The 72,089-nt window shown below is 41.4% G+C and overlaps 4 protein-coding genes across 4 annotated transcripts; 3 read left to right on the top strand and 1 right to left on the bottom strand.

Moving 5' to 3' along the window:
• Positions 1-24,578: 24,578 nt before the first annotated feature.
• tmem33 (transmembrane protein 33) lies at positions 24,579-33,829 on the top strand. Its single transcript, XM_080745793.1, has 8 exons — positions 24,579-24,633; positions 26,537-26,605; positions 28,151-28,245; positions 28,434-28,621; positions 29,871-29,938; positions 31,615-31,748; positions 32,319-32,402; positions 32,737-33,829. Exons 2-8 carry the CDS (start codon positions 26,555-26,557, stop codon positions 32,864-32,866), a joined length of 750 nt encoding a protein of 249 aa, XP_080601919.1. The 5' UTR covers positions 24,579-24,633; positions 26,537-26,554; the 3' UTR covers positions 32,867-33,829.
• A 1,431-nt stretch (positions 33,830-35,260) lies between these two features.
• On the bottom strand, positions 35,261-40,373 carry LOC308302537 (cholesterol side-chain cleavage enzyme, mitochondrial-like; the record flags this gene model as incomplete). Its single annotated transcript, XM_080746793.1, has 9 exons — positions 35,261-35,383; positions 35,942-36,145; positions 36,297-36,375; positions 37,019-37,185; positions 37,659-37,819; positions 38,350-38,553; positions 38,663-38,862; positions 39,240-39,395; positions 40,108-40,373. 9 exons carry the CDS (start codon positions 40,371-40,373, stop codon positions 35,261-35,263), a joined length of 1,560 nt encoding a protein of 519 aa, XP_080602919.1.
• A 2,674-nt stretch (positions 40,374-43,047) lies between these two features.
• bbs7 (Bardet-Biedl syndrome 7) lies at positions 43,048-53,849 on the top strand (the record flags this gene model as incomplete). Its single annotated transcript, XM_080745700.1, has 19 exons — positions 43,048-43,083; positions 43,725-43,790; positions 43,996-44,058; positions 44,274-44,449; positions 44,681-44,867; positions 45,420-45,506; positions 45,840-45,942; positions 46,204-46,334; positions 47,184-47,268; positions 47,520-47,622; positions 47,875-48,067; positions 48,749-48,823; positions 49,032-49,097; positions 49,590-49,729; positions 50,656-50,820; positions 52,232-52,341; positions 52,676-52,779; positions 52,896-53,019; positions 53,716-53,849. The coding sequence occupies 19 exons, from the start codon at positions 43,048-43,050 to the stop codon at positions 53,847-53,849; spliced, it is 2,148 nt and encodes a 715-aa protein (XP_080601826.1).
• A 2,468-nt stretch (positions 53,850-56,317) lies between these two features.
• On the top strand, positions 56,318-59,631 carry ccna2 (cyclin A2; the record flags this gene model as incomplete). Its single annotated transcript, XM_080746792.1, has 8 exons — positions 56,318-56,557; positions 57,201-57,480; positions 57,688-57,794; positions 57,981-58,204; positions 58,299-58,503; positions 58,653-58,766; positions 59,333-59,466; positions 59,580-59,631. The coding sequence occupies 8 exons, from the start codon at positions 56,318-56,320 to the stop codon at positions 59,629-59,631; spliced, it is 1,356 nt and encodes a 451-aa protein (XP_080602918.1).
• Positions 59,632-72,089: the final 12,458 nt, after the last annotated feature.

The raw sequence follows: 72,089 nt of genomic DNA, 5'->3' as shown, positions 1-72,089 counted from the left end.
TGAAGTATCTCATATAACATTGAATGACAGACAAATAGAACACAGTACTATGCAGTAGATATGTAAAGAAAAACAAAAAAGAAGACAGTAAGTCTAAAACAAGCAGTATATACAAAGAAGGGGCAGGGGAGGGTAGGGTTGAGCAACCCCTAATCTGACAATACAGCTAGTGACTTTTAACTAACTGGACCAAACCCTTGTCACAAGTAAGGTGGGTGAAATTCTTAGTTGTGCAGGCTCTGTGCAGGCTCATCGTTGCAGTTAAAAGATGAGAGAATCAGGGGGCACAGTGTCTCAGTCGGTAGCGCTGTCGCCTCACAGCTGGTTGGAATAGCGTGTTCCTTCCACTCGCTACGTCCAACAAGGGAAACTCCCCATCAGGTGAAAAGAAGCGGCTTGGACTCCCCAGGTTGTCAGAGGGAGTGTAGCGCCCAGGATCACATAAGACAATTCACACAGGTGAAAGATTTGGGTTACAAAAATCATTTGGGTGTAAAAAAAGAGAATCATACCATAAAAGTGAGAGGAGAGGCATAAAGTGCATTATATAATCTGCAAAATAAAGTAATGTGACTAAAGTGCATAATGAATAAGTTCAGCAGTCTAATTGCTGCTAGAAAAACCGTTCAAGAGTCTGCTGTTATTGCTCATGATTTCATCTCTGTGCGTCTGTGTACAGTATTTCATCACTGCAATAGCATCATGTCCATGCGAGATGCAGTCACAAAAAGCTACAGGTGTATAGGCTGAGTACAAAGATGGATGTGGTCCAAGAAAGGGAGACAGAAGTAAGAGGTCAACAGTTACTGGCTAGCTGATACCATTAATTTCCATTATCATTATACAACATGCTACCAAGCATAGCCTACAGTGGTAATTTCTCTGTAACTGTGGTGCCTGTTAAAGAAGACACAGTGTTACTAGATTCTGTGCTATTATTACGCTGTGCTCTGTGCTATTATTATCAAGCTCTTACTGGATGAAGCACTTCTTCTTCTTCGTAGATAACAGAAAAGGCTATTGGCTAACTGGCTTTAATTCCACTACATACAAGATCATAGCATTATATTCAGCTGGTACCTGTGGACTAATTCAGCCCATTCATGCCATATTCCATGTAAAAATAAAAGTAAAGATATAATATTGGATGGTTGATTCGGTTGTATGTAGATAACCATGTACCTAGCAGTAAAAACAAGAACTCTTTTTGCACTTTTGCACATCATAATTCCCACAATCACATTATCAAATATGTATTGGAATTTTACAGAACATTTAAGTTCGTTCCCTGTCTAGCTGAATTGGCCACTCATCCCTGATGAGTTCCATCTGTGGAGAAATACAAACAAATGTTTGGTGATTGTTAATCAATGCACTTTAAGTACAATAGAGGAAAAGTGCAATATGTACAGTAATATTAAGTTGGCTTGACTGCTAAACTACCTGTTGCTGTTGTGTCTTTTTCCAGTATGATTGGGCTGGGCTAGCTAGACCATAGTAGCCTATAGAATGGCGGAGGGTGGTTTTGATATTCATATAATTGAATGTGAGTTAGGTGTTGTGTATTTGATTTTTACCCCTTTACATGGTGGAGTTCTAACTAATTCCCTTAAGCTGAGTATAAAAGTGAGTACAAAGTCTATCAGGGAACAGAGTGAGTTGCTGGCAGCCAGGACATTGTGGAAGAGATGCGTGTCACCATGCCACCTGTTTATGATTCTCATGTCCTTTTTATGTCCTTTTCACAGTTTTTTGTGGGGTGCACCGTAACAGTGCCTCTGTGTTGCTTTTCAGATGTGAATTGGGCCAGCCTGACAGGGGACATATAAGCAGCAGTTCTCTGTATGATATTGAACTGTAGGTAGACCTACACCATCCATGGTTCAATATTATGCTATTTTTAATTGCAGCATTTACGGTTTTACAATTAAATTAACTACTTTACATGCATTTCATACTGCCTGATGTGTCACCGGACAAAAAAAGTGTCACTCGCTACAAGATAGCCAGTCTATTGCATCACAAATAAATGGTCAAACCATTAGCCTACTACATTGATGTGTAACCAAGGTGTTGTCTGTGGTTGTCGCCTTGGCTTGCTGTGGTGTGAGCTCATTCAGGAGTTTATTTACAACAGTTTGAACAAAGTATTCCATCATGACAGCACTGAGGGACTCTGCTCAGAATGTAAGCTTTTTGAGACATGCCAAACCCATAAAACGAAGACAATGTTGTTGTTAACTAAACAAAGATTGTGTTTATATAAATGACACCAGTTATATGTATACTGGAATGTGTATGCATGGAAAACCTATTCATTTTCTTTTTCCTTTTAAAAAAGGAATGAGAATTTGGGAAATATTACCATTTTCTATTCTCTTTACGCACACACAAAATGTACCGACACAGAAACGGAAATGCAACATCACCGCTGTAGGCAGACTGTTATAGGTAAGTGTCATAAGTTTAGCGGAGCCATCAATGTTCAGTGACCTCTACACCACATGCTGTCACAACAGAGCTACATGATTATGGACAAATACCACACTGTCTACTGCAGCATCGAAACATGGACATGCATGGCAGCTTCTTCCCCAGGTGGTGCGCAAAACGAACAACCACATCAGTTACTATATCCATCCTACTTCTTACCACCCTGGCCACAATAGCCGATGTAAAGGGCATGAATCTGCATACACCGGAAGTGCCGGAAGTGCTGTGGTTAACGGAAGTTACGTCATGATATGAGTTGCAGTCTTCCGGTGAAATTCTCCCGGCGGAAGTAGCACCGTTTCATGCCGTTTCAGCCTATGGTCGTAACCAGGCTTTTCGCTTCGCAGATGAGTACGCCTGGCTACGCGAGGCTAACTTCTTACAGAACCCAGTTGGACTGCATTACCCCATTAGTTAATTGGTAGTTGGTAAAAGTTTAGAATCTCCCACCTTCTTTTAATCTACTTTTAACCTGTGTTTATTCTTAAATTCTCATGTTAACGATTTGTTAGTTTTGCATTTATCCATTCCATTGTATTTGTTCCCATATTTGCTGCAGATGGCCACTAAAACTCTTGAAAGTCTTGAAATCCAATGTATCCATGAGCTGCCCCTTCCAACTTGTCTTTGAGCAAGCCATATCTGCTTACTCATAACTTTCATTAAAACTGTCAATGCATTTGAACTTTGTGATCTTTTTTTTGTTTTTTGTGCATAATCGATAAATCTTCAGCTTTCCTGGCACGAGAAGTATGGTCGATTAATTCCATGGACACGAACATTTGAAATGTTCGATTTGAAGTGTCTAATTCCAAATCTGAGAGAGAAACACACAAACACACATGTGCACAGTCAAATGAATCAAGGGAAGTCATGTCAAGTTGAGTCAAAATTTAGTGTGTTTAACAAGCTGGTTCAAAGAGGTTACACACACGTGCATCAGAGCGTGCGTGCACACACACAAACACACACGCACACGCACACACACACACACACACACACACACACACGCCTTACCCTTTCCAACCAAAGGTCAAGGCAGTGACCTGTTGCCACCATGCTCGGCAAAGTGACCTCGCTTGTGCCCCCCCCCCCCCCCCCCCCTCACCACCGCATACACACATACACACTATCAAGCCCATCACCCCTTCCCAATGCTGTCCTCCCTACCTCCACCGCAGCCACCCAAATGCTGAGGCATCACTGCTCCTGATCACACACACACGCACGCGCGCGCGCACACACACACACACACACACACACACACACACACACACACACACACACACACACACACACACAGTCAGTCCTGCAGAAGTGGTGCACCCCCCTGACCCCGCGCTGTCCCCCATTATAGTGCAGTCAGAAAGCTTTTAGGGGCTCCGGTAACGCTGAAAGATTGATGGCGCAAAATAGGGGCGGAGGAGAGGAGAAGAGCAGGTGGTTAAGAAGAGAATGTCCTGCTTAATGGGTTGCCAGGAATGTAATTCAATAATTATGAAAAGTGACTCAGGAGAGCGGGACGGACGGACGGCTGGACTGCTGGATGGCTGGACGGCTGGACGGCTACTACCGAGGGAGGAGTCAGCCGCAGGAGAAAGGCCCACTAGTGCTCATCTTCAGAATGCCTGAGCATCATCTGTGTCCTGTTCATACTCACATCCACCTACTACCATACATTGGTGGAATATTTGAAGTGTCTAATGCCAAACGAAGATCTAAAATAAGATGTTTTTGAGCGGTCGTCACACCACTCCTAAGCGTGAGTGTGTGTGTAGATTTGTTACTACCGGTATGCGTGTATGTAGCCTGAGCATGAGCCGCAATACCGCTGGTGACCAAGTGGCGCTGTTGCGTCACACACATGCCACACACGCACGCACTTTTCAAAACGAGTGTATCCACATTTTTGTCAAACTGAAAGGTGATCTTCTCAAAGTGAATATAGCCTTTGGTGGGAAGAGATGCTGCTGTTTAAGCCCTTACAGACATTTATTGGCATGTGGTAGACAATGTATACAAATCAATGTCACTGATGAATCAGCTCTATTGTATTGTAGTTACATGCCAGCACAGCAGCAATGTGATCTGTTTTGATCCTATTAGACTGGTCATATCAAACAACATGTTCAGTGAATTAAATTAAGACTGTAAGCGAGATGTTAAAACTGTTTGAGACTTGCCAAAAATTATGTTTTTCTAATATGGTCAAAGTCTTTATTAACAGTATATCAAAAGCACATGGCTGTGAATGATTAAAACATTATAATTTCACCTTGATTATTATTTATAATTTTATTATAATTAAAATTAGCTGCTGCCTCCAGTCAGTTATAGTTTCACTTTTCACCTGATGCAGTTATGCCCCTCCCACCTCGTTAATCTTGCAGCTGCATTGCTAACAAACAACTTGAGACAGGCTTTAAGCAAGCATGGTAAGTTCACTCCCCCTTCAATAAATTGTTGCTTTTACACTTACACAAATTAGCTACAAAACTGATGATGTGTTCATTTCATGAGCTTTTGTTAGTTTGGTTTGTACAGAGTCAGACTAATTGTTCTCCCCTAATTCTAATCAATGTAAACTGGCTCCTGGCTTTAGTCTGCCCTCATCTTAAAGTTAGCATTATTTGCGACCATACTGTAGGTCGCAGTTTACTATCAGAACCGTCACATCTTGACTGTATCTGTCTGTCTGTAAGTCTGTCTGTCTGTATGGGCAATGCTTGTCTTTTTTGTTGATTGGCTATCATGCTCTGACATCACTGTGATGCCAGGGGAACCAAATCCCTTTTATGCCCATTTATGGAGATATGGAGATCCCTGTGATGCCAGGGGAACCAAATCCCCTTTATGTCCATATCTGGAGAGTCCAGGTGTCCTCAATATTAAGCCCATATCTGTGAATATCTATGAGTACCAGGGGTCTCGGTAACTGGTCCGATATACATCACTGGCCTGATGGCCAAGACATGGCTTTTCGCCCTTAGGTGTCTTACTGAGGCAGAGGAGATAGGGGGAATAGCAGGAATGACATTGGCCAAATTATTTAAGCAATACTACATGAGACGGTGTGCATTATCACGGTTATTTGCACGCCAGCCTTGCTGCAGGAACGAGCCGAAGGCGGGTTCCGTAGGCAGGGCTGATAGGCCAGGGGCCAATAATGATACAGGTACAGTACCACCCAAGGTGACTGTACGTTTTGTTTTACATTTTTGTCGTCCTACTCCTCCTCTAGTTTACATTTTGGTATGATAACCCTTTCTGAGAAGTAGCTTAATTGATCTTATCACCCGCTAGAGTCGGTGTCCCATTAACTTTACTATACAGGGAAAAAAAAGCTAAATATTAATCTGCTTCAAGTAGCATATGAGGGGTCAAACTAGGGGTTTTTCATGATTCTGAATCCATTGCAAGCATCTGTTTTGCACAAAAAACATTCCTTGGGCTAAAACGGCCCCCTCAAAAGTGTGAAAAGTGATGACTCTTTTCATCACTAAACCATAGTTGTTTTTAGCCCAAGGAATGTTTTTTGTGCAAAACAGATGCTTGCAATGGATTCAGAATCATAAAAAAACCCTAGTTTGACCCCTCATATGCTACTTAAAGCAGATTAATACCTTTTTTCCCCTGTATAGTAAAGTTAATGGGACACCGACTCTAGCGGGTGATAACATCAATTAAGCTACTTCTCAGAAAGGGTTATCATACCAAAACGTAAACTAGAGACATGTAGGAAGATAAAAATGTAAAAAACATACGGTCACCTTGGGTGGTACCAATTTGTGAATGTATCAGTATTGGCCCCTGTCCTATGAAGTGCAAATAACCGTGATAAGGCAGACCCTCGAGTGTAATATTGCGATTATACAACAGTTGCCCTTAAAAAAACATGTCAATTTAATTTCATTGTAATTAAGATATTCAATAGAAATTTGTAATTTTTTAATGCCTCATTTAGCTATGTCTCTGAACTTCACGTGAAAACTGCTAGCCTATCCGCCTAGCATAGTGTGAGGAGAAAGGAGCACTTCAGCTCTTTCTCAACCAGCACAGCTGAAATCTTTGTTTGATTAGACTTAGAGATTATTTGCACGGGTAGAGAGCCATTTCAACCAATCAGATTGCTTCGTCGGAACTACCTGTTGTATAATGTGGAACATCTTGCTTCCATCACAACAATTCTGGCGTGAAATGATGGCATGACAGACCCCCAAAAATCCTCCCCTAAAGTCTGTGTGCCCTTTTATGTAGCCTGGTTAATAAACCAGACTGCACAACACCACCCCCTGTTGGAAAACGAAGTGTGTGATAGAGTCTGACGCTTGCAGTCAGGCTACCTTTTATGACCTTTGAGCACCTGCCCATCCATTGGTGTCTGCAGTCTGCACAGCCGTGTGTGTGTTTAGTTTAGTTTAGTTTAGTTTTTATCCTCATGTATCCATGCACTTTGGTCCATCCATAGTCTCGCGTGGCCAGACTGTTGCCTCCGCGATTTGCAAATGCTCCCGTCATACAGTCTGGAATAACGGAAGAAGAACGATGAGAAACCGGTTAAAGTGAAGCCTCCTCCTCACTTCCGTTTTCCGTCTCACATATATATAAAAATCATCTAAGCATATTTAGCTAAAATAGATTTTCTTGAATGGAAATGCCAGTTTCCATTACTTGCCGTTCAGGAGGTGTAGTTCCAGACTCTATATAGCATTCAGAGATTGTGGAATAGTTGTCTGGCTACGCGAGACTAGTCCTCCCAGGATATAAATAAGAGCCCATGTTACATTGTGTTAATTTTCCACTTGTGAGGAATGTGTTTCCCACCTTCCGTTACCCCCTGCATGTCAATAAACGTCTTTGGCAGTTGGTGAAACTCTTGCCAGCAACTCTTCATCATCTCTCGTCTCTTATTTTATCTTCCTCCCCCTCCACCTTCCCTTCCCTACATCCTTTGGGGCTCTTCCAGCCTAGGGTCTGTGTCTTCTTACTTTTCGCTCTCCAAGATGTATTGATAATTTCCAGCAAAAATATGATTTCAGTTTATTCTACAGAGCAAAAAAAATCCAATAGCGGAGTCCTCAATTCAATTGCCTTTTTTCTTTCCTTAGCCGGAGTGGAGAACAATAAACAGGGGCAGGGCTCCGTTCCAGACATTCACCATGAGATTATTGTTCAAAAGAGACCTGATACGATTACAGGAAGCAATAGATGATAATTACATCACAACATGACTTTCTCTCAGCAAACACTTATAGTCATCTAGGTTATGCATCGGCCAAAAACTGAGATGTGGCAATGTAAGGGATGACAGGGTTAAGACACCACCTGACACTGCCTGTGGCTGGCAATCAGACAATGTTTGTAGCCATATTTCTGGTGTCATGGAGACAGAAATGAAAATATTAACGTAGTTTGGTGGATGTTATTTTATCCAAAGTGGTGCACAGGACCAGGAGTGCATGCATTTCTTGTAGTTCTGGTGGCTTCCTGCAATGTTAGAGCCATGATCTACCGGGTTAGAAGGATCAGTTTACAGGCATGGTTTTGTTTTAGGTGTTTCTATTTTATCAGCGACTAGAGGAAATAGGGGATAGATTTTATGGGATTTGTAAGAGTCTTCTGTTATATGACAATTCTTATTTGTATTATATTGCAAGGTGGTATAATATATGACATACTGTAGGTATGTCAGTATATGCTAGAAACATTTATGAAAGCTCATAGCCTATCTAATATGTCATACTGGGTATATTATTGTATATGACATATACAGTACAGTCATATTGTATACAGATATATGACATTTCTACATGTTAAAATTGTCAGTATTAATAAAATAAACAATACAAAATGCACACAATAGCAGAGGGAAATATTGCTACTGTAGTCTATCAGTGGGTCAATATGGGTAGACAATCCCTTGCATTCAATCATTTTAATAATTTAATTTGATAATTGTTTATCATTTATCATTGCATATGGTATGATGTGTTTTGGCAAAAGAGCAAACTGTACAGAGGCTGGATCAATTTTATTGTCTTTCTAACAAAATGATCCCACTCAATATTTAACATCGACCATATGTAGGCTGTAGTGAAAAATATGTGAATGCAGACACTATAAAAAAGGATCAATGGAAATATAATCTAGGTCGACATTTTGTATTTGGAGTACCACCATTTGTTTGGTTCTCATGGATTTTGTCTGAATATGTTTAAGCTACCGGTATATACTTCTCATTGTTGCTTCTTTTTTTAAGTGTTATTTCATTGAAATCCCACTGTGAAGAAACTTCTCCGAATAGTTGATAACGTGCAGTGATTAAAGCAATCTGAGACAAATATAAAACTGGTAACATATTCCAGTGGTGCCAGGCTGTGGGCTATATCTGCTTGGTGAGGAGAGCCATAGTGAGGGCCTGCCAGTGAAAGATGGCCACTTTTACAAGAAGAGACAATGCAAAAGAAAAATAACACAACTGGCCAACTTTGATCCCCTCCCCTCCCCCAAAATATATTGGGCACTCTGCCTCAGCTGTGTTAAAGAGTGTGTGTGCGTGTGCGTGTGAGTGCATGCGTACATGCACGTGCTCTGTGTTTATGTATACAAGCATGCGCGTGCATGTGAAAGTGTGCGTGCGACGTGCGTGTGCGTGTGTGTGCGCCTCCAGCCAGCCAGCCAGCAGCAGCGGGTGGGGGCAGAGGGGTTAAGTAGGATAGAAGGCACCCATACTTCAGATCGGCAGCAAGCTGCCGCAGGGATAATCTAATCAGAGGATGCAATTCAATTAGCCGGGGGTCCCGGGGGCCAGGCAGCCAGGCAGCCGGTGGCAGCATTCTGCTACCAAAGGGGGGCTTCAGCCTCCAATACCCGACACCCCGACGCTACGCTCCTCCACCGGGGACCCACACCGAGCGCACCGCATGAATGCAGATGAAATTTGAAATATGAAAATCTCCAATAATTTATGGAAGTTGTCAAGAATAGCGAGCCAAGCCTGCTGCTGCCTTTGCTGTGCCACTGCCTCGGTGTGGGAGGGAGATGGGGGAAGGGGGAAGGGACAGAGGGAGGGAGGGAGAGATGGATGGAAAGGAGGGAGGGAGGGAGGGAGGGAGAGATGGAATGAGGGAGAAAGGGAGAGATGGAGGCAGGGAGAGAGGCTGAGGTAGAGGAAGGGAGGGGGAGTGGATACTGTAAAAGGTGTCATCTTTTCCTGGAGTTAAAATTGTCTCGGCTGCTGCATGCTGTTGCTGCCGATGGTGGTGTGTAAATAGTCACATGTTCTCACTATAGTGCTTGCTGAGATGTTGGGGACGGGAAAGACATAGCTGTAGTTTGGGTGCTTTTCAGCTTTGCAAGGTCATTTGCGAGTCATGTTTTTCTTCCTGACAAGGACATTTGTAAGTTGAATGAGGTTTATTAAACGTTAGTCCTTGAGACGTGTTAAAGCTGCAGTCTACAGGTTGGAGGTAAAGTAGGCTCCCTACTCTTCCACTGAGGAATTTAGTACCTGGTGTCATACAGTAGGACTACTACTGCCTGAAGCTCATAAACCCAATATCTCCCATGGCAAAGAGGTGATTCCTTCTGTGAGCGGTGTATATTTGGCTTCCCACAAGGGAGACAGGCTTGAACCCCAGGTGTTAGAGATACAATTACATTTCTCCATCGGAGGGACATAACACTTATGTAGCTTTATACATGTTAGCAAACCGCTACTAGAAAATGATGATGCTGATGCTACAGTAGGCCTACAATAGATAACACAACATCTAATTAAGAATCCAGGTGGTTTCCCTTTGACAGCATTGACACATGTTGGGTTTCCCCTGAACATTTCAGCTAAAATCAACAGATTTGTCCTCGCCCTGAGGTGTATATAAACCCTATTCTGAAGATACAAATCCTTCAGAGAGGATACTATATACACACACACACACACACACACACGCACGCACGCACGCGCGCACACACACACACACACACACACACACACACACACACACACACACACACACACACACACCTCCTCAGGAGAAAATAGATGCTGATGAGGACCAGAGAGGGAGTGGAGAATGAGAGGGATAGAAGAACAAGGACAGAGAATGAGGAATATAATGGGAGACGAGAAATGATAGAGACAGAGATTTAGACAAGGGAAAGAAAGCATGGGGAATGGAGAGGGAGAGGGGGAGAGAGGGAGAGAGAGAGGGAGAGAGAGAGAGAGAGAGAGAGAGAGAGAGAAGGGCAGCTCTTAGACAGATTATTGCTTATTAGAGGCAGCCTTGCACCGTGCCATTATGTCAGGAGGAATCCTTTTTCATTTGCACAAATTTGCCTGGAATTTTTCTTATTTAGCCTGGCCTCCATTATCAGAGCTGGAAATCCAATTAGCCTATGATTATTCTCTGGCCCGCTTGCCAGCATTTCCCCATGCGGCCAACGCCGGTGGCTGGAATCTGTGTTGGCCTTTTTTTAACCTCTGCCCACTGCCACCACCACCAACAACAACATAACAACAACAGCAGCAACAAAAGCCACAATATGAGATAATTCAATGCTGGCAAAATAGCTGTACCCTCGAGCCCACCCAGAACTGATTCACGCCATACTAATACCGTGCTGAAAGTGGTCCTGTTCCATGATGTGAAAATCAAAGTGTGTGTGTGTGTGTGTGTGTGTGCGCGCGCGTGTGTGTGCGCGTGTGTGTGCACGTGCGTGTGTGTGCGCGTGTGAGAGAGTGTGAAAGTAGAGGGGGTTGACTACAGTTCTAATATATAGTCTCTTGTAATGGTCAATCCTACCTGGCTTTGAGATTGTAAAACAATTATAAAATAGTATGCTATTGGGAAAAACATATAATGCAACCATAATTTATCATTTGTTTATTATGATAAGTTCATGTTTTCATATCAACCTTTTCTGAACAAACAAATGTGTCAGCAGACTCAGCACCACCACATTCACTATGATGAACAGAAACATGGAATGGTTCAGCAGTCACTCAGCTGTTTGGTTTGGTTTATATAGTCATATCAGAAAATCATCCTTTTAAACTTGTAAGATTGAAGTGGTCCTACTCCTAATGTTTGTTTTTGTGTCTGTTGTGTGGGATAGAAGCTATGTTTATTTTAGGCTTCTTTAGTTAAGTAAGCCATTTAGTTACAGAACACAATAACTAAGAGGGGGGGATTCAATGTAGTTATTTAGTGACAAGCTATTGTTAATACTACTTACATTAGTTACATTTCTATTAAACCCACAAACATATACATTTAGGTGAAATCTTTCCAAAATACCAGATCTAGAAGCTCACAACACATGCATTGAGACACTTTGTGAGCTTGCACATCAGCTATTGTTGCTACTTTTGCATGATGCTGTCTATATGACACTTATAGCAAAACAAAAAGATTACATATGGAAATACAAGGTTTCTGCCTGACAGCTACGATATTAGTGTAGCTGATAAGTATGAAATCACATCTGTACACCATCTCTCTTGTCCAAAAGGGGAAAACGATTAGATGACAGACGTAAATAAATCTAGATCTGTGGTTCCCAAACCTTTTAGCGCAAGATTCAAAAGAGAAATTGGGTCTCCCTGTGACTCAAACTGTGACTAGTTTTTTTAGGACATGTCTTTGTTTTTCATGACATTTATGAAACTCTTTTGAAAGATATTTGATTTTGTTTTAAATGTATGAACATTTTTGAAAGTTTTGAAATAGTAATGATTAGGTAGGAAACGGGAAATTATATTTACTCGTGACCCATAATACTGGGTTTGGTCCGCAACCCAAAAATGGGTCCGGACACACCGATCTGGATGTGAAGAAAAGTCACATATGAATTGGATGATCACAGTCAGGTGATTATCAAACACTGTAAATCCCTCTGCAACAACAGAGAACAGGTGCAATGGTTTCCCCATTGCTAAATAATCACTCCAATTAGGCAATTAAAACCCAAGGTGGAATCAAGTTATGGATACCCCATGAACACGCCCCTGCTCTAATCACAAATCAACAAAGACACATTTGACTGTTACAGTTTCATTAACCTATCGCTATTGAAATGTTCACACAGATTTCTGTATGGCTTTAATTGGATAACTGCTAAGTATAATCCATAATTTGTTGTTATGTAGCTGTTTAAGCTTCATTAGTAAACAGTACAAGTCACGTGCTGTGGTTTTCTGGTTTTTATAAGAAGATGTTTCACTACTGTGAAATATCTGCATCTCAAGAATAAAAGCTGACTTTTTAATCATATTAAGTATTAAAACAGTAATGCATTGGCACATTATCCAAAAAGAAATGCACAGACATTTGGTGTATTTTATGCAAATATGTTTTTATTTAAATTTTAAAGATTGGTATGAAACAAAAAACAGGAACCATATGTTATCCACAATGAATTTTGATCAACATGTTAGACAAGAATCAGTCCTTATGCATGAGACATAACTGAAGGTATATACATGTTTAACTGGAGTGCCTGGATGTCCAGGCCGGACGGATTAGTCTGCCAATGATCAACTGAATAAGTGTGAAGTACTAAAACAAAAGAGCAGCAGATTCTCCCTGGGTAAATATACAAAAAAGAAAAAACAAAACACTTCCTTTGTTCTTGCCCATAGGTCTAATACCGTGGGACCTGCTGAGGACAGAGGAGCCACAGGGCACAGCCGAGGCCCCGGGCCCCAACCTCGGCCCCTGCTCTCTCTCTCCTCCCCCTCACACTTCATCCCGTGGCTCCAGCCAGGCAGGTCTGCAGGACACCGTGTTTCGATGCTGGGGTCACTGAAAGCTGCCTTGGTAGGAGACGACTCTTGCCTAATTGTGCTTTTGAGGGAGCGCAGTGCGACTGGGGGTTAGAACAGGGCTGCATGTGGTCAGAGCCACAGCAAGTGGACGGGCTATGACCAATGGAATCTAACCCTGGCAGGGTCTCATTCATGTGGCAAGGCAGGGGTCAGGGGAGTTACGTACAGGCTGTGACTTGTGACAAAGTAAAATGATTTAACTCTGAGGGTCCATTTTTACAGTTAACAGTTACAGTCCTGACTTTGCTGTGTTCACAGCGATATCCGAATGCACTCAGAAACAATGTGCCACTGTTTCTATCAAATAAACACTGATATCCAAGCTGACTTGAAGAGCACCCACCCACAGAACCATACCAAGTCTATGAGTGAACAAACTACTTCCAATCAATCAATACTCCAGCTCCAAATATGTGCTGTATCTGAAGTACAGTGCTTTATCTAATGAGAGCTGATATACCATAGAGGTGGCATAAAAATACTGTTTGTGACAGCTTTTTGGTGTAGCAGGTTTACAGTTAGAATATTACAGCTCTGCATACAATACTGTTTAGGCCACATTATGTGACAGCCTTTTGGTATAGCAGGCTTTTTGTGGCATTAATAATCCAGGTTTACAGTTAGAATATTACAGCTCTGCGTTACAGTTGGACTGCGTCGTTTCCTTCTCTCATCTATCCATTTCCTTCCAATAACCTACATCCTGATCTCTCTCTCTCTCTCTCTCTCTCTCTCTCTCCATATCCATCCCTCCATCCTTCCACCCCACCCCGCATCCCACCACCACCGCCCCCAGGCACTCCACCACCAGCCAACCCCTGCTATTTTCACCCCACACACATCCGTCGCTGCACTTATCCACCCTCAGACGGCTGCTGGCTCAATGGCTAAACGGATTACCTAACAACAGAGAACGGTACCTCCTCTCTGCATCCCTCCATCTCTCTCTTTCCCCCTCTTTCCCTCCTCTCTCTCTCTCTCTTCCTCTCTCTCTCTGGCTCTCTTTCACTTTTTCTTCTCCCTGCACTCCTGCTCTAGCCGTGGGTCTTCTGAGAGAGGTGTGGGGGGGCGAGTGGTGGGGTGGGTGGGTGGGTGGTTGGGTGGGGGGGTATTGAGGCTCTCTCCACTAGCCGGGCTCTTTATTGAGGCGTCTATGGGGCTTTATGCTGCCAGCGCTCGGCCTTGCCCTCGCCATCATCAATCATCCCCCGGCTCCAGGGCTGCTATCACGGCCCAGACAGGGCAGCCAATCACGGCCTTCCAGGAAGCTCTATAGGAGATGGGGGAGAGAGAGAGAGAGAGAGAGAGAGAGAGAGAGAGAGAGAGAGAATGAAAGGGAGAGAAGGAGAAAGGGTAAGACTGACAGAAGCAGAGAGAGCGAGTCATTTTGTTTCCATAGCCTGATTTGATTGACAGTCCATCAGATGTGTGACAGTAGGCTATAGTATCAACTAGAGCTGGAGTATTGTGTTTCATTTAGTCACATGGCGAGAGTCTGTGTCATTAAAAACACACTGATAATAATACAGAGCATTTTGACAGGAACAGCAGGAGACACGGCCGCAAAATTAGAACCAGGAAGAGGTTATTTCAGGGGAGGCAAAAATGTATCGTCGAAAATCTGTCGACGGTATCACTTTCCTCTTTTTCATCAAGGCTCAACAGTATGTCGAATTCTACTCTGCGCTTAACTTTTTTAATAACGATTTTTTTGCCCCCCTCTCTCTCCCGGCCCTGAGCCTCTCATTCCCCTCCTGGAGGAATAGCACAATCTGATTATAGTTCTATTTTACAGCCGACGCCAGGGCGCAATAAAGGGAGAGGAGCACGGAAACGGGGACTTCGCCCATCAATTAGAGCTCTATTAGCAGCCAATGCAGACCTCACCTCAGGATAGACCGTGGCCCCCATGCCTTCAGCCCAAGAAGCTCAAATTAAACAATTCTTCAAAGCCCGACAAGCTCCAGAGACAAATCTCACATATTCTTTTTTGAAGGAGTGGGCAATTTGTTGCTCTATAATCACTCTGATATGGGCTATCTTTATCTATGGCAATGCGGTGCCATTAATCTCCAACCGTTGACCCCTTGACCTGAGGCGGGCACAACGTCAATAATGGATAATTATCTGCAGCAATAATGCTAGTTAGAAAGGACACCTTGAAAACCCCCAGGTTGTAGCTAATTCATTCATTATTGTTTTCATAAATGTAAATGTATATGCTATACTTTCTAATTTGATTCTATTGGATATAATCAAACCTTTTACACAAAACAATAACAGTAAAATGAAATAATCATAATCTGTAAAGGATTTAGCCTGGGGTCGAATATTTTGTTGTGGCTTATATAGGCATTTGAACGACTTGCATTAAAAGGCTTATATTGAATAAGCCTGCAATACCAAGGCCAAAGATCTGATCAATTACTGTTTCTGTCCATAACCTAATGTAGTGAGAATGACACAAGCATTAGGCCTAGTGGTCATGCATGTCTCTGACTGGTTTGAGGGCCATTTTCCCAATTTTTGTTATTTGTTTGTTGCCAAAATAATGTTGTTTTTTATTGCTGCAAAAGGCTATAAGCAAAGTTTATTGAAATGACTGTGTTGATGTATACTAAGCCTTATGATGCTTTATTTGTTCCAAATGAATTGATAGGCCTTGTTTAGAGTGGCAAGTGATAATAGCCCAATTATTATGATGAATAAATGTGTGTGTGTGTGTGTGTGTGTGTGTGTGTGTGTGTGTGTGTGTGTGTGTGTGTGTGTGTGTGTGTGTGTGTGTGTGTGTGCGTGCATGCGTGCGTGCGCGTGTGCGTGTGCACGCGCGCGTTCACACACATCCCAGAACACTTTGGGAGGAATGGAATGATGACGCAATAACATGAGATCTCCTTGAACAATCTTCTGCTCCGTTTCTCAGCAGCCATATATAATACGGCGGCACGTAATTTCTCTATTTGCTCAATCAAAGGATGGCCATTTATCATCGAGAAGGACAGCTCCGTATTTTCTACCTTGCTCTCTCGGTTCCCGAACCAAATTCAGCATTTTTATGGAAAACCGCAGTCATTTTGATTGATGAAATCCAAAGATGTCCACAACAATCCGGGGGATCCCCGACTGCGGCGCACCGGCGGGGTGCTTCAGTGTTGTCATTGTTCCCTTCAAAGAAAGGAGAGCGTCAGGAGAATGCACCAGGGAAAAATCTCCAATTCTGGTCAAAAGACGCAGAAAAGCAGCATTTCTTTACAGGCAGTGGGAAAGTTGAGGAAAACCTTTTTCCACTTTCAGACGAAAACAATACCTGCTTGATGCATTCAGCTATAGGCTATAGCCATGGTAGAGATATAAAGAATTGATTATATATTTTTTTAAACTGTGAGGGTTGGTGGTATTTGTGTGAGGGCTGTCTGGCCTAGTTGGTTCAACCCTGAATCATTTGAGCATCCCCCATTGCACTGCCTATATTTGGCCTAATTTAGTTTCCTATACGATTTTAATAAGTAATAATTATAATAATAATTTGTAATGTAGCCTATTTATAGGCGTTTTATATTTGACATAGGTATCACAAGTGCTAAATGGGTTAAATATATGGCTTTCCTTTAGGGTTATGAGTGCTGTATATCCTACATGATCATTGGCTTCATTTTGGGTGTTCTTGTCTTGTTACGGTGTGATTTATTATGTCAAGAAATGTCACCTGTCCAGGCTATAATTGGTGCGGTGCCTTTTCTGTTATTAATACCGCGAGCGCGCCTCCCCCTGCACCTAATAGAAGCTCTCCCAGAGGGAGTTTCAATAAATTTCCCGTGAACGGCGTTTTCCCCTCAAAAGTCCTCCGGGCAAGTGGAAGCCACGTCAAGATTGTGATTATGTGCCAGTGCTTAGGACCAGCTGCTCCCAAGACAGACAAGCCCTTGTCAATTAGGCAGCGACAAGCAGGTCCTCTGGTCGCCCGAGGCGCTCCACCAGCCAGCAGTGTACAGTCCCAGCAATTAGTATCAATTTCTGTCCAGACCTCCTTGGAGCTCACAGACACAGGCCGGCTAAATGGCCAAACATTGGCCAAATAAACGACCGCGGTCCACAAATGACAACGTGTAATGGGCAGCGTATAGAGCCTAACCCACACCGAGATGCTCCAAGAAAGGTAAACGTTTTTGGGGGAAATGTGGGGTAGGCCTATGGCTGATGCTATATATGAAGCTAGACTGTGTGTCCACGAGTGAGTAAATTAATGTCAACCCGAGCGATGTCACAATACTGACAACCTATACAGCGATTGCTCAACGGCACGCCTTTGTGGCTGGTGTCACCGCTAGCAGCTGGTGGTGGCATTCCCGAGCCATGGACACTGCCCTTTGGCCCAGGGGGGGATGGACTCCGGACAGGGCGGTCCAGCCATTTCAACAGCGCCCTGATACTCGGGTCAGCAGGGCCAAGTTTCCAAGCAGGACGTGCTAAAGTTCTCGGCAGCGGCAGCTGAGCACGAACAAAACCCCCCGAGGCTCGACTCAACCAGACCAGAGGAATCATTAGCGGGAGCGTTTGTTTAACTAATTAGCAAGCTGGGCCATGCGGAGGGAGGCGTGGAGGGACACAGAAAGATAGCCCAGTTCAAAGTACAGGATGGATGGAGATGCCCCGGCTGCAGCATCCTGGTTTGGCCCACCACTGAAGTTCAAGAACAGAGCAAACAGCACATGCCAACAATGGGGGGACAGGCCAGCATTCAGCTCTGCGGTGGAGCTAAAGTCCAACACGTCCAACAAGATAAAGAGAGAGGGGGGAGAGATGGTGGGAGAGCTCCCGCGTTAAATATGGGAAAGTTTGGGGAACGGGTCGGCGGGTCAAGAAAAGTCAACAAGAGAGCAGTCTTGATGACAGAAGGAATTTAATATCAAAAATACATAAATCTTCAAGTGCGGGCAGGCGTATAATGGGCACAAAGAAGGCGAGTGTTAGAGTCAACACAGGTTTGTTGTTGGGGATAAAATGGATCGGGCCAAGTTGTTAACATTTAACACAAAACCCTGGCACTAGAATAGAAGTTGAGCAGAATAGAAGGGGGTTCCCTGGGCCAGGGCAGTCATGTCACACAGAGAGACAGCTCATGTTGGAGCCTCCGCCTCGAGGCCAGTGGGGACAGATCTGGCGCCAGGAGCCACATATTTTGCTCTTGTCATTGCGCTCCATGCAGCAGCACACCAAGTTTATGATTTAGAAATAATAATCATTTACAACTAGCCTATGTGTAGGCTAATTCATCCTCGATTAGTCGATTAATATCCATTTTGATTTTTGAGCGGTGCTCCTGCCTCCTACAGCTCCAACATCTGGCTTTGTCCGGTCAAAAACCGAAGGGAAAAACGTGTTAAAAATCACACCCAATGTGAAGTGAGCGGTGGTCATAACGTCAGACTAGGATTTGAGTCTAGGATGTACAGGCTATGCTACACACACACATTTTACTATGGCAAAACGCTGAGGAAAAAGGCTACAGACACACACCCAGCCACTCTATGGAGCGGTTTACCACCGCTCAAATGTCCAGGGCATGTCCGTGGCCTACATCTGTCGTGGATGCGGCCTACATTTGGCACAAACGGCTCAAAGTTTATTGCACCCATGCAGGGTCCCATTGGCCAAGCTTCGCAGGACGCACTGTGATTGGCTAGCGGGTCGCTTGATGAAATTACCTCATAAATAGCACCGCTCACTTCACACTAGGTGTGCTTTTTACCTGTCTGGTCGGAACGAAAGGGTGAGCCACAACAACAAGCTATGCCATGACTCATGAAGGCACAGGGCAGAGGGCACATGCACACTTGATGCACTTATCTGGCCCCCAATATGCGCTCAAGCCAGGATGATATTCCAAGTTGGAGATGCAAGTGGCACCACTGGCACCTGAGCTCTGCTGATGAATGTAGCTAGTCTCCATATGGACGTCATGCTGGGACGCATTGGTAGCTGGAACCGAAGATGTGTTCTTGTCGGTAAAGCTATACGTTGTCATGCGAGGGAGGGAGTGTAAATTAGGCAGCATTATAGGCCTACGCACTGGGTGTCTGCAGTGACCGATAGATAGATTCTACACCGCATGAGAACTCTGTCTGACCTTCACCCGCGACGCAGCGGTTGGCCGCCCTCAACCCCCGCGAAGCCACGCAAGTTCCCCACAGCAAGTCGCAAACAACTCTGAATTCTATAATTCTTCGAGAAAAAGGGCCACTATTAGGGAAATCCTTCCTTTTTGACAATTTAATAGTGCAAACTAATCATCTGCGTGCGTGACACGGGCCATTCATCTCCTCTGGCCAAACAAAGACAAGGCCTCTTCGTCGTTTCGTCTGGACCTCGCAGCCTCAGACCACCACACTCTATTTTCAGATCAAGTGCACAATAAAAGCATTGTGACTGCTTAATGGTTATGTTTGTGAAACCACACCAAACCCATGTGTATTAAGTGCATTTGAACATGGGCTAGCCCACAGAACCGAGAAGAATAAACGCAGTTTCCTGCGTGAGGCCATATTTAAAACGTTTATTTATTTATTTGTATTCCTATAAAGCAATCAAAATGTGAAACACGAAAATTGGGGAATAGAAGCGGCCCCCAAAATTGCCTTAACTCACCAAGTTATGAATTCGTCTCTGAATCAATTTAGCGGTTTCGGGCATTTTCTCCAAACATTCTCTTGCGGGAGTAACAAGACAGAGAAATTGATCCGGAGAGACCTCACCTTTCAGTGCGCCTCAATAAAAGAGACATCAGCCCCATGCGACGACTGTATAATTTTTAATATATATGCAATAAATGTTCAATTTGTTTCCCTGAAATGACAGGAAATAATAACGTCAAATTTCAAAGCCATCCATTACAGCCAAACGATGCGCGTGCACGCGTGCTGCAACGTATACAGCACCGTGATTAATTCGTTTTATGATTGCGTTTGATAACGCAATAACGTTAGTGCCGCCTGGTCTTGACATTGCGCTCTCCTCCGCGGGGCATGTGGACAGACCCGAGATCCCCCTCCCCAAAAAATGTGATGGTGGTGGCCTCGTTTTTGTTTTGTTTAGGCTAATCTGATCAATATTTAATGTAGGAAGTGGTATGTGGCTATGAGATCAGCGTGCGTGGACTTGACATTCAAGCGATGGGTAAAATAATAATAGCCTAATTATCAAACCTTACAGAAACAGGTTTACCACCAAGATCATAGGCTATTGCATGATATAATCACGTGTCAAATTGTCATATCTTCCATATATGCATATAGTTCAAATGCTGCATGTGCATTTTGGGAATAAATAACCAGTCTTCACAAATCCAACGCGCCATGGGCGATGAATAAAATGTCGTCATCATCCATATGGACCTTGGCCGACCCCAAAAACAAAGCCCATATTAGCAGCCACAAAAGATTCGTCACTATTTTCCAGGTTATATGCATATAGGCTATTATAGGTCTATAGCCTAATTTAATGAGGTTTGTTTCTCCAACATATTTTGTAGAAAGTAAGTAGGTCCATGCAAAGCATTTGTGACTTAAAACGTGACCTTTCTTTTGGCCATAGCATAGGGCCTTACAGGCACGGCCTAGGCTGCATGCACCAGAGATGATCACAAAACGAAATCACAGGTGTAAAGGGGAGAATCGCGAACTACCTTTAGGTCTTCTCAATAAAATAAAAGAAAGTGCATTAATTCGGCAAATCCTTTTCAGAGCCCTTTGATTAATTCACCCCATTCAGACCGAGAGGAGCGAGGAGTGGAGGGGATGTGACCAGTGACATAATAGGCTGTCAAACAGCTCTGCAAAAAAACGCCCAAGCCATTTGGTGACAATCCTGACGCGCTCGGTCAATTCCATTAGACCGCCATTCAGCCCAGAAACAAACATAGGCCTATAGGCCTACTCCCAAAAGAATAGTTCACTTTGTTGTGAATCCCCAATTGCTATGTTTGGCTCAAGTCTTGCGGCTGATCGACTTGCTGATTTATAAAGCCGTTATGCATGCATGGTAACAGGTCAGGTGCATGGGCACTATAGGGACATATGGGCACATCGATGTAAAATTGGCTATTTTGTCCAACGTTTTCAAATAATAAAATGTTAGAAAAATGGTCCTATATATAGGCCTAGCTAATGTAAAATATAGCTACACATGACCAAACACATGCTTAAAAGTTCACCCCCAAAATGACTTTTTTCCCCCTATTGATTACTCACGCCATGGAGGCTTGAGTTCAATAATATATATATATATATTTTGTATTTGTCGCATATAATAAGACAATAATTTGATTATGGTAAATTTACCCGAATTGTTTCCCCATCCAGTGCCATGCATTTGGGTCCCCATCCAGCCTGGTCCATGCATTTGGTTCCCCATCCGGAATCAATGGGGGCAAATTAACTATAATCACATTTTTGTTTTATAAGAATGCAACAAATACAAAAAATATTATTGAATTTAAATCTCTATGGCATGAGTAATCAATAGGGGAAAACATCATTTTGGGGGCGGAATTACTCCTTTAAACATTCGAAAATTTAGCTCTAATACTTCTACAATTGTTACAAATTTTTACAAAACCCATGTATATCCAGTCATTTTGGGGCCTGAACAAGAAATTGAAGGATAAACTTAAGTCTGATGATGATTTAGCAATGCATGTTCACTTCATGTATTACTTCAACTATATATATTTATTTATTTTGGACAAAATAGACAATTCTACATTGAGGTGCTGGTGCCCAGATGTCCTATAGTGCCCACCTGACCTGGCTGTATCCGCATGCATAATTATGTCTAATCTCTAATGCTGCATATCTGGACGCGGTGGGGCTCACCGTGACACTGAGCGGAGCATTTCTATCTAGGTTAGACTACCTGGTCTACACACACGCACACAGGCCTATTCTTTATTGTGACGATCCTTTGAACGGGCTTGTGGCCTTTTGCAAATGGTAAAACCATGAAACCAGTGGAAACAAAGAGATAAAGGGAATCGAGAAAGAGAGAGAGAAAGAGAGGGGCTGTTGATATTTTGCCTGAATTGTTTCTTTTAACCAGAGTGAGTTCTGAGGGAAATTAACCGTGTCCTTCTTTTCCTCTCTCTACCAAACATGACCTTTTTATTCGTCTTCCTCGCTTGTCCTGATTTTCAACCCTCTCTACACCCTGTTTGTTCTGGGAAAATAGAGCCAGGGAATTAAACACAGGCTGCTTTTTTGGTCGATTACAAGCGCATTCTTTTGAGAGGACTATCTACTTTAAGCTTTCAGTTTAATGTCACTCGCTTTCATTGCGAGAAGGGAAAAAAAGGGAAAAACTATAGCCTGCCTTTGGTCCTTTGAAATAGTTAACGTTAAGGGTGCGGGTTGAAAGCTTCTTTGTTTATGTTGGCATAAGACTGTGGGAAACAAAAACATTGCTTTGGCTTGAAGTTGAAGACCAATTGTAAGCAGTATAGGCTTAGGAAAAGACATTTCAATTTGAACAACCGCAGCAACAAAAAGTATAATAAATATGGTAATAATAGTTATTATTATGAATTATTGTTATTATGATGTTATTACATTATACTATAATAATTTATAACGTAAATATAACATTATTTGCAATAGTCTTAAAATAATAGATTTTGACTTTGGCTTTATTAAATGGAATTTTGATAATATTAAAACTGGCTTATTGTCCCTTTAAACATGACATTTTATTGTCCCTTTAAAAATGAAATTTAGAAATTAATTAAAGCTATAGATTTGTAATCGTATGGCTCGTATAAAATAGCCTATACCTCTTTCTGTGCGCTGTTTTATTGTGTACGTGTGATTTCTGCCCATTTCTATTGATGAGATTGAAAGAATGCAGGTGCGCGTCGTACGTAGCCTATAAGAGATATTTCATATATTTTCACTGCGAAGACATGAAAAGAAAAGAAAGAAAGACTTGCCGTTAATCGGCAAGTCTAATCTGTCAACGCATGACTTTATTGGGCCCATTAAAACACGGACAAATAACGTTCTCATCAAAATTCAAATGTTGCTCTCTTGTGACAGGTAATGGTCCTCCAGGACATGATGATGCTAAAAAACCCCGCAGGTCTCATGTCTGTCTATCTGTCTGTCTGTTGTATCATTTCCAGCAAACTGATGCAATGTGAGCAAACCATAAAACAGACCCCCTCAAGCCCAGATTTTTAAAAGACCGGTCATTTTAGGCAGACCCAAGGATGAACGAAACATGTAAAAAATGCATGCATGCCATGACGAGGTAGCCTACTTACTCTGGCGTCGAGTCTCCGGAGCCTAATTATTGTCTACTTTTCCAAACGCAGATGGTGTCAAAACTTCTGCGACTATTTCTCGGGGATTCTCTTTAACAAGTGGAAACTTAGTGTCCTCCTGCACCATTTTATACATGATGAGCCGTCAGTAATGGGATTATTAAACAAAAACGTTTCAGGCGCTGGCGTTAACCTTTTTTAATGCCTAATTAGGTTTTGCAAAGGAATAATTAGATTCTCTGGTGCTTACACTGCCTATATTTTGAAAATGATATCTGCAGCACATACACAAGCCATCTCGATGAATCTCTTCCCAGTAGCCTTCAGAACACGGTGGACTATGAAGTGGCATTTAGAAGTAACATTTTAAAGCATGTTTCGACCAAATAAGGTGCATTCAAAGCTAAAATAACAATCTACAAAAGGATGCTGTTGCGCATACACACTATAAAATGGTCGGGGGCGCCCTCTTGTGGTAGCTTCTTTGTGTGGCGTTAGATAAGGAATTTTATCAGGAACAAAAGTGTCAAAAGTAAAAGTATCTCCACAACATCACCTTATTTGTTTTGCTTGCTTCTGTGGTCTATAGGCTATCTCTCTGTGCACAAGAATCGTGAATTCAGAATAAACATGTAATGTGGAATTTGAAATGATGAATTGATGATGAATTGATGGTCTTTTTTAATGATGAATTAAAAAAGACCATGAAATGTCTTATTTCGGGCGTTCCTTTTAGGCAGGGTGTTTAACTGTACTAGATTTCTATTATAGGTCTCGTTGTACTGTCTATTCTCTGTTTTTGTCTAATAGCATTTTCAATCAAAGAAAAAAAGTACTTTTCCCACCACTGCCCCTCCCCTCCCCACCCTTTGTGAAGAATCTCGCGATAGAAATCCAGAAAATGCTCTGGTCAGCTGATCTATTCTCTCCACTCCAGTAGAGAGCGCATGAGCACAGTCAGCCACAGCCGCTCGACGCGTTAATTTTATTGAATGATATTCAGGTAGGCTTTATCATACACATATATTTATATATGATTTAATGTGACCAGTTATTCGTATGACCAGTTATATAGGCCATGTTTTGCGTCCGGTGGAAGCTTTGGTTTGCACCCAGGAGGACTTGATGCCGGGTAGCCTAGTAGTAACTGGAGCAATGCTGCTGTAAGCTAGCTCTGGTCCACAGCGTTAGCGAGGGCTCTAAAACGAAGCAGGCTCAGATAGAAGACAATGAATTCCACTGCCCTACGAGGGCTCGACTTTAGTAAAAAATAAATAAAACTACTTCGCTACTCACCTAAACAAAGGCAGCTTTGTGTTGTTGGGAGTCTACTCTCCCGGGTGGGAAGCCCGTCAGCACCCCACCTTCTCTGTAAAATACACTTTTTAAGCAGAAAATAAAATATGTTCGCAAGGTGGAAATTATTTTGTTTACCCCACAGTGCCCCCTACAGATCGCGTCAATATATATTACCATTGACCATTGTCTGTAGGGGGCACTGTGGAGTAAACAAAATAATTTCCTTCTGTCGGACATATTTTATTTCCTGCCCAAAAAGTTTATTTTACAGAGAAAGTGGGTGCATAGAGGCTTCCCACCAGGGAGAATAGACTTTCAACAACACAAAACTGCCTTTGTTTAGGTGAGTAGCGAAGTAGTTTTGTTTAGTTTGACTAAAATCGAGCCCTCGTAGGGCAGTGGGATTCCTTGTCCTGTGTCTGAGCCTGCTTCCTGGCAGAGCGGTAACGCTCTGGACCAAGTAGCTAGGGTTGCTATCTAGCTATCCAACTAGCTAGCAGCGGTGAGAATCTTCTAGACGGGTGTCCCTGGTGCTAGCTAGCGTGCTAACATGAACCTGTTCACTGATTCTGAATGGATGATCAAATAGTTAAATTACGCGCCAGATAATTCTATTCTTAGTATCTCCTTGACAGGCTATGCGGTGGTCCTTAACCTTAAATCACGTCTGATAGCTTCCTGTTCAGCTGATGAAAACTATGGCCATCCAGTCAGGACTGACAATCAGTTAGCCAGCTACCCAGTACTAGCCTGAAATAACTGTCATCATGTTTTCGCATGGCTTGGCTACCCAGTTACTAGCCCTTCACTTCTGTGCGTCCAGGTTAAAACGGGGCCCCCACGGACATGAAATTCCTGGAAATATTCTGAAATCAGAAAAATATTTTTTCCAGTACTGGAAAAGGTTTGGAATTGATCAAGGGTCCTGCAAGGTCCTGGAAAATATTTGTCCATGCTTTGTTTTTGGCTATTGATTTGGTTAATAAAAACAATTTCTAAAACACCTATATAGGTATAACATTGTACAGAATATGTAAACTCAAGTAGTTTTTTTTACCAAACGGGCGTGATTGCAGCCCCAATGTGGTGTCAGACCGCCATTCCGAAACACCGCCATTCCGAACATTGACTAGGGTTAGGGGTAGGGGTAGGGTTAGTTAGGGTTAGGGTTAGGGTAAGGGTTAGGGTTAGGGTTAGAAGTCAATGTTCGGAATGGCGGTGTTTCGGAATGGCGGGGTGTAACCCAAAAGTGAGTGTCTTGACCCTTGTTCCTATGTGCAATGGGTGTAGCAATAGATAGAATGAGCTTGTAGATCTGTAAAGGTTTCTAGAAAACCCTTGCTTAGTTAAAATGTGTCGGAAACCTGTTAAAAAGCCATGGATATTTTGACTTCTTTTAAGTGATAGATATGATATTGTGGCTTGGATATTACACAATCAGTCAGTGCTATTGCTGTAAATTACATCATTGCATTGTAGTATTTGAGCTAGTGATGAGATCCCTATATTGCTATATAGATAGTTGCACCTGTCTACAGTAGGCCTGCCGGTACTGTAAATGCATTGTGTTGAAGAATGGCTCATGGTTTGACTTCTCTTGCCGACAGGGTGACCCACACTCCAAGATGTCTGACACAGACCAACAACAAAGCCCTCCTCCCCGATTGGGGCCAGTGGTGAGTAATAATACAGGAATGTTTATTTAGTTGGTTACAGACAACCTAAAGGTTCAGCCATCAGGATACATTTTCTAAAAGGAAAGTAACTATATATCCTTAGCTGTTAACAGAATTGAATATTTTTTGAGCGGTGCAAACCGCTCCTATAAGTGGCTGTGCGTGTGTCCGTAGCCTTTTTCCTCAGTGTTTTGCCGTAGTAAAATGTGTGTGCGTAGCATCATTTTTGTCTAGTGATGTCGTATGTCTGTAGCCTTTTTCCTCAGCGTTTTGCCATAGCAAAATGTGTGTGTGTCCGTAGCTGTGTGTGTGTCCGTAGCCTTTTTCCTCAGCGTTTTGCCATAGTAAAATGTGTGTGCGTAGCATCATGTTTGTCTAGTGATGTCATATGTCGTATGTCTGTAGCCTTTTTCCTCAGCCTTTTGCCATAGCAAAATGTGTGTGTAGCATAGCCTGTACATCCTAGACTTAAATCCTAGTCTGAAGATGTTATGCAATCACGACCACCGCTCACTTCACATTGGGTGTGATTTTTTATTTATTGCCTCAATAATTTGTCAGATAAATACCATTCCTGTGTATGTATTGTATATAACAGCCCTATGTTGACAATCGTTGTAGCGTCACCAAACACTTACCAAAGTTACCAAACATGGCCCAATCTTCAGCTGTGTTTCTGTCCAAATGTCTGTAGAGGGAGGTAGTGTGATCCTGAAAGAGTGTTTCAACCACTATGCCATCAATGGCACCTTATCATTGTTTCACAAACCTTTACACAAGCTCTCAACGGCAGCTTGTAAATCTGCTATTTTTGGCAAATAGATTTGGTGTAGAGTTAAAAAAGAGAAGACCAGACCAAGTACAGAGTGAAAGGTCAAGTTTACTAAAAACACAAATCCAACAGACTGATTACAGTGCTGTCAAACAAGTCTATGAATCTATCTATCAAATCGATTAAAATCTGCATCACATTTATACAATATGTAGAGGGGGTCCCTGTTTCATCTGTCCCTCAGCTAAGGGGTCAAAGACCCCTGATTTAGAGCATAAGGAGGATCATATTTTGAATTGTATAATTGGATGCAGGGGTCCTTTTTCCATGATCAAGTCTGACTGTTGACAAGAGGACAGAGAAATTGGGTTGGCCAAATTGCAAACTTGTCTAATATGGCGTGTGTGTAACATCGTAAGGGCAGCTCTGGGCCATCCATACAGCAGTTGTCGTTCTTACTGTATAAAGCGCCTTTCAGACGGGGCGCCGTTGCCACGTCCTAGTAATTCATTGTCAATGAGAGGAGGGCGATTATTTTGGACGTGCGGAGAAGTTGAGGAGCGGCGAGGCGAAGTCAGGGTCAGGGTGCACTGCTAGACAATTGCTGACCAGTTGACACATCATCAGTTAAATTCTGGAGGGAGAGCTGTATTGCATGTCTTTCCTCCTCTTTGTGACTCGTCTTTACATTCTTTTTAAATACATCTAAACGTGCTTGCTTAACCAGTTAAACCCTATACATGTGAGTTAAAATAAATCTATTTATTTTTCAGCAATTTTTAATGAGCAACAAGCTGGAAACAGCGATGTGGCTGTCCAGACTCTTCACTGTCTACTGCTCAGTCATGTTCATCCTGCCACTGTTGGGGTAAGGATACCAGTCATTGCATTAACTATATATCATGATTTGAATTTCCTTGTGCAATAATGGAAGCATATAATTTTATTTCCTTCTATCATAAATTCGTACATGATTCAGAAGGTGGCAATTTGTGCTCGCAACATTGGAACTAATAACCATATCTTTTAATCCTAACCATTTGGCTGTGTTTTTAGAACCCAAGCGGCAGCCAACTTCTACCAACGGGCTTTGCTGGCAAACGCCCTCACCAGTGCGCTGCGTCTGCACCAGAGGCTTCCCCACTTCCAGCTGAGTCGAGCATTCCTGGCCCAGGCCCTACAGGAGGACAGCTGTCACTACCTTCTGTATTCCCTCATCCTCGTCAACTCCTACCCCATCACAAGTATCCTCATCTTTAAGGCTGGGCGCGGAGGGCGTTATTTAGCATTAGTGGTTTTACGTTTTAATAATGATAATAATAATAATCATAAACTTCATTGGATTTTCACAGATAAAATGCACAGATAAAATGCAACTCGAGGTGCTTTCTCGAGGCTGTGTTGAAAGTGCAGGAAACCGTGTGTTTGGGGAGAAAAATACATCCAATGAGTACATTTTGCCATGTAGTCCCAGTGGAAATGATCAGATTACCTTTCTCAGGGCACAGTCACACGGCTGATAAACTCTTTTTGTGCTCAGCCAACTGTTTTTCGCAGCCAGCGGATTCTCCCAATAACCAATGACAACCACTTGTCACTTCCTGAGTCTTGGGACGGTCCGCCTTCGACATACCCGATTGGACAGAGGGGAAAAAGACCATAAATCCACACCATTCCCCTTGAAATGCATTGTATTCTACCACTCATATGTAGAATATTTTTCCGGTGTGACTGTGCCCTCAAGATATATTTGGTGGTGGAAAAACTTGCATATAAAAAATCATTTAAAAAAGCCAATTTAAAGGGAAATCGAAATCCCATTTTGTGTAGAAATACACTGAATATATAGGGCATCCGAACATTGGTATTTTAGGTTGAAATTGAAGAGTGACATTGTTATCCGTTGTCTGAGAAAATAATGCCTATATTTTCAATGTATTCACGTTCATCTTTATTTCTGGTTAACTCCTCATTCATTCTGTGGAAAGTTACTTTACACCTTGAATATTCCCGGAATTTTGCCTCCCTTGGCTGTATGCTGTTCGGCGTGATGCTGCACTATAAGCTTTTTCAAGGAAGAATAGTACCTTCTGTGCACTGGAAAATGGCAAAATCACATCTGCGTCGACATTGAGAACTGTAACCAGCAAGTCCTTTTATACATCGGGCAATTTGATATTTATGTATATCATTCGATTATGGCTTTGGTGGTGGGCAGGAACTTACATTACATTATGTGTAACTCAAATTTTGCACTCGTGCCACGCTGTGAGCTTGTATCTGCTATTTTTCAATAGTTAAAGCACAAAATGTGAGTGAATCCTTGTACCCAGCGCCCAGAATTTGGTGCGACACCCCTGGCTGCAGGCATCGGTAACATGATCTCATACAGTTGTATTTAAATTATTTGGATGGCCCTATTGGCTGTGATTGACTTAATCGGTACAGTATTGTTTTGTCACTCCCTGTTGAAGCCTTAACCATTACCTCCAGTGAGCATCTTCCCAGTTTTCCTCTTCTCATTGCTTCATGCTACCACCTATACAAAGAAAGTGCTGGATGTAAGTAAACCAAGGCAGTCACTCCCTGAAACACTTGCCATGTATAAACAGTATTGCTATCCCCTCTTCAGTATCCCATCTGTATCCAATTACCTAATGGTACACAAACATAGCCAATATAGCAATAGTTAAAGTATTAGGCCTACTGCATAGTTGGGGCTGAAAACAAATTGAATAAAAAGGAGTAGTAGGCTATACAAACGTACAGCTTCATCTTGCATAAGGGAATTAATTATATTGGACTATAATTGTGCAGGCTGTGTCTGCATGTGTGCATACTGCTTTCACAACAAGGTTGCATTCTGTTGCATCATGTTTCATGCCAACAATACAATACCATGTATTGACTTCAGAATAATTAGAAATTGTCTAAAAGTCGGATTTTAATAAATAATCGGTCAAATCCGTCAATTACCGGTCTAACGCGATCTGTGAGATATATATATATATATATATTAGTGCTGTCCAACGATTAAATATTTTAATCGCGATTAATCGCATGATTTATCTAGTTAATCGTGCGATTAATCGCACATAAGTCATACGTTTTTATCTGTTCACAATGTACCTTAGAGGGATATTTCTCAAGTCTTGTATACCCCTATTAACATGGGATTGGAAAAATATGCTGTCTTTATGCAAAATTATGTTAATCCTTTATTGAAAATCAATTATAACCCCAAATAAATCGGCAGGTATTAATAAAATAATTAAAATTCAATAAATTGTCACTTTAGAAATGTGCAGATCATTAAGCTGATCATTTGAGGACCTCCCAAAAATAATTGCTGTAATAATAAAATGTTGAAAACCACTGTCCTTAACCACGGTTAGGCCAAATGGCTAAAATAAATAAATATGCGATTAATTGCGATTAAAATAATTAATCGCGATTAACATAACGGTGAGTTAACTGCGATTAAATGAGTTAACTTGGACAGCCCTAATATATATATATACAAATATTTTTTGAATAGCTTGTATACATGATTATTGTGCAATTGACAGATTGTTAGTGATGGATTAAAGGAGTAGTTCACCCCCAAAATGACTTTTTTTCTATTGATCATGCCATGGAGAGTAGAGTTCAATAATATTTTTTGTTTTTTGTCACATTTCAAGACACAAATTTGATTCGAGTAAATTTACCCCCATTGATTCCGGATGGGAACCCGTTTCAAAACGGGTCCCCACAAATGGGGGTGCATTTATTTTTATCACATTTTTGTCTTAGGAATGCGACAAAAAACAAAAAAATATTATTGAACTCTACTCTCCATGGCATGAGTTAATCAATAGAATGAAATTCATTTTGGGGGTGAACTACTCCTTTAATAGTATTGACATTGGTTCTCAGTTCATAAGGTATGTTTATAAATGGCAGTGGTATGGCCACTTGTGCATGCATGTTGGATGAAGCAGGGACCCCCGAGGTAGGGAGTCCCTGCTCCAAATCCCCATCAGTTGGGGGTCCCTGGCCTGAAAACGTTGAAGACCCCTGGTTTAAGCCATGTGACCTAGAGAAAAACACCACAGCCATTATACACTGGTTAATATAGGATGCTAGTTTTTATTCAATCTGTACATGATGCTTCATTACTCATTTACAACCTGTATAGCTTATGTGACACTGGCAGCCCCTTTATTTCTGAATTGCCTTTTCTGTTTTCATGTAGTCTGTGGGTCCCACAAGTCTGCCGTTCATCAGAAACTTCCTGGACAAGCTTACATCCAACCAGCAGAACATCCTCAAGTTCATTGCCTGCAATGAGATCTTTTTGATGCCAGCTACTGTTTTCATGCTCTTCAGGTATGCTTATTTAACCCTAACCCTAACCCTAAAGGAAAATAAGAAGTCCAATCTCTTTATATGAGCAATAGTTGCTGGGAAAAATGCTGATGAGTGGAAATGATGGCACTCAAAGATGTCAAGACTTAAGCACAGACTCAAAGATGCCAAGACTTAAACACATTTTGAGTCTGTGAGTATGTTCTGATGAAGGCTCTAGGCTGAAACGCATTAGCAGCCTGAGATTAGAGCAAAATAAAAATGTGAATCTGAGCTAGAGTTTAGCATATACGTACGTATACATATATTCTACGAAGCAATCTGTTGTATTGGATAGCCAAGGAGGCAATCAAAGTGCACCTGCATTTTTACTCTAAAATGGTGTTTGTTAAAATGTAGTAGTCGTAAGAAAAGTTGGATTTTTCCAATATTGACTGTATATAGAGGGGGGTGACATTTTGAAACCTGAATTTAACCAGAGATAGAAAAATATATGAAATGCTCTTCAGTAAATGGTATCCGTGAATACTCAGTATTCCCTGAAATCTAATGTGCAGTAATGATTGTTGTCTGTCTTTGTTTCATTCACAGTGGCCAGGGAAGCCTACTGCAGCCTTTCATTTATTATAGATTCCTCACACTCCGTTACACATCCAGAAGAAACCCATACTGCCGGTGAGAAGTCACATACTTAAACTTGGCTGTAAATCCTCCCTTGTTTTTATCGCCTGTGAAACGCCAATTCCTTGAACATTTAGGATAAAAGGCATCGATGCATATCTTTGCTGTCGGGCATAAACCTCGCATCCCCATATTTTGTCCATACTTCCATGTCATTTCGTAAATTAAATTATGTTCTAGTTCATCTTACAAGAGTGTTGCGCCACATCGTGAGCTTATTTTCACTATTTTGAAATGATATAAAAAGGAATTGTTATGGACATGTACATGTACACAACAGTAACGATTATACTTTTATCATTGATGGTGGCTCTGCCTCTGCCCCCAGCACCTTGTTCTCGGAGCTGCGGATTCTCCTGGAACACTTCATCATGAAGCCCGTGTGCCCTGTCTTCTTCAGGAGGATGTGCCACAGCAGCATTGCCTTCATCAGCCGCCTGGCCCCCACGGGAGTCTGACTCACCACCTGACCTTATTCCTCCTCTCCTTCTAAAACCTAACTTTGATCTCTTTTGTTTTTATTTTTCCTCTTGTTTTGTTCCCACTGTGAGGGGTGCGTTTATAAACTTCTGTTGGGGACAGACCTTACCAACAACTGAAGAATGTTACCAAGTCTTATAAGTCCTGCTTATCCGTATGTTTGTGTACTGCAGTGGAGGACCAGGCTACCATGCACTGAACCCCTCATAGTCTGACCTCATTCAGAAGCTGGACATTCCCCCTTGATCCTCTCCTCCTCTCTGTTGGCCATTGAAAAGAACAGAAATCAACTATGAGCTGCGATGTGACTGTTGAACTCATAGCTTAATGATATCTGTCCTATTATTACCTTATTTATTCATGAAAATGGCTTATTCTGACACATAAAACAGATTTTTCAGAGATTATTAATTTAAATGAAGATATACTATACAGTTTCAGATTTTTTTATATAATTGTTTTTCATAGGAACGTGGATGATGAAACATGATATTGTGTGAAATGTATACATCTCCCAATTCCATTTTTTATGTGCATAACATTTGATGTTATGATTATGTTTTAACTACTATAAATGCCATTAACACTTAAAATTGTGAGCTAGAGGTGTGTAAAGATGGGTGCTGCAATTAGCAAAAAGGTATCTGCTGTTTTGTTCTATCTTGAGGTACCACACATTGCATATATGAATCAGACGTGCATGTTTTATGCAGTACATGGAAAGTGTGCTGCAAATGCATATTTGCATTCTAGATTTTGTTAAGGTTCAATAATTTCTTGAATTGCATTTGATTCAGCCTCTTTGTGGCTTTTGTAGATATGCTTATTGCATGCCCAGGTATTTCTATGTTACATGTATTTATTTGCTTACAAATAAGTCATGTTTGTAGGACCAGAATAAAATAGAATAAATCAATAAAATGGAGGAAATCAAAGTGTAATCCATTCATGTTCATGCCACTTTTCTGTCTTCTTGCATAATGAAGCTTCTACAGTTTAATTGTTAACTACAGTGGTGGAAGAAGTACTTGAGTAAAAGTATCAATACGGCAATGTGTTTGGTATTCACAATTTATTTGTACTTACTAAAAGTACAAAAGCATTGCCATTAAAAAGTACTCGTTCTGCATTGCAGAATGTCCCATTTCACAAGTTTTCAAATGTAGGCCTATAGAAATCTTGAAAATAGATCTACAAGCACACAATACATCTCAACGTGTTGTGAGCTTGTACAGTAGATTGGCTATTCTCAAATAGCCTAAGTTTAAATACGGTTAAATAAGTGTTATGTATGATTTTAAACAATAGCCTAAAACTACAAAGTGTTCTAATAATTGTAATGGAATAAAAGTCTGATATTTGCCTCTGAGATGAGTAGAAGTGTAAGTATTACTCTAGTAAAATACAGTACTTGAGTAAATGTACTTAAGTTACTTTCTACCACTGATTAACTGTTCATACAGACAAAATGATCCAGAAAGAATGACAGGAATACGTCACAAAACGGACAACATTTGAATCGTCCTTATTACACTCTCCCCTTGACCGCATTTACGTCAAAACTGCTTGTCCTACTCCCACACCCCATCCTCGAGTATGACGCAAGTGCAAAATGCTGTGTGAGACAGTCCAGTCCATGCACAAGGTTTGCCTCAAATGTGTAGTGGAGTAGGAGTATAACGTATTGAAAAATGGAAACAGTCAACTAAGTAAAGTGAAAGTAAAAACAAAAAGAATATATAGGCCTATATCAAAATTGTACAGTACTTAAATGTACTTACTATAGTTACTTTACACCAATGCATGTAGTGTACGGTAGGTCGAGGGCCCTGAACCTGCTGTGTTAGGAGTACATCTCTTATCTGCTCAAGGACAGTATGTGGCCCTCGGTAGAAGGACGTTTGAAACGAATGCCTTTTTTTTGTTGGCACTAAAGAACAGGTTGACCGGAGTCCCTCAGGGCTCTATATAGCTGTTTTCACTCTACATATCTTGGCTGAAAATTGCCGATTGACAATTTCATTTCAAGACTGAGATCATGACTCTTTTATAGGTCTACAGTTAGGGTGTGTCTGCAGAATCTCTTCTTTTATACAATATATATTTTTAATATAGTGAAAAAATCTTATAAATACATCATTCTCATAAAAAGATTATTTTTTATGTTATCAATCAGTTAGGCTACTATACAATATATTTTTAATATAGTGAAAAATCGTATAAATACATCATTCTCATAAAAAGATAGAATGTATTTTAATAATCAGTTAGGCTACTACGTGTGCTTGAGACCGTTGGCTATCATGGCTTACTAAATGGGTTTGCATTGAGTTAAGTTGTTCGTCTCCAGCATACAGCTCTGAGCGTTTCAGTCACCGGCTGCTGTTCAGAGGCTTCAAGGTCAATAGAATGGGTTTTTCTGGAATCACAATGAGCTCAAACTTGCTCTCCACCTCCACGTGCCGCTGCTTCTCCACTCGGAAGTTCTCCAGCATCTGCAAAAAGCAGAAAGGTCAATGCAAGAACATAGTTACAATACCGTGTATTGTTTGTGTAAATGTGTCATAACAGTGTATCTCGATCTTTTTTGGCTTGAGTACCGCCTTTCCCTGATTTCTGAATCCAAGTACCCTAGGGTTTTTTTGCTTATAAAACTGTAATTAAAATATAAATAAATTGTGGTATATGATGCTATTTCAAGAATATAAAATCACAAATAAGGAATGGAGTAAAAGAGTTTCAAACTGTTTTCATGTCAATAACTTACAATACAATACATTCAAACAACTCTAAAACACATCCCAGTTGCCTGGTACCATGTAATTTGGGTTAGCAACTCGGGCTCATATCAAGTTTCTTCCACTTGTCATCATTAAACATAACAGTACATGTTTTCCCCCTCCTAATTCAATTGTAGTCAATTATTTAACTATGAACAATATTAGCATGATTTATACTTCTTTTTTGGGGGACGATTTCTGAGTACCCCCTGCAGTACCTACGCGTACCCCCTCATTTGAGAAACACTGTGTTATAACATCTGTGTATCTCACATGGATGAGGAAGATCTGCATCTCAGTCTCTGCTATCCTGCGTCCAAGACACTGCCGTGGGCCAAACCCAAAGCTGAGGCTCCTGAAATATTGGTTTTGCTGGAGCTCCTCTGTCCTCAGCCAGCGAGATGGCTGATACTGCTCTGGTCTGGAGAATACCCTATGGTCTCTGCCCATGGCATACAGGCCTAACTGGACCAGAGTCTGAGAGAGAGAGAGAGAGAGAGAGAGAGAGAGAGAGAGAGAGAGAGTAGCACACTGAGTGCTGCTAAACACTAGCTCTAATGATACCAGTTACCACCCTGAAATCATACAAAATACAATTTGCTACATCATCACTTGAGCAGACTCTTACCCCAGATGGTATGTGGTAGTTTTGAATGATGATATCTTCATTTATGTATCTCTGCAAACTCACTGCCACAGGATGGAGCCTGAATGAGAAGTCGAGTCAATTCAAGCATTTATGTGTATACCACTATACCACAGTTCATACAAAGGGAAACTCAACACACAATAATGCAACATTTACAACAGTGAAACTTAGTGTAAACGAAGGGGGGGAAAAATGGATATCGCCGTTGTCGGGTGGAAACCTCATATCTCCAAGTTTCAAATTTGTACGTTCTTTCGCAAAGTAAAGCCTTGCTTCATCATACAAGGCTGTCGCACAAAAGTAGTGAAAACATTTTTTAAATGATAAATGCAAAAACAACGGCTTTGGACAAACAAGGTTTTCACCCGACAACGACGATATACAGGTGAATTTAGACAGGCAAAAGTAAAAGTTTTTGATTGATTGATTGATTGAATAATTTATTAGAAGTTTGCAATAGAAAAAAGTACAGTTTCATGACAGTACAGATCACTGGTACAAGGTCAACTAAAAGGAGATCCTAGAAAGCCGAGGCTTATTTCCACAGGAACCACACTTTAAGTATCTCATATAACATTGAAAGACAGACGGATAGAACATAGTACTTTAGTGGCATCATGAATATTTTTTTTCAGCAAAAGTACACTGGCTTTTTATAGTAGACAGTCTGAGTTACTAAGGATAATGCTAGTTTGCCTTGCCTCAGTGTTTCCTTCAAGGTTGCTTTGACCAGAGGGACCCTCTGTAGGGTTCCCACCATGTCTCCTTGGCTGGCTGCCCTGGCAGCAGCCACCTCTGCCCTGAGCTCCTCCTGCAGACCGGGGTGTCTGGCCAACTCATACAGGGTCCACAGCAGCGTTATGGAAGTCTGAACACCTCACACAACCACACACACGATCACGTTAAGCCTGGTTCTTAATGTTATTTATTTGATGTGTTTACAGTTTCAGCTTAGCCAATAACTATGCATTGGTTTTTAACCCCTTTTAAACCTCTCGACTTAAAGTAAACTGGACCTGGGTTGGCTCTGTACCTGGACCGCTTTTGGCTGATCTACCAGCTCCAGAATATGAATGCTGGGGTTTAATTGTTTAATATGTAATACCATTATTACTACTACGATTACTACTAGTATTAATTGTAATATAACTATCAATAGTATCTTATTATATTTTATTCTTGAAGTAAAAACCTCATTATATTTCAAATCAGAGTTACGTTATTGGCCAAATACTTACGCAGTATACAAGGAATTTGGTGGTGTCAAGAAATGCTTATGTTCCGTCTATGTTTGGACGACCAGATTGCCTTGTCGGCGCAAGTTTGTTGATGTTTTCTTACCGTGTCCACTCCCCCAGCCATCAGCTCTGTGACACTGGCCTTGACATCTTCGATGGGAAGTTTGTCCAGCATCAGCAGGTTGGCCAGGACGCCTGGGTATTTGTTTGGAGAGGCAGTCTCCTCACGTAACTGTCTGTAGCATTTGTGGATGCACTGATCCGCTGGTGGTGAGTCATAAAAACAACAGTCAGGCAGGCACACACTCACACGCACGCACGCACACACACACACACACACACAAAATGCACAAGAACGTTTCCTGTGTTAATGAAATATGTGCAGTTGCCTGGTGTCATATAGTAATATACTTCATCCTTTGTACACAGTCACCTTTCCAGTTATTTTGAGTTGTACACAGTCCTAGGTATAGGCCACCCAGTCTGGTGGAGAAATATGCGCCATGCTTAACTTTAGTTACTACCGGTAGTTATTTTGTAGATTCTTTGTAGAACCACTTTAGACCTATGCTTTGGAAAGAATTTTTGATCACTTTATACATTTGAAAACCTGTGAAATGGGACCTTCTGCATAATGAGTACTACTTCTTTTGGTAATTTAAGTACATTTTGATGCTAATACTTCTGTACTTTTATTACAGTAAGTATAGGCCTACATTTTGAATACCGAACTTGTAACAGACTTATTTCTTAAAACCTGTGAGTCCTCCTTCCATCACTGGTTGATAGCATACCATGGTTAAAGATAACATCCCAGGCCCTCACATGGTCCTTCCACAGCTTGGCACCAACCAGCCTCAGCAGACGTGGGGACAAGAACATCATTGGGGTGGTGGTCTTAAACATAAGGGTGATAGAGTCGATGAAATGTTGAGACTCAGGATCAATGTGGTCGTGCAGCAAGCCCAGGCGTTCCCCATACAGCACCGAGCTCACCGCTGCAGAGAAAAGATATGAACACAAGCGTGTGCGACGTATCAGCAGCGTAATAACGCGAAACAAACGTGGACAGAAAGTTGACACATTACAGTTGAGGTAAAGCCTTACATTCCAGGGCATATTTGAAAAGTTCGTGAGTGAAATCAGTGGTCCATTTGTTCTTTCCACTTCTCGCTATCTTCTTATGGACTCGAGCCACAAAGTCCTGGCCCACCTCGTCCAGCAGAGGTATGAAGTTTCCCATCACCTTCGGGCAGATCACCTCCCTGTTGAGAATCACCCTGTCCGATCTCCAGTCTTCACCAGTTCTTTTGGAATATTAGAGGTAGACTTAGTATAAAAAGAAAGAAAGATCTTGGTTGACTGCTCTTACTAGCAGAACAAAAAAATCACTGGCCACACAAAATTAATGCAGGCTCAAGGGGACCCTTATGGGTCTGTAACTCTGAGAGTGTACAAAAGGAATCCTATTTTTACACTCAAACGGAATTCCATTTGTAACTTTCCAGTCCACTTGAGCATCCATTTGAGCATACAAATTACATTTATATATACAATTTTGCAGTGAAGATTGGGGTCCCAGTTATACAAAATCTATGAAATGGGGATCCATGGCCTAATCCATATAACACTGATGGTCCTTGGAACAAAAATATATTGAAAATGACTGTCCTAAAACACGTACTTGAGTAATACTCCATATTTGCGGCTTCTGTAGTCCCTGTATGCTGTCCAAGGTTGTACATCCAGCCGTTTAGGATAGTAGCCCTCTGCTTTGAACAGGATAGCTGCATCCTCAGGATTGATGATATTCACACTCTCATAATAACCAATTTTCTCCCTTTTTTATAGAGATAGAAAAGTTACTGCTATGTTGTATTCAAACAATTTGTCTCTGTCAGTTCTTGCTAACCAGCACATTTTAAGAGAACAAAGCAGACTGTCATCACTCACCAACATCAAAAGATAGTAGCTATAATAGAGCTACTGAATGAATAGAGCTTTTCTATTATTTAAGAACCTCTGAAATACACGCAGGCAAAATCACATAACCTCAGAATGATACAAGTTTTAACTTATTTAACTTATTCCATACTTGGCAAGTATACTCGTCTCGTCAAGGCCACAAGTGTTGACCTGGTGTTCTTGTTATTGAAAAAACCCATTTGTTTACATATACACGAGGATTCTAGGAAATAAATTCATACGGTATGGCCTTGCCCTAAACTAGAGTTAGAATATTATGCAAGGTCAGACTGGAACGATTATGATGAGAAGGTCAGTGAGTCAGTGGGTATATACGAGGTTACACACAAGTTCATCAAGTGCTGAAGGCATCCTACAATGAAGTTACTGGACAAGGCCTTTAGTGGCCAAACATCCATGGACTTGCTCACTGGTCCTAAGACAGTGTGCAAATTTAGTCTGATAGATGTTGACAAGACAATTCTAAACACTTTTACAGTTTAAGGCAATTCATGTGCCTTGCAAATGCAGCTGCATGTCAAGTATAAGCTTCATGCCTGATGGAAAGTGTCTTTTGCTTCTTTTACCTGTAAATGGGTCCAAACGTGTTGAAGTTGTGAACCATGATGCGGTGAATGCTGCTGAGGCCACCCAGCTTCCAGAAACTGTACACGCTGCCCAAAGCGCTCCTCTTCCCGGGAATCTCGCTGAAAGGCCTCACTATGCTGCTGCTGCTGTTCGGGGACACCTGTCTGATGGCTGCGGCATCGCTGCTGTGGCGCACGCCTGGAGCCATCAGCAGATCTGTCCAGGATGTGGACAGAGTCCCAGCACACACCCTCCATCTGGCCATCCTGGCACAATGTGGCTCCTGCTGCTCTGTGGCATGGATAGTATGCACTAGTGACACTCCCCCCCCCCCCCCAGACACACACACACACACACACACACACACACACACACACACACACACACACACACACTCACACACACACACACACACACACACACACACACACACACACACACACACACACTCACACACACACACACACACACACACACACACACACACACACACACACTTGTTAACTTCCGTTCATGCTTTGCTGTCTGTTATTAGCTATTGTCTATCTACATGAAATCTAATGTGTCTCCAATTGAGAGGCACTGAATTGTACATAAAGTAATTTCTCAGTATTTCAGCAGCTTTCATGGTCATGGCTCTCAAGGCCGACATGAGGGAAAATCAAACGGCTGCTCATTCACTTGACTTGCACTTTTTGTCTTTACATTGCATGCAGTGGCTCATCCCCCATAACATCCTGAGGCTTAACTCTAAGAGTGTATAAACTAGTAAGACACCTCAGGGTGCCATGCGACCTCGCCCTAAAGGGCGAGGTCGCGCCAATTCCTCAATTCCTGGCCATCTGGCCAGTGATGTATATGGGACCAGTTACTCATACAGTATATGGAGACCCCTGCATGATAGTCAACAATGTTATGTCAAAACATGCCCATATATGGGCATTACCAAGTTAGGGCCTGGTTTTGATGCCTAGGGATCTCCATATATGGGCATAAGGGGGTACCCTAACAGGACATCATCTGGGAATGCCCATACTGTATATGGACATTTTATTAATTTTATCCTTTATATTTATCCATATACATATCGTGCCCATATATGGGCATTACCAAATATGGGCATTCCCAGATATGTCCTTAATATTGATGACATTGGGACAGGGATCTCCATATATGGGCATAAAACGTATGTTAATTGGTAAAGCCAAGCAGGGCCTTGGCGAGTTAGGGCCTGGATTTGATGCCTGGGGATCTCCATATATGGGCATAAGGTGTCCTTTATTAATATATATCCATATACATATATGGACTTAATATTAACGGAAGGTAGGGTGTAAATCAGAGTAAAGCAGGCTTTTGGGCCAGTTAGGGCCTGGGATTGATGAAAGTGGAACAGGAAGTGATGTCACAGTGACAGTATGGATATCCAGGGTTTGATCTTTGATGAGGTGATGTAACGTGACATCACTTCCGTTACAAGGACAAGCTACGACATTTCTCATGGTATACTGCGACCTTTGGTCGCAATGAACATTTGTACACAGGGCCGGATCAGCCCTTTTTGGTGCCCAGGACTATGACCAGATTTGGTGCTCCCTGGGACAGTATTTCTGCACGCTGGCCCAAAAGTAGGCCATATATACTTTACTTTACTTTATTTGTTTATTTAGACAGGACAGTACCAGTTCATGAACACAGAGATATTGACATATTGCAGCTATATTATACCATTGTATTTTGGCTTAAAGTGGGCCCACAATTGTTTCAAAGGAACAATATTTTCTAGTATTTAAATGACACAAGGATTAAGGCCTGTCCATACATTGACCGAAACTGCCGTTTTCGGTCAAAAGGTAAGGTTCGACATCAAAATGACGTCACTCGCGACTTCTGAAAAGCATTATTTAGACCGAATGAGAGTTCGGAAATTTGCACGTCGGAAAGTCCAACTCGCCGAACATTTCGGTCAAAGTATGGAGAGGCCTTAATATGCAAACATGGACAGTCTGACAGCAGAATTGAGGGTAGGCGAAATGGCTCAGACAGGTATGTGAAAAGACTGACGTGTACTCCACGGCGAAAATGCAAAGCAAAAGTACCAAATGCGTTTAGGCGAATATGTTTTAGGCGAATTTGCATGACACCTGCTGCACAACCTGCTGCACCCAAGCTACCCAGTCAACCCAGAGTCCAGACATAAATACATGGTCAACTAAACGATTAAACACACAATAAAGCTGTTAGGCTTGTTTGCATTGGGGTCCCTTTGTACTCAATTCATGCAACATTAAATGACAGACAAATAAAACACAGATAAATGCAAATAATGTTGAACCAGCCTTGCATTATTTGCATGGGGTCAGGGCAGGGTCAGGGGTTCCGTTTGCTGATCCGATGCGATGTCTCTCTGATTGGCTGGTAGCGTGAACTAGTGAACCAATCCAGATTCTTTTTTAATGTGCGCACGTCTGCTTTTAAGCCAATGAGATGGAAGCTTGTTACCATGGCTTGTTTCTAACAGCGTGCTGTGTTGTCATTGGCAACGAACGTCCACCGTGTTCATCACATCAGATTCATGTGTTGTTTTGTTTGTGGCTATGGATTTATATGCAATATATTGGAACAGGAGATGAAGATTATCTCCAGTTTAGCATGATGCATTGATTATGGATTTTTCACTGTCTAGTTGGCAGGTGCTGGAATTGTGCAGCTATCTGGGCTAGCTTGCTGGGTAAACTAAGTTAGCATGACAAGCTAACGCCTGATAATCTCTTTGCCCTGGAGGATAATCCTGATCTCGCTATCCTTCTGTGAGAGTCGTTTCATGTTTCATGTTCAGTTGATCATTGCGGTTCCAAAGTCAACGTAAGACAAATCCCATTAAATTATACCATATTATTTCGCGAGATTGGTGTCTGCCCGAGTTGACTGTTGAGAACATGGAGATCCATCTAAATCGAGTTGACTACATGCAGGTAATACAGTCAGCGTCAACGAATGGTCAGTGTTTCATTTATAAAGGCTATTGGTTTACATTGATATTCATTTTTATGAATTGAGTACAAAAGGGCCCCAATGCAAACAAGCCATTGCCATGTCTATTGGTCTAAATCCTTTTAGTAGACCTTGTATCTGAACTACTACTGTCCTTTACTATTCCTATGCAAACGTCTAATAAAGTATTCAATCAATTAATCAAAGAAAGACTAACTCCAATTGAATAGTCTATAGAAGTCCATATCCTTGAATGCACAGGACCACAATGTTAACTAGTCCTTAGAGGGCTTTTTGTGTTAACTTTTTAGCACCATTGCCCCTATGCCCCTTTGTCTAAATTGTGTTCATAATAATTCTAGTTCTAAATCTAAGAGGGTTAGGTTAAGTACATATACATGAATTACTACTACAAAATTAGAGAGGGCAAACAAGGTCTCAAAGTGGTGGTGTTGGTGCATCATGTATACATTAAATATGTGGGATAATTTATACAGCAGCAAAAACAAAACACATTATTATACTTGCTGATGTATGCATCTAACAATAAGGCAAGGATATAAGTATGCAAAAACTGCTAATTGGCCAAATATCCTTTCTCTTTTTCCTGATATCATCTCAGGTTGGTGTGACGTCCCAGAAAACAATGCGTCTCCTACCTGCAATTGGGAAGAAGGCAACCCAAAAGGTACTGGCAATTTATTTGGTAATAGCAGTGTTATCCACTGTATTGAGTTTTTATCATTCATTCGTTAAACGTTTATTTCAATGGCTAATATTAGCTATAGAAACAAAAGACTGAATCTTAAAATAGTCTGCATTACATTATCATGATGTGTTCATGGCCAATGTAGGTTGCACAGATTAATCTTGTTAGACTTTGTCTCCTTCAGGTTGCCATTGCAGACCATGATGGTGTACTGACATGTTTTGGAATGAAGAAAGGAGAGGCAGTGGTAGGCCATCTATTTACTGCATCCCATTTTCTTCTTTGTCGTGCACAATTATTACATAAATGCCTAATTGCAGCTATTTAATATTATTGCAACTCGTTTCCATGTTAAAATGTTCCTTGTGCGTCAAGATGACAGGCTGTACTAATGCAGACAGTTTTAGCAGGATTCTGTTTTTTTAATCTGAGTAATCATGTGAACAACCTCATCTCCTTCAGCCTGTGTTCAAAACCCTGCCGGGACTGAAGATAGGCCGTCTGGACCTGGGAGGGGCCGAGGGTACTCCTCAGGAGAAGATCTTTGTGTGTTCTGGTTCTGAGGTCCGGGGATTCACAAAGAAAGGCAAACAGTTTCTCACATTTGAGGCCAACCTCACGGAAAGCATTAACGCCATGTACGTCACATGTTACTTCTGTGCACTTTCATCAGGGTTAACCACTTCCATAATGTCATAATAAGCAAAAATAGCAGACCTACAAAGTCACAACGCAATGCGACACGCGAGGTGGGCCTGTAGATCGGCTATTTTTTATATTTATGATATAGGACTTAAGTGGTTGATGATGACTACCAATGTGACTTGCATGTCAATGTGTTGAGTGGTGTCGGTGATCTGTTTTTGCAGGCATGTATCCGGCGCCGACCTGTTCGTCTGTGCAAGTTACATCTACAACCACTACTGTGACTGCAAAGATCAAGATTACTACCTCTCCGGAGACAAAATCAATGACATCATATGCTTGTCCAGTGAGAGCCTATCTCGCGTGGTCCCTGTTCTGGCGTGCCAGGACCGTGTTCTCAGAGTCTTGCAGGTAAACTCGTCTCTCTCTAATGCAGGGGTTCCCAAACCTTTTTGTCTGAGGGCACCCCATGAATATTGTTTTAATCCGAGGCACCCCTACATTATAATTTTCACTCCGAGCACGCGAGGCGTTGTGTGCTTGTAGATCGGCAGTTTTCACTAGTTTTGTGAGGCAGTCTTGTATGATGAAGGGCAAAAGACGTACACATTTGAAACTTGGAGATACGAGGTTTCTGCCCGACAGTGACGATATCTTAGTGATTATGTTGTGAGGAAAACGTTGAGATAATAGCCATTTTGGTTAGAACTGACTGAAAATAACTTTGTACTTCAATTTTTAAATGATATTGATATTGACATGATATTTTTTCAAGTGTCCAAATAAATTCCAAATATTATCAAATTATCTCGCGGCACCCCTGGACTGCCGCCGCGGCACCCCAGGGTGCCCCGTCACCCACTTTGAAAACCCCTGCTCTAATGTACCAATTTCAATGGAATGAACCTGTTGACACCCCAACGGAGCAAGGCAAGAATGAGCGCCTTGTTTCATATTCCATAGGGATCAGAGCTTGCATATGATGTTGAAGTACCTGGCCCGCCATCTGTCTTGGAGCTTTACAACAGAGATGGAGGCAAGTCAGACTATGTTTTTGCCTGTCCACATTCTGCTTCTATGTAGGGAAGAGCCATACAACTACAGTATTTGTCAGTATACACGCTCACAAGGCATTGCGATGCTTTGAGTTGTGAGCTTGTAGATATACTGTTTTCGCTATTCAGGGCTACATCAGGGTAAAGTGGATAATATTATATTTAATTGTGTTTTTGTTTACCATAACCCATAGGATATGAATATATCAAAATGTACTTTTTCTTTAACTCCCACAAGAAGAATATGGCAAATAAAATACATAATGAACATGAAACATTTTCATAAAGGCATATTGTAATTAATATAAATAACCCATCAACAGGAGAGGACATTATTTATGGAACAGCAGATGGAAAATTGGGTTTGGTGAAGATTGGTGAATCCAGCGCTGTGTCCAAATGGGAGGTCGAAAATGACAAAAAGAAAGGAGGTATTTTGTCTCTTCTAATCTCTTCTCAAGACTAGCACTGCTGTTTGTTTATGGAAAGTTATAGAAAACCGATTAGTGTAAATGATATATCATTCGTCATGTGACAAATTATGTGGTATCATTTTGGCATTGAATGGCATACTCACTCAGCCATTCCAGGTGTTGCATTACAGGGAAAAAAGTAATTAAGAATTCAGTAAGGATTCAACAAGAGCACTTTTATTCCAAATCAGTTGTTTACAGTGCTCTATTACCTGACAGGTGTCCTATGTGTTGACACGTATGACATTATCGGAGACGGTGTGCGTGACATCCTGGTGGGCAGGGATGATGGGACGGTGGAGGTTTATGGCTTGGACAGCTCCAGTGAGCCCACGCTACGCTTTGAGCATGTAAGTCCACATTATCTTCTCAAGTGATATTGAAAATAAATTGTGTAAAACAGGGGTTTTCAACGTTTTCAGGCCAAGGACCCCTTAGTTGAGAGAGAGATGAAGCAGGGACCCCCACAACCTTTTCATAGATTCCTTATGGTTTCATTGTTTGGCAGCACAATCATCTGTGTATTTTGGATTAATGTCAATTTGTGTGCTCAAATATTAAACCACTTGAACTGTGAAACCTAATAAACTTGACCTTTCACTCTGTACTTGATCTGCTCTTTTTCCCCTCTACACCAAAGCTCTTTGCTGGAAATAACCGATGTACAAGCTCACAACGCCTCGCAGCGCGAGGCTTGTAGATCGACTATTTTTGGCTAAAGTTCTCCGAATATGGACGCTAGGGTTCAAGTGGTTAATATAAAAAAGTAGGAAAAAAAGTTTCTATCACTCAAAGATTTGGAGGACCCCCTGTAGTAACTCTGGGGACCCCCTACTAGGGGTCCCGGACCCCAGTTGAAGACCCCTGGTGTAAAACAAACTTTGTGTGTGAAAATGTATTTCACTCAATACCTGACTCTGATGGCACATACTATTCATTTGAAGTGATTGACACTGATTGGCCTACCGAAAGTCCCCTTCTGTGACGCACGCGGAAGCGTCCTTCAGAATTCCGGAAGCTTGCCTTAAAAAATGCCAATGCTTTTTTACCAACGCCCCAGAGCCAGAGGAGGCGTCTACCTTTCTATGTCTATGCAGAAAACAAGCAACATTTCAAAAGGACACAAAGGGTACAGAACACAGGAGCAATTCCGTCCCCTTATTACTCGTCGTCAAGGTCCTTTTCGTGTCTTTCTTCAGGTGTTGTCTGAGAGTGTGACGTCCATCCAGGGAGGCTGTGTTGGGAAGGAGTCTTATGATGAGGTCCTGACCGCCACTTATACAGGTCAGTCTCAAGAGTATGTCCTTCACGCCAATCACGCAAGAATCAAGCATTATCTCTGGTGTCTTACTTCCTAGCAAACCTACTTGGCTCAGGGCACCCCTGTAAACAACTTTTTCATCCACTGCACCCTGAATTACATTGTTATACTTTATAGCACTTTACATTTTTGTCAAATATATAAATCTTTACCCCTAAGGTCACTTTGGAGCATCAAAGACTTGAACATGTTTTTGTTTACTTTTGTGCTCCAGGCTGGGTAACAGGACTGACCACTGAGGCCCAGAAGGCAGAGGCCGGCCCCGGAGATGAAGTCAAAATGAGCAAGGAGACCCAGTCCAAAGTAGCCTCCCTGAGGTATCCGTTAGAAATGCTATTTCAACAAATATTGTGAATGGTTTATTTTGACAAACAAGCTACCCTCTCAAGTGAAATGATGATGCGAATGTGTGCATACTGCATACTAGCTGTGAAATGTTGTGGTTGTGTGCTTGTAGATCGTCTGTTTTCACTAGTTTAAATCATTTTTAAAATGATGAATGCAAAATGAACGGTTTTGGACATACAAGGTTTTCACCCGACAACAACGATTTGACTGTTCTCCTCCAGGGCAGAGTTGGAGCAGCTGCAGGTCAAAGTGCTCCAGGGCAGAGAGAAGTACCAGCAGAGCTCCCAGTCCAGCACGGCCGTGTCCGCCGTGCCCGTCTTCAGTGTCAACGACAAGTTCACCCTCTGCCAGGACGACGCCAGCTACAGCCTCACCCTGGAGGTCCAGACCGCCATCGACAACCTACTGCTACAGGTCCAGTGTAGCACAAATAAACACTGTGCATGTCTTAAAGAGCAATTCCAAGCTAAACCATATTCCCCCCTTGATTTGCCTTTTATCATGATTCTTCCTACAGTACCTGGTTTGGTGGATTTCTGTTATTGTCACCCCTCTTCATAGATCTCCCGAGTTGTCTCGACCCCATCCTCACAGCGAAAATGCGGCTAAATATACACAGACAAAAGCGATATAATATTTCCAGTTCCAAAGTTACTTTTTTCTTCATGAATCTTCTTTTTATAGTTCCAAGAAACTAACTGACGTGCTGTTACATCCACCACTTGCAGTAATCCATGAGCAGACGGTTGTGTTTACTTTCCACAGAGATTAGGAGATTTCAGGTTACTACGCCTTTAGCGCAACTTACGCATCTACGTAACGTAGGTACGTAACTAAAGGTATTCTAGAAGCTTACTACGCTAGAAGCCAAACCAGGATACCAGGTAGGAAGAATCATGATAAAAGGCAAATTAAGGGGGGAATTTGGTTTAGCCTGAAATTGCACCTGAGACTGATCGGTGGACTAGTGGGCCATTCATAGAGCGATCTTCAATAGGTGTACAGTACGTTATCATTTTAGTTTTGGCAAGTGTTTGACACAGTACACAGTCAAATCAAGTGTTTAATTTTGTTCATTTTTTCCTCTCTTTACAGAGCGATGTTCCAATAGACCTGCTGGATGTTGATAAGAACTCAGCTGTTGTGAGTTTCAGTGAATGTGACTCAGAGGTGAGATTTGTATTGATTTATTTTGGCTGTTACAAATGCTGTACAAAAACGGGTTATTTATTATAAAAGAGAGGAATTGATACATCAATGAGCGGAATTAATTTACAGCAGCTTTACAGATGTTCATATTGGCATAAGTAAGAAAATACAACATGAAACAAAGACCCCTCCTGCTCAGTGATGCATTGTCTTCTGTTGTTTCCAGCAGACTAATGGAAACTTCCTGCTAGCTACCTACAGATGCCAGGCCAATACAACCAGGCTGGAGCTCAAGGTACTACTGCTAGGCTAGCCCAAAGTTACAAAGTGTGTTATATAGAATGAGTGCTAAAGAGAATATGAGTGATAAAAGAGAATATGTACATGTCTATTTTATTCATAGTTGTAAATAGCAGAGCTTGTGGATGAGGTATTTTCTGTGTACAACATGCTGTGTTAGTGCTATTATGTGTAACTCGGGCTTCAGGTAAGCGAAATGGAGACTCAACTTAGTAGACAGTAGAGTGAACAGGAATGATTGATTGATTGAATACTCCATTAGTTAGAAATGTAAACAGCTCGAGGCACAGTCAGACATTTAGGCTAGACACAAAAATGTGGGACTGGAGACTAGAAAACTACCCACAATTTTATCATTTGACAACAAATGATGCTGCCATCTCTTGGCAGGAACACCTGTAGGGTTCTAATGTGAACTTGTGCGCCTGCCGCCTTCAACGTTTTGGGGTGATTGTCTACATACATTACATGCCTGCTGTCTCTCTAGGTGAGATCCATTGAGGGCCAGTATGGGACCCTGCAGGCCTACATCACCCCCAGGCTGCAGCCCAAAACATGCCAGGTCCGGCAGTACCAGATCAAGCCGCTGTCCCTCCACCAGCGAACACACAGCATAGACCAAGACAGGTAATGTACCGAGCACTGACATAAACTACTGGAATACCATCTGAACAGGGGTGGCCATAGCTAAATGGGTAGAGATTACTCTCAGGTTTCATTCCCAGCCACGGCAATGTCAAGGTGTCAACAAGGTGTCTCTGACCAAGACGCACTTCCTGTTGTGGTTCCCCGTGCCCCGCCTCCCCGTTGCTCTTTCTCATAAACAAGCCGCAGAATAAGCGCTTCTCTTTGAAAAAATAAATAATAGCTAGAGAGATTTTAATTCATTCATTAGGCCTACGCATTGCGGTCATTTGATTTTAGGCTACTTACTTTATCAGCTTAAGCTCTATAATTGTGCATTATGAAAATGTGTCTCTCTTCAACAAACAGAGAGAGTTTTTAATTAGGCTACATGTTACTTTTAAGTGTTTTAGCCAAAGTGTTTCTTGTCTGTACCATTCTAGAAAAAGCTCTCTAATTTTATTATTGCAATATCTATCATTCTTTTCAAAGAGAAGCGCTTGTTGTGCCATTTGTTTGTAAGAAAGAGGATCACGGGGTGCGGGGGACAGTGGCGTGAAGTGCGTTTGAAAAAAGAGGCTCGCGACTAAGACACTTAAACCCTAAGAACACTTAAATATAACAAATAATGTTATTTTCTTGAATTCCCAAATTATCTAACTACTTTTACAGTCAATTAGATTGTCTAAAATAGAATAAGGTCTCAGAAGGACACACTGTTTGATTGTTGTGTGTTTTTTTGCTTATTATTAACTAACACAAATGCTTAAAACTCCTAAAGGAGATGGATGAAAATCCAGATGAAATCACCCCTCATGGGAAAGCTTTAATCACAAATGTACAAAACACAACGAACAAATTCATCTTGTCTGTATTTATCCCTTCCTCTCTGTTTGCCTCTACCTCTGCCTCCCCCCATGCTCATGCAGGCCAATGAACAGACTGAGTCTTGTGGGTCAGTTTAGTTTTGCCGAGATCCATTCCTGGGTGGTGTTCTGTTTACCAGAAGTACCGGAGAAAACCCCCGCAGGAGAGACCATCACCTTTCACTTCCACAACACCTTCCTCAGCACACAGCTAGAAGCCACCTACTGGTAAACACAGAGACCTGCTGAACCGCTATTTCCCCATGTATACCACCTAACCGCACTGAAAGATAATAACAGACCGTACTAGGACAGTGGTTTTCAACCCTTTTCATATCAAGGTTCGTTATTTATTCGGCATTTGAGCCACAGACCACCATTTGATTTATCTTTAGAGATTTAGATTTATTTTTATTTATTTTTTATCATTGGATAGGTTTTTGTCCACAATTCCATGCTGTATAGATGTGGTAACATAGGACTGATAACAGCTCTATCAAAAATAACAATTATGTAATTGTGAAAGTAATGCAGTTTAACAATAATTTAACTCTTGAGAGTCCAAATTATGGGTCCATTTGGTTTCATTTTACACTCTCAAGGGTTAAAGATCTATAAGCGTCCATTTGGTTACCAACTCTCCATCATTTAGCTGGGGACCACCTGGAACCCCCACAAGGACCACTGGTTGAAAACCACTGGTCTAGGGCAAATATGCCATCCTAATTGGCTGAGAAGTGTCAAGTGGTAGTGCATTACTTATTTATATCAATAAATGTATATTACGTTGTTGCTACGAGCCGAGCAGTATCTTCTTTTAATCTTCAGTCTTCTGCACCGTGGTCATCTCCACAACTCTGGTGTGCACTCCTTTGTTCTTGTTTGAATGACTTCTTTCTTACACTTTGTGATTAGCGACACCTGGTGACAAAAATACATTACTGTAGCTACATGAATAAAGAGCCATGGAAGACTTGCCCTTTTCTTCATGACTGACGCTGAAAGTTTTTTTTCTTTTTTTTCTTTCAGTGCACCCTTTTCATAATAATATCAATATTGCTGCATAATATTGAAGATTATTGTGATTGCATATGAACTGTGATTTCTGTGAACAGTCAGTGTTTTTAAATTTTTTCTTTCTCTGTGGTCAAAGCAATTTTCTGAAAACTTGAATGCTAATGCTTCAAATGCCCATTCTGAAATAATTGAAAGATTTCTTCTGACATGTACTTGATTTATTCACCGTTGTCTGCCATTACACCAAGGAACACTTTGTCTATGAAGGTGTCCAAAACATTTTTGCTTGCACAAAGTAATTGTAACCACTTGCGATTTGTATCTTGCACAAAGTGATTGAACATTAGTTTTACGTCTTTAGAAAAAAAAAAAAAAAAAACATTTATAGTATTTTATTCACAAAATACCACATTTCCATATAGAGATTTTAGGTTATGACTCAGAGGATCTCGTTTGTAAATGTGTTTTGAAACGTATTATTTATAATTCTGTTGTTAAATCTTGGGTACCTTTTTACTAGTATCCTCATACTGTACAATGTACATCATTGAAACATTAACAATGTAAGTTTCATATTGACATGTCAGCATTGAATACAGCCCTGTTTTTCTTGTGGCATCAGTAAAGGAGAAGCCCACTTCAGGTCTGACAACATCTCCACTATCTCCATTCTGAGTGATGTCCTCTCTAAAGAAGCCACAAAAAGGAAAATCAACTTGAATATCTCTTATGGTAGGTGTAGTTCTATTGCTGTTTTAATGCAATTTACAAGCATCTACAGTAGTAATTATATCGTCTCTGTCCAAAACTGTCCTTCTTAGGATTAAAATTCCAAAATAGCGTTTGCACCGCATTTTCAGCATGCAGATATGCTACTTTTGAGTGACGCTGTAGTGTGATCAAGTAAGGCATTAATTTACAACAAAAAAAGAACTAACAAACACAAAAAGGTAATTATTGTGTTACATTTACTCACTGTGACCTAAGTCAGCATAAGCAACTTACCAACATGTTATTTATAATAAATAATGATGTCAACGTGTTCCTGTTCCAATATGTTTTGTAGATATCAATGATGAGTCTGTGAGCCACACTCTGAAGATGATCCACCCAAAACTGGAATATCAACTGCTGCTGGCCAAAAAGGTTCAGCTTATCGACGCATTAAAAGTATGTACTGTACAGTATTAACTTGAAACATAATTAAGCTGAAAACCTGTTGACCTCTCTCACTGTTGCTCTTTTTATTTATGTTCTTCTCTTTCTCTCCGTCTCTCTCTTTTAAGGAGTTGCAGGTTCATGAAGGCAATGCTGACTTTCTCATCCCAGAGTACCGTAGTATTTTAGACGAATCTGAGTTTCTCCTGGAGGAGTACAAGAAGCAGCCAGCGCACCTCGAGAGACTTTATGGTGTGTCACGTACCACCTGTCTAACTGACGTCATGTTCATAATATATTTTAAGCATACATTACATTTCAATAAGTGATACAAGTTTTTGAAAAGATACTCGAAAATTACACTTTGGTAGGAAACATTAGCAATGAGTCTGATGCTAATTTATTGCATCTCTGCTTATATCGTTGCTGATTTTGCTCCCTAATACTAGAATACCGCCACTACTCTTCGCCCCTTTACCCAAACAAAACAGTTAATCGCCAACACGTTTTTTCTTAACCTCGACCCTGCTACTACTACCCTGCCCAGATCGGGGCTTGTAAAGCCCCTTACTCCTAATTTGGCACATAAGCCTACAATGTTATGAATTATTAAATGTGTACAGGGATTTTTCTATCCATTTCCTGTTGAGAACATAGTGCTTCTCTATGTGCTACAGTCGGCGTTGTGCATAACTGTGTTCCAGTTCATTTTCCCATAGCTTCTTTTGGTTGGTTTAGCAACAGGTTTGAAGAACAGGAAAATGGAACCAATATGACACCTTCACATAATGTTTTCAGTTCAAATTTGCTGCTGTGTCAAACCAAGCTATGGGGAAATAAACTGGAACAAGAAACGCAGCCTTCCGAAAACCATGGTCTACAGTTATGCACTATTTCTAAAAGTGCTTTCAGTCAGGCAAGATACTAACTTGTGTACCCTCCCTATAGGTATGATAACAGACCTCTACATTGACAAGTTCAAGTTCAAAGGGCAGAATGTGAAGACAAAGGTGTCCTCGCTGCTGGAGATACTGGATAACTATGACTTAAACTCTCTGCTGGAGTTTTTCAATGAGGCCTAATATTCATAGCCTGACTGATAACGTGGATTTACAATGATCAGGCAATCTTATTTATTTGTACTAGCTTTTGTATTGTAAATAGAATACCTGTGTTACTGTGGTCTAAGATAAAGTTGGTAGTATACTGTATACATTATGTGAATTTAGATAGTCCTCTGCTTGACAATGGATCGTAGGCAATATATCATACAATTTCATCACCAAATTATTTTCTTTGATACTGTCCTGTAACAGTAGCATTCACAACTCACTGACAATGAATAACCCACGAAGAGGAAGCCAAAACACAGATTCCCTTTCCATTCTTGATTCAATGTTAAAGTTTGGGAATTATGTTATATTTTCACCTATTAAACAGGAGAAGTATTGCTGAGGTGCTGCTGACTTTGGTGCAGAAGTCTAAAAGCGAAGAAAAGGCTGCACAGCAGTGCACTCTCATAGCCACGATGCAGAATAATTGAATGATAACCAACGTTTTGACATGAAGTAGTCTTCTTCAGGGATAGAAGAACATTCCAGACAGAAACGCTGGTTATCATTAACTCACTTACTGCCAATTAAAAATGCCCTCGAGTGGCATTAGTGCCAGCCCTCTCCATAGACTTCCATGTAATTTGTAGTGCACAGATCATGCACACCCATGCACAGATCATGCACCATGTTTGTGCAGGCTGTTCACAGCTTTCAAACAAAAAAAAAAAGATCGGAAATCCGTTCAGGCATTCTTGAGATAATAGCCATTATGTTTTCCTATAATGTAAACAAAGATGGCTGCCATGTTTGATAGATGGGGTTGCTATGGGGGTTAAACATGCAATTTCGCGATTTCTATCATGCCTACTACATTTTTTGGGGTCCAAAAAATCTTTTTGAAAAAAAAAATTTTTTTGAAAAAAAATTTTTTTTTGTTTTTTTTCTAAGTAAAAGTCGCCCAAAGTCGCTTGGCAGGGAAGCCCATAGTGAGAAAGTTGCTCTAAAAGTCGCCTGGCACTGTATGAGTTAAAAGAGCACTATTTCAGATCCAAATGTTAGTAATCATTAAATCTTGGCCTTTTCTTGACTTACCCATGATACCGTATATAATTTGTATACTACTGAATTGTTGTACTGATGTTTATGTGTAGTCACACAGCAACACTTGAAAATAAATATTTTATATAGTTGGAGTGCTTCTTGTTTGGGATGCTTCTAGGGAAACAAGAGTGCATTATTCTTATTAGACAAAGGTGTAAGCCTGCTGAAGAATGTTTGTCAACATAAAATGCATATCATTATAAACAGACTAGCTTGTTGTAGCATATGGCAAACCGGAACAGTGTGTCTCAGAGAACAAGGGACCATTTATAAATATATACTGTATGTATTTACTTAATATTTCATTTTAGATTTATTTTGCAAATGAGGGGCCAAATAGCCTACATATATATTTTTTCAATGAATGTAAGGCCTGATATTTCTGCAAATTACTGCAAAACCTATATACATGTATGCAACCAACAGAACTAAAGACTCAATTTGCAACAAAACGAGTAATGCTTCTATAAGATTACCGTTAATCTACTCTAGCAATAAATCATAATCATCTTGTAAAGGTATTTATTTTGGGACGTTTCTCTCTAGAAAACGTCCCAAAATAAAATACCTCTACAAGAGTTCTGATTTATGGCTAGTTAATCTCTATGGAATGCAAAGTATCAAACTAAATGTTTTATAAACAGTTGACAAGTCAGAATTAATATATTATTTTCCCTGACCAACATTGATCTGCCCTTCATATAAGTAGGTTACTAGGTTGCTACAACATAAGGGCTACAAGTAACAACAGGAGATGCGCATGAGGATAATTTGAATGCAAATACCCGCTCTCCAAGCTCACAGCGCCTCGACGGAGCGACGCACCGTGGGCTTGCAGGTCGGCTATTTTCCGCGCGGGACACCGTCGCACGACGAAGTGTAACGGGGTTTTGACGACTCTCGGGTGCCGTAGGGGCGGCGCGTCATCGCCCGGAGGGCCTCCTCATTGGTCCGTTTCAATAGTCGCGGGCTACTTGAACTGGAGAGAAAGCAACACAGCAGTGTGTAAAGGGACGGTCACTGCTGCTGCTACGGGACGACATACCGGTCGGTCATTGTTTAGAGAGACTCGAGAGCACAAGTTTAGACGTTAGCTTTTTTACGCGCACATTACGAGATGTTATATTAAACGCAGCAAAGCTTTTGTTTTTGGACGTCGTTGCTTTTTTAAAATATTCGAGTCGAGTGTTTTAGGAAAACCGTTGCAGCAGCCGCGGACCGACGTTCTACGTACAACCGACAACAGATAACAGTAAGTGGTCTTCTCTACTACCTATACCGCGGTAGCAGCTAATGCTAGCGACAACGTTATAACTGAAAACGGACACGAAGTAAAAAAAAGCGAGCATATAACGAACCCAGACCGTTTTGTGGTGCATTTTGCAGGAATCGTCATGTCCCGTTTGAACCAAGGACGCGCGGTCGAATCGCAGGCCAACCAGGAGAACGTGCTGTCAAGGCTGAAAGGGGCGCTGAAGCCCCGGGCTAACGTTAACACCACCACCACCGGTGCTGCCGCCGAGGGGAACCAGGAGAACGTCGCTCCCAAAGCCGGGAACAGGACCGTCCTGGGCCCGCTGCACAGCAACCAGTACAGCAGCAAGCCTCAGACCCAGCAGCGCGGCACAAAGCAGGTTGGTGATGTTCTCCTGGGTGCGGAATGCTAAGATGGCTAATGTTAGCAGCCGTAGCTTGGACTCTGAAACAAGAGAGCGGCTAAATCTAGCTCGGCTCGTAATTAGCAGTTACAACAACTGCCGTTTTCATTTCTACATCTCGACTCATTTGAGCTCTCAAATAGTACTGGTGTATTGTGGCGGCGTCATGGTCATACAACTAGGGTTTGCTTGTGTTTGATACAGATATCACTGATTTTGTTATTGTCCTACACAGGTTGTCCGCCATTTTCAAAAGTTATTTGGCTTATTGGTATCATAGAGGTATTATAGTTTCATATTCTATGCCTGTATATATATGCCTAGATACCAATTGTACAGACTCCTTTTTATGATGCCTTTGTCTTTTTCAATGTATGTAAAGCACTTTGTGAGATCTCTCTGTGAGAGGTGCTATATAAATAAAATTGACTTACTATTATATGGTTAGTATGTCATTATGTATTATGAAGTCAGGCACACAATAGAACCTGCCCGTCACCAGCATTGGCATTTGAGAACAAAGGATGTATCCCCCTTTACTACAAGTTTGCATATTCACTGCCAGTCAAAAGAATAGCATTACTTATGCTGTGTCTGTGTTTTTCTGTCCTCATTACAGGTGCTATCCTGTAAAAATGAAGATGATGGCAAAAGCTGCTATGAGAAAGTTCCTTCCAAGCAGCCTGCTTTCCAGATTCATGTGGATGAGCCTTCCAAGCAGCCCCCACCCTTCCAGATCCACATGGATGAGCCTGATGGTGCCAGCTTCAAGAAGCTGGTGCCCATCAAGCCTAAGCCCACCACAGATGATTCCCCACTGGTACTCAATCATGCTGTAACCCGCCTGAGACAGCCCCTTGCCACGATTGACATCCCCGGTTCCATGGATGTCAGTTTTGGTAAGCTTTAATTTATGCATTTGCTTCATAAATCCTACTGTTCAGTGTTCGCAAATGCAGATAATCTGCTGTATGTCTACAGTAGAGGACGCTCATAAGCAAAAGGGGAAAGTCTTCATTTGTCTGTCCTCCCTGTTGCGGAGATTGACGTAAACCTATGCAATATTGTCCAATTTAATCATGTATACTGACTTTTGCATTTAATAGATTCTCCCATGGACATGTCAGTAATCGAGACTGAGGAGAAGGCAGTCAATGTAAATGAGACTCCGGACTACGCTGCAGAAATTCACGCCTACATAAGAGAAATGGAGGTGAGTGAGTATTCACGGCATGGGTCACATAACACGGCACCTTGAGGATGGAAACTAGCCCTGGGCTTATTTGGGTTCTTTTGTAGAACTCTGTACCACCATGCCTCCGTTTTTTTAAAGTATTTAATTAGACAGCTATTGTTTAAAAATATGGGGTGCTAATTTTTTTTTTTTTTAAATGAACAGGTGAAAACCCGGCCTAAAGCTGGCTACATGAAGAAGCAGCCTGACATCACAAACAGCATGAGGGCCATTTTGGTGGACTGGCTGGTAGAGGTGGGAGAGGAGTACAAACTCCAGAGCGAGACCCTCTACCTGGCAGTGAACTACATCGACCGCTTCCTCTCCTCAATGTCTGTCCTTCGGGGAAAGTTGCAGCTTGTAGGAGCTGCCGCAATGTTGCTTGCATCGTAAGTATCTCCATTAAGCTGAATTGCAGAAGCTGAAGGTGATGCAAGTCAATGTGATGTGAGACAAATGCACCAACTGCTCTTGCTCTTACAGGAAATTTGAAGAAATCTACCCCCCAGAAGTGGCAGAGTTCGTTTACATCACAGATGACACCTACACAAAGAAACAGGTGTTGAGGATGGAGCACCTTGTTCTGAAAGTGTTGTCCTTTGATCTGGCAGCTCCCACAGTCAACCAGTTTCTAACACAGTACTTTGTACACCATTCGGTTAGCAAGCAGGTGGAGAGCCTAGCAATGGTGAGCATTATGATTCTTTAGGTAGAGCACATTTAAAGATTTAATCTTTAATTGGCTTTGGACAACATGTGGTTGGAAAGTCAGAATAATTTAGTTGTAGCTTTTATTTTAAATGTGTAGACTAATTTAAATTGTAATTTTCCCCCCAGTTCCTTGGGGAGATAAGTCTGGTTGATTCAGACCCATTCCTGAAGTACCTCCCATCACAAACGGCAGCTGCAGCATTCATTGTAGCAAATCACACCATCACTGGGGGCTCATGGGTAAGTTTATCTTGTGGGTTCTTTCCATTCATAAAGTAAAACATTTTTTTATTTCTTTTTTTTCTCTCTGGTTATTTCTGCAAGTATACTTGTCTACACTCTAGACTAGAGCACTGTTTCCCAAGCAGTGGGTCGGGACCTTTTTTTTTTTTTTTATGGGTCACAACTCAAATAAAAACCTTCTTTCTCTTTCTTAAAAAGATGTATAGAGGACTTGAATAAAAATGTACATTTTAAACATTTAAAATTCCATTAAGAAATAGTGAAAATGTACAAAATCTACAAGCTCTCAATGCGGTGGGATGCGCTGTGAGCTTGTAAATCTGCCATTTTCACTAGTTGGGTCCAGGACAAACTAATTTCTCCTTTGGGTCACAAGCTCAAAAGTTTGGGAACCACTGCTCTTGAGCTAATGTAAGTTCAGGTGGTGGTTGCAAAACTCTCCTAATTGTGGTGTTTTTGTTTGCTGTGGGGGGCTTGCATAATGCCATCTGCATTTTGCACGATGATTGACAGATACAATATGCAACTAGTTTCAACATTTTTATTTTTTGTCTCCCACATAGCCCAAGGCCATGTCGGAGATGACTGGCTACACACTAGAGGACCTAACGCAATGTGTCGAAGATCTGCATCAGACTTACCTCAATGCCCCACAGCATGCCCAGCAGTCTGTCAGGGAAAAATACAAGGCCTCAAAGTAAGTCATACAATTTACTACGGTAGTAAATTCATACACTGTATGAACTATATATTGTCTAATTATTATGCCTACTAGTCTGTTTTCTAAATCATTTTCTTTTCTTCCCCCAGGTACCACGAAGTCTCCCTGATTGAGCCTCCTGCCAAACTGATTTTGAAATGATTTTTTTTTTTTGTTTTTTTTGTTTGGCCCTTTTATATTTTTTATTGTCTTAAAATGCCACATTTCTAATAACTGAACATGTATAGCCTCCATTTTTGGCGGAGCTGCACAAATGTGTCCTTTAAAAAAGTTTTATGAACAATCTTGGAATATTGTCCTTTCATACCAGATATTACCATGGGCATCTTTTCATGCAGGATTTCGAATGAATCAAGTGCCGTTTGTAATATATAATTTGTCTCTAAGACAAATAAACTTTTAGTGGTCTTAACGCCACATTGTAAATGCATCTCTTCCTGTGAATATTTTCTGTCCTTGAGCCTGACCAACTGCAGACATTTTTTAACTATTTTTATAAGAGCTTTGAGTGTTGATCTAATGAGCTTTTTATATACTGAAAGATGTTCTTACACTTATTTGTGATGGTTAAAGTTTTTCACCTGTTGTGCTGATGAAAGGTTTTTCACATCTTGTCCAACGTCTTGTTCAACAAGTCTTACACTTAAAAATCAATGCATCTTCTGCTCTGTAAAAACAAGGTAAATCAATGCAACTTCTGCTCTGTAAAAACAAAGGAACAGCTCTTGTAAATAAAGTTAATTTAGAAGTATTTCTTCTTTGTGCTCATGGGGGCAGCAGAGGGCTGCTTTTGGACTTAATGGAAATGGTTTGAATATTGAACGGCTTTTCACACTTTAAACATAGGGTTCCACAAACTGATTTATTGCTTGCTCAAAGTTTGGAAAATGAGCATACTACACATTTACACTAAACCACAGCATCCTTATTCTAGCGGAATACTGGCCCAAAATGGCAGATTTAAAAACACACAAAGTACAGAGACAACTTGGTTACTTACTAGGTTGAGGATTTTAAGGTGGTTTAAATGCATGTAAAAATGTGTGAAATGACATGCATAACCCATGTTCTTGGTGTCATTTTCTTGTACAATAGTTATTGCTTAATTCCGGTCTTCAACAGGGGGTCCGTGACCCCTAAAAGGTCTGCGGGGATACTACATGGGGTCCCCGAAATTGTTGGAGATATATTTATATATAATATATTTTTATTTTAGAAATGCATGTTTAAAATAAAGGCATGAATATATTAATCTATTTTAATAGCAGATGGCAGTATTGAATGCACAATAACATGGTGTGTTTGTACACATGAAACATGTTGTAGCCCCACCCCTGGGGGTACCTGCTCCATCTCCCCATCAGTTTGGGACTCCCTGGCTTAACTCATTTGGATCCCCATAGAAAAGTAACAGCTTCCTGGGATTCACAACAAATACACATCACACATCTAAAAGTCATACTAAAATATTTCATGAAAGTGAACATTACCTTTTTCAGTTAATACTATTGTTCTTTGATGATGTCTTTCAAGGAGTTTCTTAACTTGTGGCCCCTAGTAGTGTGACTCACAATGTATGTGCGTGTACAGATAAACTGGTTGTTTACTATGGCAAATTAAATATCCTATAGGAAACCCAGCTAATTGCATGCCATCTTCTACTCTGAGCCATGAGAGAATGGCATGCAGTTTCTCAGTACTCTGCCTCACACGCAATGGACAGTGCAGTGCAAACCTTGCAGCTGTATTATGAGCTGTGGCTCTTGCCATAACCAGATAATGTGAGAGATGCAGCCAGTGCCAGTCATCTTTTAAGATGTCTGAGGATGTTTGGATCAGTATCAACTTATTTTGTAAATTGTAAAAGTATTTTTGCTTTCCCCCCAATTTAGTTATGCTAATTGGTTCCTCCCCACACACAATTTTCTGTTGTCACTGCTGTTGTATCACACACAGCCAGTGAGGAGCCCCCACCGGGGGGAAGTAGAACCTTTGTCCTACTCCTCCCACCCAACACTCCCTGCTGTCAGGTGCCGCCCCCAGCCTGTATAGGAATACATCAATTATAACCCTCCCCGCCCAGCTTCTCTATGCCGAACACGGGCTAATTGTGTTCATATTGACATTAGAAAAAGCTGGATGCACCACGGAATCCACTTATTGTCGCGTCACATTATTACATGTGTAAAGGGCTGTATAACTAAAACCTTATAGATATAGTTTTGAAAATGTGTAAAGGTCAAGTGTTTTGCAGAGTTCACAGCATAACTAATACAAAGACAATGGTGAACGCTATAGTTATAGTGCTTGGTGTGAACGTCCCTTAAGAATGGGAGAAAATCCGGAATAGAGAGGAAAGGAACAAATATACGAAGTCCCTTTATTCATAATTTGCATGCTTAAAACATTTGCAATAGGTGGAACTACCGCAGTAATGCTTCCACTTTGAGGGGGGGTGGGGGATACACCCTTATGTAAGTTGCATCAAAAATAATTTTCAAGATAATGCCAGCACTCATTTACATGGTAATAACACTTAGCTTAGCCCCTCCATTGTTTGTACATTGAATTATGTACAAACAATTACGTTGTCAATAAATTGACCATATTTGAACAATTGAATAGCCCGCATTGATGTTTCCGCTTCACATTAACACAGTATTTGATTTCCTCTCCAAAAGTGAGGTAAAGACAGAGGTAGCCAATGGCAGTGAAGGGGTCTGTCCATCTCTCTCTTTCTCTCTCTCTCTCTCTCACTCTCTCTCCCCCTCTCTCATAATAAATTGGGAGGCAGGGTTTCTACAGGGAGTCTGGGAGGAGAAGGGAGCACGGAACCTTGCAGAAAGATTTACTGGATTCCACCACTACCCTCTGAGAATGCAGAGCTTCAACACCATTATCCCTGCCAGTGCATCACTGATTTATCATCCCTAACCAATCTTTGGAGAATTATAAAACATGGGAACGAAAGGGAATTCCATTACATAGCCGGATCTCCACTTGGATCTGCAATTTGAAGATGGTGCTCGCATCCTCAACAGCGGGCTCCTGTACAACCATTTGAGAGGGGGTCCAACTTTGGGGAAGCCTCTCCAGCAACAGCCTACAGCTCGGAGAGGCTCTCTGACAGACTAAGCCATTTCACCCATGCCCTCCCCCAGGAGGTTCCTGGTGACTTCCACGTCGTTGCCCCTGGCACTGAGCTGGGGCTGGAACTTCTGCCTGTACCTGGGACTGCTGCTCCTTCTGCTGCTGCTCATGGTTCTCTTGATCTGGATGATCGTCAGGCAGCTGAGCAACTCGGTGAGCTGTTCCCTGCAGCCAGTGCGCTCGATGAGAGAGCCTTCAGCTTGCTTTCGTCAGAGATGCCATATGCTGTGAAACTGAATGGACAGTTGGTGCCAAAGACTGTTGGGACTTGGGAGTGGGACTGTATGGCTTGGTGGCTGCATGGTTCCCTGTGCTGTGAAACACTGTGAACTATTTTGTGCCAAAAGACTTGGTGGTGGGACTCTCTCGTGGCTCTCTTGGGTCCTTAGAACACAGGGTGATGGTTATGAATTCTCTCTGGATGTGCTTCAGTGGGCTCACACAAGAAAATATATTTGATTTGTCTATACATGCCAGCACAATGTTAGAAGAATTCATTAAATGTTCAAGCGTATTATTTAGTCTGATGCTGTACTTTCTCTCGAGCTTGACATGTACAGTAGTTACAGTACAGTGGGGCATATCTTATCATCACAGTCAACCTCCTGTCTAGTGTTTTCTTGTAGCTGCTGTCTTGCACTTGCTGATGTGATGTCTCATCTTGTCTCATTAATCAAGATTGATTTAACCCTAATCTGAAAACCATCTTAAATTGCCAGTAAAATCAAATATGCATGTTCATTCATGCTTATTAAAGCAATGCACTCGTGGAAAGCAACTCCTGTCATTTGTGAATTGGAGAGGTTGGGTGAAACGGGGGTGTATGGGAGGACATGCCATTAACAGCGTGTTGTTGTAGAAAGCGAATTAGATGGACCCTTGGGGGGAAAGGTTAATAACAGCAGCACAAGACAGACATTGTGTGTAAATGTATGTATGGTGGCTGTACGGCACAGTCTACAAGCAGAAGACCCAAACAATGCATTAGTTTTAAGTCCTGTTTTTTATGTTTTCTCAAGTCATTGCACATTCATACAGCTCTCTGTGCAGAGGAAACGTGTGAATATTCAAAAAGAATGTCTCAGTAGTTAGTAAATTCATTTTGGTTTTTGATCTACCCCCTACCCCCTTGATCTACCCCCTTCTCCAGTCATTCATGCTAGGCGGTAAGGCTGTCATTGAGTAGAATGGAATCGATTGAAAGTAGGCCCGATATAATCTATAGCCTCTTGGCCCCATGGGGAAAGTGTTAATTTATGGTTCAACGGTTGACTTCAGCGTTACACAATAACAAACGCACACACTGGGCCTAAAGCATTACAATGGAATGCCCCAGCAATACTAATAGGTTAACAAGGCCGTCCTTTCTTATTTTACAATGTTTTTATTTGTTTTTGCTGGCTTTCTGTTATTTACTTATTTTTCTTTTAGACAATACATTCTTTAACAGATTTGAGTTGCAACATCCAGTAGGTATCCATTACGGTTTGTTGATCCTAATTATTTATTGATGCATTTATTTTTAACTCCATTTACTGTAGGTATTCTTATGACTTATTTATACTTCTGTTCATGGACACTTCCTCAGTAGTTTTGCAAAGGTAACTTCTGCAGATGCCATTTTTAAACATAACAGTTCTCTGGTCTGTTAGCACTTAGCAGCAGTGTCTGTTAACAGCAGTGTCAGAATGTATCGATTAATAAGACCTGTGGATCACACATACAGTATATTCCCCCATGACTCTGCATGGACAGGATCATTTTTCACTTCTATTGTTTACTGTGACTCTGGCTGCCAATAACAGACCACCGCACAGCTTGCAGCCTGGCCAGAAAGAAAGGTGACTAAATGTCCTCTGCCACCGCTTGATCATCTGTGGGGCTTAATGAACTGTTTGACCTTTTAACAGCTAGACGCTTTTATCACCTATAAAGAAACACCAATACAGGAGTACTGAATAGATACCCCCCCCCCCCCCCCCCCCCCCCCCCCCCCCGTCCCTGGGCTGACAAGGGCCCAAAAGGTTTCCACAGTCATTAGATGCATACTCCACTTTTAGAGACGAATTCATTTCAGTTCAACTCTGTCTAAACTACAATATGACCTCATTCAGAGGTTCTGGGGGGCGGGTAGTACCGCCATTAATTCAGCTGTTCGGTGATGCAGAGATTTTGTGACTCCCCGAACCAATGCATCGGCCCATAGGCACCTACAGTATCTGTAGTGTCTGTTTTCATGTGAGGGGCTCAGGACTATGTCATTGTGTCTTTGATCATTGTTCATTTGGCAGGCAATATGTCCCATAAAATAAATTAAGAAAAAAAGAAGAAAAACAATATGTTTGAACTCACAGGTTTTATGGTCAACCTTACTTGCTGACATTCTGATTGCCGAGGTTGAGGTGAATGAATGGATATAAAAAGAGGAAAATAAATAAATAAGAGCATCTCTGGGAACAAAATAATACAAAATTCAATGTCATATCAACCCCATGGTTTCAGGTGTATTACACATTAGAGTCTGCAAACTAATGTGGTTGTTTCTCTCAGATGAAGAATAGAATACACAATGGGGGGGAGCACAATGTTCTGTCATGGTGCATTGATCATTAATAAAAAATCGAATTGATTAGGTTTCAAAGCCAAGACTGATATGGAATTCAGTATTCAGACTAGCTTCAGGCAAATTACAACTATTGCTAACTAATTTATTTGAGGAGCAAGGAGCTGCCTCGAAATCTGCATATTGCACTGAATTGAAAGAGTAAAACCTTTTTAAGTTTATTTTTTATGGCCTTTGCCAACCAAAGGATCTGTGGAGACTTCCTCAATTTGAATCCAATATGTGGCATCCCATGTTGGTTGTAACTTGTAATGCATACCCTGGGAATTTATGGTTTCATGAAAAGGTAATACTATACTTCACCTTATTGGATATTTTAATTAAATACTGAAGTAGCCGTCAAAAGAAACCAGCAGCCAGTGGGGACTAGCATCTCGGCTGGATAATGGAAAACTCTGGACCATAAACAGTACATAACAGTAACAGGTTACAGGTTGCTTAGGTGCGTGTCGGTCATGTCCATGTTGACATGTTGACATGTTTGCTAATACTGTCTCATGTTTGCTATTTAAAAGATTGACCGTGTGTCAACGAGGAGCTCTGAGATGAAACGGAGAGCTATTGAAACTGGATAGGAAGCAATATGCTCACACTCTCATCCTCTCACAAGTGCTCACTTTAATTAAGGCGTGCTGGCAGTCCTTTGTGACCAGAGATATGTGAGATGTATCGGCGACACACGCTGCCAATGCCACCACTATGCATCAAAGATCTACTGTCTACCTGCCACCACATCATGCTTTGTGCCAAGATTCCTCCAGATCAGATAACAGCTTCAAAACATGTTTGTTTTTCTTCAGAGGTGTATGGCACTGAAACTCAAGTTAACAGATAACAGACAACTGAAGAGATGCCAAAGTCTCTCTCTCTCTCTCTCTCTCTCTCTCACACACACACACACACACACATACGCACACACGCACGCACACACACACACACACACACACACACACACACACACACACACACACACATTATTTTTATTTGTATCTGCACAAAAAGCGCAATGCATGATAGATCCAAACCATTGATCTGAAGAAGGTTACATATGGTCAAACCAGATACAACTGCTGCACATAATTATTAACACAGAGGAAAAAAGATAACACATTGATGACATACTATACATAAATTTGACAGATGTTTTTCTCTCACCTTACTCAAGGATAAATGAAACGTCTTCTCCAGATAGACAGACTGCCCATGATACAGAACAGTATTTAGCTAACTTTTTTTACATTTGTCTTTTGCAATCCTCTCAATTGCAGGCCACGGAGCAAAAGTTTGTGAACGTGGCCCAGACTCCCAAACACAAGGACAATAAGTTGACAGTAATATCCCAAGGCCATAATATGTACGTCCAAAGGCTGTAGTTTGGATGTAAAACAAGTGTCCATATAGGGTACAAATAAAACGGGCAGCCTATTTAAAAGATAGTATCGTTTTTTCAAATTTCATTAATGAACACAATATCTGGGGTATATGGAATATCTTGCAGTGAATTGACATTGTGCGTCATTGTGATCAAACCAGTCTAGTTTTACAGTGCTGTGTTTATAATTTTTTGTTGTCCTTTCCTGTACTTCTCCTGAGACCAGATCCACCAGAAAGTCATGTGGTACTGGCCTGGGTGTAGGACACTGTGTGGGTCATGTTTGGATGGGTACCAGGTCGCCAAGTTGAACTTGGTCGGCAGCACTTGTAAACAAGCTTTAAAGGTGAAAATAAATAAGTTATTCGAGAGGACAGAATGTGACGGTGGGTGGTTTTCAAAGGGAAGAAAAGCCGCATGCACGCACGTACGCACATGCACACACGCACACATGCAGGCACGCACGCACACACACGCGCACACACACACACACACACACACACACACACACACACACACACACACACACACACACCTACAAAATTGACCAAACACTTGAGGTCAGGAAGCTGTTTGACTGACAGCAGGTGAAAGAGAACACTGCCATAGATCAACTGTGTCGTTCCCCTGTGACCACAGGCTGCATCCCAGGGTTAGAGGCGTTTTGACACACCGAGTGTCTGTCCTTCACTGCATCTCTGAAGAGAAAAGAAAACACCTATTGGTAAGAACAGAAGTAAGTTCCATGGAGACTAAATTATATTTCCATTATTTATGTTTACAGCAGATACACGCGAGCAGGACATTGTTAGTATGTACTACGTAGACATACCTGTTTAAGATATTGATTGTCTGTTTTATGTATTATTATACCATGTTTTTTTTTTATATAATAATCTTGCCTAACCTGTACTGACATTTCTTGTGTAGGACTATCACTTCTGCTCCACATCCTCAGTTTGGACTGATTTATTCAACAAGAAGCATGGTAAGTGTTTCACCGTGTGTCAGACGATACACACGATACACAGAAATTGCTCTCTTTTGGTATATTGTGAATATTATCAAAAAATGTTATTTATTATGCAGCAAATTCCAACATACACATTAGCACATCTCAGAGATTGTTAAGCTCTCTATGGCAGGGGTTCCCAAACTTTTTTGTCTCAGGGCACCCCATAAATATTTTTTTAATCCGAGGCACCCCTACATTATAATTTTCACTCCCAGCACCTTATATTTATAGCATTTCGTCATTGTCGGGTGGAAACCTTGTAGGCCTAATGTCCAAAACCGTTCGTTTTGTATTTATCATCTATAAAATGTACTAAACTTGTGAAAACAGCAGATCTACGCGATGCGAGGCGTTGCAGATGTGCTTGTAGATCTGTTTTCACAAATTTTGTGCGACAGAGGTTTCTGCCCGACAGTGACGATATTTTAGTGATAAAGTTGTGAGGAAAACGTTGGGATAATAGCCATTCTGGTTAGAACTGACTGTAAATAACTTTGTACTTCAAGTTTAAAATGATACTAAATATTTTTTCAAGTGTCCAAATAAATTCCAACTATAATCAAATTATCTCGCGGCACCCTTGGACTGCCGTCGCGGCACCCCAGGGTGCCCCGTCACCCACTTTGAAAACCCCTGCTCTATGGTTTACCCACAGCAACAGATCTGACCTTCTGTTAATGGACTGTGTCTTGACCTTCCAAGGGTCACTGGCTTTTCAAGATGATTTTGGGCGAGCCTAGTAATGCATTTGTCAGTCTTAAACAACATAGGCCTATCACCAATATACATGTGTCAACCACAAAACCTGATGATTACAGCAGTTATTACTAGATATGTTTTTCTCCTCCTCTTCACGCATTTATTTGAAGCCTCATTTTGTGGACAAAAGATTGCTGTGGGGATGCATTCATTATTGGAAAGTTGTATCCACCAGCTCACCCATGGAGCACGCGAAATAATGAAAAACTGCTTAATTTCATTAGATTAGTTTTTCTCTGCCTCGCGCGGAAAAAATATTCAGGTGGTTTAATGAGGTTCATTCTATCATTTTGGAAACGAAGCGACAAAGAGTCCACAGTTTCAGTGGGATGGTGGTCTAATTTGTGCCATATTGTGTTACCGTTGTCATGGAAACTGCTGTTGCGTGCATCTCATCAGGGTAGAATTTCATCAGGGGATAGTGAGGACAGACAATGTCTTCTTTCAGGTGTGTTGACTGAGAAGATCAAAGTACATGCAAACTTAACCTAATTTAATCATTGCTCACAAAAAAAGTTCTTCTCAGTGAGCGATGTGGTCGTACAACAAGGAATACATTTGGCTTTAGTTACCCTGTTGGAAAAGAATACTCACCTGCAGTGGTCGCATAGTTGGCCTCCAATAGCTTTTAACCCCAGACCCCAGTGTAGGGCAGTAGTTTAGCTGGCTATAAATGCCTTCCAAATGTTGTGGGAGGGACCTATCCACAAGTTTCCAACATCCCATCGTGCATTGTGCAGAAATTGGACGGAGCTTCCGGCGCCGCAGCCGAGTGTGATCTACAAGCTCACAACGGCTGCATCTGCGACGCGCCGTGAGCTTGTATGTCTGCTGTTAACCGGAAGTGTGGTGCAGTGTGGTGCAAAACATTCTCCAGTAAATTCCTGCGGAAAGAGGTGGATAAAAAAAAAGGAAAGATTCAAGGTCAATCAACCCCAAATGTGAATTGCATGTTGTGGGGCTTCTGTAGAGCACAAGTCCAGACGGCTGCAACCCACGACGAACCGTCGAGAGTAAAACAGACATTGCAACTTCACAAAGTTGTTCGTATTACTTTGATGGACTGACTGATCAGTTGGTTGCTGTGTTTGGGTAGCTGTCTGCTCTAATTACTTTAAAGGAGCTATAGTCAACTTTTTCTTGAAAAACGGATGCTAAAATAAAAATAATGTTTCGAAAATATTTTATAAAAAAATAAGCTTCATATATGTGTTTCTATTCAAAAATGACCACAAAAAGCGTAAAATAATGATAAAATAATCATTTTGGCCATTGTCAGACCGACACTTTGTTTACATTCTAGTCTATAGACTAGGATGTAAACAAAGTGTCGGCCCTACAATGAAAAAGTTGACTATAGCTCCTTTAATATTTGTTTGTCATTAACATTTGGACAAGATATTGAAGCCGTGGCCACTGTTTATATTCCTGCCTGTCTTGTTTATGTGCATTGACAAGCCTCAGTTACACCCTGTATAATCTTACCCAGACATCATCTACAACAGTGGTTTTCAACGAGTGGTCCGGGGACCACCAGTTGTCCTTGATGGGATTCCAGGTGGTCCCCAGCTAAATGATGACAGTTGGTAAACAAATGGATCCTTATAGAAGATAGATGTTTAACTCTTGAGAGAAACCAAATAGACCTGTAGAAAAATACCATTTCATTTTAAACGCTAAAGAGTTAAATTATTGTATTAAGCATTACTTAATTTACACAAAGTCTACGCAATGTTTTTGGTCAATGTTTACCTGTTATCTCTCCTATGGTACCACATAAATGCAGCATGGAATTGTGGACAAAATCTTGATAACCAAATATTCTGAGATTTGGGTCTGAGTCGGAGGCTAAAATATCATCAAATGCCCAATAAATAATGGGCCTTGATGTGAAAAAGGTTGAAAATCACTGATCTACAGTACTATACAATCATGCTGTTAGTTGTCCTTTACCATATGGCCGTAAACTATCAAGCCCAGAGTAGCCAACTGATCAGTATGCTTTAATATTGTCTTTCCCCCCATACACTAAAACAATGTCATCATGTGCACCACAAAGACACAGTAAATAATGAAGGGAGGTATAGCGCGTGTCTCCTGCTTGAGATTTGTGTTCCATTGAGCGCTAGTTTTCACCACTCTTGACAAACGCTACATCACTACATTTCCAATAGAACACCAACATAAAATACAAACTGATGAGTTTCGAGTGCAGTTTATCCATTACAAAGAGAATTCTCCATCTTCATCTAGTTGTAGCTTTCACAGTCTTATGTTTTATTCAGTCACTCAAAGCACGTACCCCTCGCTCTGCCACATTAACCTTACAAATTAGCTTCATAGCTAGCTACTTTTGATAAGTCATTTATAGTGTAGCCCACTTATTTTAGTGTAGCTCAGTTTCCTTTCATGTAGAATAGTAATTAGCCTCAGCTAGCTATATTTTAAATGAGCTTGCTCAACACTCTACTCCATTGGCCCCATGTGTATTTTTTGATTAGTGATGCTCAACATTCTTTATTACTTATTCTGTCTGTGTAAAGAAGATGGGAATTTAATGAGAGAGAGAAAAAAAAAAAGATTTAGACACACCAGGGACTGTTTGCACACGCTTGGTGTGGCTGTCTGAAAGAAGAATGTGCCTTGAGGAGCAGAATACTTAGACGCCTATTTGCGTACATTCACATTAGTATGTGAACGGTCACAATATTAGTCATCAATATTAAGCCCATATCTAACAGGACTTCATATGGGAATGCCCATATATGGAGGCCACATCGGCCACATACCACACTAAAATAATCCATATATGGCCAAGACAGATGGCCAAGACAGCCCATATCTGTGTGGCTGGTTCTACAGACAGGGATCTCCATGTATGGGCATAAAAGGGTATGATGTCAGATGTCATAGACGTCATAGGACTTTCACATAACGAATAACTGAGTAAGCATGTTTGGGCTCTCACGGTACATGGATTACCAGGGGTCTCATATGGGTAACTTGTCCGATATACATCACTGGCCAGATGGCCAAGAATTGGCGCGACCTCGCCCTAAATATCGCCCTTTTGATTGATTGAAGACTTTATTAGAAGTTTGCATAGGAAAAGGTACAGTTTCATGACGGTACAGTTCACTGGTACAAGGTCTACCAAAAGTAGATCCATTAAAAGACTAAGCTTATTTCCACTGGAAATCATTGAAGTATCTCATATAACATTGAATGACAGACAAATAGAACACAGTACTATGCAGTAGATATGTAAAGAAAAACAAAAAAGAAAACAGTAAGTCTAAACAAACAGTATATACAAAGAAGGGGCAGGGGAGGGGAGGGTTGGGCTAGGTTAGTTTTTCTACCAGTTGCGAACGGCTGCTGCCTGTAAGGGTGTCAGACCGCCATTCCGAAACACCTCCATTCCGAAACAGGGTTAGGGTTAGGGTTAGGGTTAGGGTTAGGGTTAGGGTTAGGGGTAGGGTTAGGGTTAGGGTTAGGGTAAGGGTAAGGGTTAGGGTTAGGGTTAGGGTTAGAAGTCAATGTTCGGAATGGCGGTGTTTCGGAATGGCGGGTTGTAACCGCCTGTAAGTGGTTTTTCAGGGCAATTTTAAAGGATGCTAGTGATCCACACTCCTTTATGACCTTCGGTAAGGCTTTCCACATTTTGGTGGTATAGCAGA

Source organism: Nannobrachium achirus (genome assembly GCF_963921795.1).
Source record: "Nannobrachium achirus genome assembly, chromosome: 17".
Classification (NCBI taxonomy): Eukaryota; Metazoa; Chordata; class Actinopteri; order Myctophiformes; family Myctophidae; genus Nannobrachium; species Nannobrachium achirus.
This window is presented reverse-complemented; position numbering and strand designations above follow the sequence as displayed.

Excerpts from the sequence above, each read along its gene's own strand:
- tmem33 (XM_080745793.1), top strand. The coding sequence starts at position 26,555 with ATGTCTGACACAGACCAACAACAAAGCCCTCCTCCCCGATTGGGGCCA. Across the intron at positions 28,622-29,870 it reads CAACTCCTACCCCATCACAA|TGAGCATCTTCCCAGTTTTC; the intron begins GTATCCTCATCT and ends CATTACCTCCAG. Across the intron at positions 29,939-31,614 it reads ATACAAAGAAAGTGCTGGAT|TCTGTGGGTCCCACAAGTCT; the intron begins GTAAGTAAACCA and ends GTTTTCATGTAG.